General features: G+C 42.6%; 3 protein-coding genes and 1 long non-coding RNA gene across 9 annotated transcripts; 1 reads left to right on the top strand and 3 right to left on the bottom strand.

The window, feature by feature from the left end:
- Positions 1-6,587: 6,587 nt before the first annotated feature.
- Positions 6,588-13,198, bottom strand: LOC134023949 (uncharacterized). Its single transcript, XR_009930822.1, has 5 exons — positions 12,990-13,198; positions 8,369-8,513; positions 8,007-8,152; positions 7,740-7,857; positions 6,588-7,494 (listed from the first exon to the last, which is right to left on the bottom strand). It is a non-coding gene; the product is annotated as an uncharacterized LOC134023949 (long non-coding RNA).
- Positions 13,199-18,257: 5,059 nt separating this feature from the next.
- LOC134022936 (E3 ubiquitin-protein ligase rnf146-like) lies at positions 18,258-21,249 on the top strand. 2 transcript variants are annotated; one of them, XM_062464679.1, is made up of 3 exons: positions 18,258-18,456; positions 19,188-19,240; positions 19,341-21,249. In XM_062464679.1, exon 3 carries the CDS (start codon positions 19,352-19,354, stop codon positions 20,405-20,407), a length of 1,056 nt encoding a protein of 351 aa, XP_062320663.1. In that variant the 5' UTR covers positions 18,258-18,456; positions 19,188-19,240; positions 19,341-19,351; the 3' UTR covers positions 20,408-21,249. The 2 variants fall into 2 exon arrangements, with proteins under 2 accessions (XP_062320663.1, XP_062320662.1); XM_062464678.1 differs by having other exon boundaries at positions 18,261-18,451.
- Positions 21,250-30,861: 9,612 nt separating this feature from the next.
- LOC134022949 (ethylmalonyl-CoA decarboxylase-like) lies at positions 30,862-58,403 on the bottom strand. Of its 5 annotated transcripts, XM_062464702.1 has the most exons (10): positions 56,952-57,652; positions 56,687-56,854; positions 54,168-54,452; positions 52,399-52,905; positions 40,683-40,762; positions 32,690-32,928; positions 32,309-32,451; positions 32,101-32,153; positions 31,826-31,906; positions 30,862-31,607 (listed from the first exon to the last, which is right to left on the bottom strand). In XM_062464702.1, the coding sequence occupies exons 1-10, from the start codon at positions 57,324-57,326 to the stop codon at positions 31,181-31,183; spliced, it is 2,358 nt and encodes a 785-aa protein (XP_062320686.1). In that variant the 5' UTR covers positions 57,327-57,652; the 3' UTR covers positions 30,862-31,180. The 5 variants fall into 5 exon arrangements, with proteins under 5 accessions (XP_062320686.1, XP_062320689.1, XP_062320685.1 ...); XM_062464705.1 differs by lacking the exons at positions 40,683-40,762; positions 52,399-52,905; positions 54,168-54,452; positions 56,687-56,854; positions 56,952-57,652 and adding an exon at positions 33,912-33,990; XM_062464701.1 differs by lacking the exons at positions 30,862-31,607; positions 31,826-31,906; positions 32,101-32,153; ... (2 more) ...; positions 56,687-56,854; positions 56,952-57,652 and adding exons at positions 36,921-37,820; positions 38,690-40,376; positions 58,169-58,403.
- On the bottom strand, positions 56,721-69,488 carry LOC134022950 (protein SOGA3). Its single transcript, XM_062464707.1, has 10 exons — positions 69,472-69,488; positions 67,732-68,513; positions 67,419-67,643; positions 67,112-67,270; positions 66,933-67,004; positions 66,555-66,824; positions 66,282-66,445; positions 65,298-66,051; positions 64,280-64,570; positions 56,721-56,854 (listed from the first exon to the last, which is right to left on the bottom strand). Exons 2-9 carry the CDS (start codon positions 68,452-68,454, stop codon positions 64,460-64,462), a joined length of 2,478 nt encoding a protein of 825 aa, XP_062320691.1. The 5' UTR covers positions 68,455-68,513; positions 69,472-69,488; the 3' UTR covers positions 56,721-56,854; positions 64,280-64,459.
- Positions 69,489-71,738: the final 2,250 nt, after the last annotated feature.

The raw sequence follows: 71,738 nt of genomic DNA, 5'->3' as shown, positions 1-71,738 counted from the left end.
ACTGCATCATCTGCATCATCTTAACAAAGCTAAGAGCTAAAATAGCCTACAATGCGGGAGAAGCTGAAAGCTGAACTGTTAAACAGAAGAAGTAGGCTAGCTAGTCGGAACAAGAATATTATCGTTTTAACAGCTGAAATTATAGTTGGGATAGTAATAGCAGTAGCAGATGTAGCCTACCATTGAGTGCGTTTACTCGGCTTTCTTAGTAGGATTCAATGTGTTGATGGAATGAAACATACAGCAGTAGAGCCGATACAGGAAGACACGGCGACACTTTGTTGCAGAAGGATGATGGTGCAAGTTTTGTCCGTGGAGCATACAACGATTAATAAAAAAGAATCATGTAGACGCGTTTATTGAGTAATCGCATAACTAATTACACATGTAAACGGAGTAATCGTATTATTGGCATAAACCGACAATTGCTAGTAATCGTGTTTCTCATGGTCAAGTAAACGTACCAATCACCTGTGTGAGAGACTGAGTGGTGCGTGTCTGTCGTTACGGTGATGGTGCAGCTATGATTGCTAACGCGGTGAGGGCACAGAATAAGAGAAATGTAGCTAGAATCCACACCTCAAACAAGATAACCTAGACGCAAAACTGTACGTCCAATCCAAAATCTAATGATATTTTCCGAGACCCAAGACTCTGCCGAAACCAGAGATATTCTTTATATGTATGTGCAGTCAGAAATACGACTCTACCTGCAGTTTCAAAAACGTGTTCCTTTTGCTTTCCTGGTGCTTGTTTGTTTGGTTGCCACGGTGATGGCGCAGCTGTGATAGCTAACGAGCTAGGCAGAGAGAAAAACGAACATTTACCTAGCATCCACACCTCAAACAAGTTGACCTAGACGCAAAACTATACGTCCAATCCAAAATATAAGGAAATTTTCCGAGACCCAAGACTCTGCCGAAACCAGAGATGTCCTTTATATGTCTGTGCGGTCAGAAATACGACTCTATCGGCAGTTTCAAAATCTTGTTCCTTCTTGCTTTCTCTGACTGATTTTACTCACCTCTCCATTGAAGTTAGTGAGAGAATTTGAAAGGCTGCTCTCGCTTCAAGGCTCATAGCTGAAAATCTGTAAATGTGAGCTCTTTAGTAGTTACATTGGCTGAAAGAGGACAATTTTTCCTACATTTTAAGGTATAACTTGTTTCTGTAAGTTAAACTATATGAACGTTAGAGGAATTTGTTTGACAAATTAGTTGAATATCAGAAAAAGAGCAGCCAGCAGAGTGTGCCACTCTGCTTGCTGCTCATTCATAAAAATCAAGAAGGAGCAAACATTTTAATGTATTTCAAACTGTCATAATTCAAAATTGGCTGAACATTTGAAAAAGCTCAATCATTTGGGAATAGCTGAATGTCTTGTGAACATTTTAAAGGTTGAATGGTGTCTCTAGCTGAAAGTAAGCTGAAGTAGTTACGTTTGAAAGAGGAGGAAGCTTTTTAATGATTTGAAAGTATTTACCATTACTTTTAATGGGAGAATAATTTGCACAAAAACCTTAATGTCTTAAAAAGTATAAAAGTGAGAAATACCAAAAGTCATAGCCATCATCTCCTGAAGGAGCTGAACGTTTTGATACAAAAGTTGTAGGAATCGGTTAAAGTATGCAGAACGAGTTAAAGGCCAAAAAACGGCGGAAGAACTGAGAAGTTGAAAAGCATTCTCACAACTAGAAACGGCTGTTCCTGCGAAACAGCAGTGAGAATGCTGAAAACCTGAATGGGGATAGCTGACCATGCTAAAAAAGCTGAAAATAGTGAAAATTTAGTAGAAAGTTATAAGCTGAAGCTTCAAAGCAACCGAAAGGTATTTTTGAAAGGGGCTGGAGCAGCATTCCAACAATGATTTGAAAGGATTTACCATTACTTTTAAAGGGAGAATAATTTGCACAAAAACCTTAATATTTTAAAAAGTATAAAAGTGAGAAATGAGAAAATACCCGCAAGCTGAAATGAATTTCAAAAATGTGTGAGTCACACAAAAGAGGCAGTGTGGAAGCTGAACTGCATCATCTTAACAAAGCTAAGAGCTAAAATAGCCTACAATGTGGGAGAAGCTGAAAGCTGAACTGTTAAACAGAAGAAGAAGTAGGCTAGCTAGTCGTAACAAGAATATTATCGTTTTAACAGATGAAATTATAGTTGGGATAGTAATAGCAGTAGCAGATGTAGCCTACCATTGAGTGTGTTTACTCGGCTTTCTTAGTAGGATTCAATGTGTTGATGGAATGGAACATACAGCAGTAGAGCCGATACAGGAAGAGACGGCGACACTTTGTTGCAGAAGGATGATGGTGCAAGTTTTGTCCGTGGAGCATACAACGATTAATAAAAAAGATCATGTAGACGCATTTATTGAGTAATCGCATAACTAATTACACATGTAAAGGGAGTAATGTATTATTGGCATAAACCGACAATTGCTAGTAATCGTGTTTCTCATGGTCAAGTAAACGTACCAATCACCTGTGTGAGAGACTGAGTGGTGCGTGTCTGTCGTTATGGTGATGGTGCAGCTATGATTGCTAACGCGCTGAGGGCAGAGAATAAGAGAAATGTAGCTAGAATCCACACCTCAAACAAGATAACCTAGACGCAAAACTGTACGTCCAATCCAAAATATAAGGATATTTTCCGAGACCCAAGACTCTGCCGAAACCAGAGATATTCCTTATATGTCTGTGCAGTCAGAAATACGACTCTACCTGCAGTTTCAAAAACGTGTTCCTTCTGTTTTCCTGGTGCGTGTTTGTTTGGTTGCCACAGCGATGGAGCAGCTGTGATCGCTAACGAGCTGGGCAGAGAGAATAACTAATGTAGCTAGAATCCACACCTCAAACAAGTTAACCTAGACGCAAAACTATACGTCCAATCCCAAAAATAAGGATATTTTCCGAGACCCAAGACTCTACCTAAACCAGAGATATTCTTTATATGTCTGTGCAGAAATACGACTCTACCTGCAGTTTCGAAAGCGTGTTCCTTTTGCTTTCCTGGTGCGTGTTTGTTTGGTTGCCACGGTGATGGCGCAGCTGTGATGGCTAACGAGCTAGGCAGAGAAAAACGAACATTTACCTAGCATCCACACCTCAAACAAGTTGACCTAGACGCAAAACTATACGTCCAATCCAAAACATAAGGATATTTTCCGAGACCCAAGACTCTGCCGAAACCAGAGATGTCCTTTATATTTCTGTGCGGTCAGAAATACGACTCTATCGGCAGTTTCAAAATCTTGTTCTTTTTGCTTTCTCTGACGATTTTGTCACCAGATTTGCATTGGTCTCTATGGGGCGAGAGTTGGACTTTGTCTCGCTTTCGTGGGGCTCTGAACAAATGCGTACGTCTGTTGGATTCAAAAGACAACTGTCTACGACCAGCACAAAATTAGCTATCTATTGATCCAAAAACGAAGCATGAAGAGCGAAAATTGTGGCAATGCTGGCAAACTAGAAATATTTTTTCAACGACATTCGAAGCTGCCCTCCACTCTAAGCGTTTCAGTCTGCACTCTAGCGGTTTCACGTACACACCCATGTAAATCTCAGAAACGGCTTGAAAAAGTCATGAAACATAATCAGTGATATTGAAAAAAGTTGAATAGATATCAAAAAGCTGAATTATTTAAAAATAGTTTAGGGTTTTGTAAACATTTTAAAGTTTAAATGGTCTAGCTGAAATATTGAGGAAGAAGAAGGATTTGGAAGTTGAAGAAGTTTAAATAAGTTTGAGAGGATTTGAAAGAAAACTCCATTGGAAACCCATGTTAAAAATATTATGAATATTGATTTATATTAATTCAAGCATAAGAGGTACAAAGCTGAAAAGTCATAGCACCCATGGCCTGAAACTGCTGAATTTTTTGATAGCTGAACGGTTTTAATAGCTGAAGATTTGAAGGCGCTGAAAGGTGTTTTGGAAGAAATAGAAGAAGAAGAAGATGCTTGAATAAAGATTCAAAGAACAATACTTGGAATGCTGAAGCAGCATTCCAACAATAATAAGTTGAATAAAGATTCAAAGAACAATATCTTTATTGTTTATTGTTGGAATGCTGAAGCAGCATTCCAACAATAAAGATTCAAAGAACAATACTTGGAATGCTGAAGCAGCATTCCAACAAATATCAACTCAAATACTCAAAAGGACTCAATTGGCTCCTACATAGCAAACACCTCTTAGGCAGAACTGTATATGCAAGCGCTGTATGGTGAATTACGCCTACAATCATGACAACTGGCTAAACTATTGTGCATGTAATGACTTATTTTATTAACTAAATGTCTAGATGTTTGTGGTTGTAAGATGTTTGTGGTTGTAAGACAATTTAACAGAAAACCAATATAATACATTTTGATGAACATAACATTAGCAATTGATAACATAGGAAACAGCAGACAAATGAAGGTTACATTATAATTTGCATGAATCTACTAGAGCCTTGGCAATTTGTTTAAAATAATGAGAAATTGCTTTTATGATGTGCATAAGTGACTAGAATAGATGAGGTTGAACAAGTACTTCAGAGATGACAAAGAACTTCAATTGTGACCTGAAAAATATAGGTACCAAAGACACTGAGAAGAACTGTCATCACCAGCTGCATCACGGGCACTGCACTATTTATAATTCCCGACATCTATGTGTGTCACTGCATCATCGCGGGCTGTGCCCTATCTATAATTCCAGGAATCTGTGTGTGTTTGTGTGTGTGCCACCAATTTAATCATGTGTTTTTATGTATATCGTAATTGTAGGTTCACGGTCAAGACCCTGAGTAACTAGTCTGTATAAAATATTCCAGCTATTGTTTCTTAGATCTCAAGAATACAGTATATGTTTGCTGTGAATACTCAATGCCGTGTTGCGTAAATATTTCCTTTGTGACTGCAGTCAGGGTTGTGTTATGAATCTATTCACCATGTGCTACTACAAGTTTATCTGGGTTGTATAGGCACTCTGTTTCACCAGTGGTCCATGGTCTTAAATACCTGTTTTACCTTATTTTTAAGAGGAACAAAGAATATATTTATTTAAGAAACTCATTGCCTTTTTATAAACTTGTGTGGTTTACACTTTGGTCATTGAAGCCTCATTTCAGATCTTGGTCTTATTTAATTAGCCTACCTTACAAACAGACCTTCATTACAACTGTACTCGAGGCTCTTTCTTGTTTGCCTTTCGCGCCATTGGAAACTGTGGACTTGAGGATTCTTTCACTGAAGACAGCCCTTCTACTAGCTCTGTCCTCAGCTAAGCGAGTATGTTATTTGCACGCTCTGTCAGTCCATTCCTTTTGCATGCAATTTGCCCTGTGGTGAGCTTAAGACCTAATCCCGCCTTTGTGTCTAAAGTCATTGACTCCCCGACTACAGTGCAGTTACTGGCTTTTTACCCTCGGCCCTTCTCCTCTCCCGAGGAACAACGGATCCACACTATGTCCGGTACGGGCTTTACGCATTTACCTGGACAGGGCTAAGGTGTGACCAGCTCTTAGTCTCGTGGGCACCTCCCTACAGGGGGAAACCTCTCTCCGTCAGTGGCTATCCCATCGGATAGTACAGGCTATTATATTAGCTTATAATAGCAGGGGTGTGCATGCACACTACTGTCTTGACTTGTCATAGGAGCAGGCAATACGGGAGTTGTCTATATCCTTCCCATAGTGAGATACCGAGTGAATATTTGAAAAATAACTTTAGGTTACAATACATAACCCTGGTTCTTTGATAATATGAATGAGGTATCTCACCGCACATCCGTCCTTGCTGTGCACGTGGAAGATATTTGTTTCAGAAGGACTTATGAGGGTCTGACAGTGACTTATAAAGGGGGTGGTACCCTGGGGGGTCACTGTCATGACCTGTCTGTCAATGACAGATGACAACTCCCATAGTGAGATACCTCACTCATAATATTAAAGAATCATGGTTACGTAATGTAACTTAAAGTTTTGAGGAACGCCCCCTTGATTTGGTGCTGGTTTGGGATAAATTAATCCAGCCCACACAGCCAGTTGACTTTTTGACCAATGACAGCGGACCTATAGACAGTAGAGTCAGGTGCTAGTTGCTACTGTGTGTGATACAGTGGGGTACGTGATTGTTGACATGGCTGGTGTCAGAAACATTTTGAATGAGGTGGATTATTTACTTCATCATCTGTTTTCTTTGGAAGAAAAATTTGAAGTAAAGCAAATAGGGACACACCATCCAAACGTTCAAATTACACAAAAGGACAAACAACAAAATCATACGTTTTGTGTAAGTTGGTTTGAAAGAAAGGACTGGCTTTGTAAGTATAGAAAAAGCTAATAATACATTTTTCTGTTAAACTATTGTTGTTGTAAGTCTGTATCTCAGATGCAACTATGCATTTGCTGTAGTGTGAACTATTGATGAATGTATAATAGCCTAAACCTTTTTTGCCCACCCACCCAATATCACCCAGCCATCACTGCTACATAATCATTTGCACGAATGTACCAGAGCATTGGCAATTTGTTTAAAATTATGAGAAATTGCTTTTATGATGTGCATAAGTGACTGGCATATATGATGGGGAGGTTGAACAAGTACTTCAGAGATGACAGAGAATTTCAATTGTTATCTGAGAAATATAGGTACCAAAGCCACTGAGAAGAACTGTCATCACCAGGCACTGCACTACCCATCTATAATTCCAGAAATCTGTTTGTGTCACCAACATCATTCCGGGCATTGTGCCCTATCTATAATTGCAGAAGTCTATGTGTGTGTGTGCGCCACAAATTTTATCACAAGTACTGTGCACTATAGTTCAAGTAATCTGTAGTTGTGTGTTTCACTGATCTTAATCACTGACTGCATCTTACATTTACATTTAGCAGACGCTCTTATCCAGAGCGACTTACAGTAAGTACAGGGACATTCCCCCCGAGGCAAGTAGGGTGAAGTGCCTTGCCCAAGGACACAACGCCATTTGGCACAGCCGGGAATCGAACTGGCAACCTTATGATTACAGGCCCAATTCCCTCACTGCTCAGCCACCTGACTCCATTTATTTACATTTATGCATTTAGCAGACGCTTTTATCCAAAGCGACTTCCACGAGAGAGCTTTACAAAAGTGCATAGGTCACTGATCATAACAACGAGATAGCCTCAACATTGCGAGCAACCAAAACATGAAGCCAGGTACAAAACTAGGTACGAGGCTTTGTATTTAAATCTTAGAGTAGAATAAACTGGTTTAAATAAGCCTAAATACAAAACTTCCTACCAAGTAACCAGTATAGCAACCATGACAGTTTCCTGCTAGCACACGTAGATATCTCAGGAATTTAAGGTTGGCATAGCGACGGAACTTCATTGTGACGTCAGGTAGGACACTATTTGGCCCTAGGACACTATTTGGCCTGACGGTTCCACTAGTTGCAGAAGTCTGCCATGTCTCTGTTGATTCAAGGCAGATACACATAATGACTATCCTCCACCTGAAATCACAAAAAACATAACATTGGACATTGTCACTATAAGCATGTATATTTCAAGGTGCTACTACTGTATCAATAACCGAAGTAGCAGCAACATCATACAACTATTCTTATCCACATATCCATGTCAGTTCTTGCTCTAGTTGATAAACAAGTGAGCTACCTGATAGCGTTTGAGATGTTGCAACCTACAGTTTCAATAACCAAGATATACCAAGAAAATGAGTGAGTGAGCGAGCATCTACCTTCAGTCTGTAGTTTCCATCGATGTGTCAAAGAATTCAGAGCAGCAACACTGTACCTTCTGTGCAGCCTCTGCGACATTGATGGGAAGGCAGCTGCCCTCAGGTTAATGCAAAGTGCCTGACAAGACAGAAAGATTGACAATGCCCACGTGAGACAATGTATCACTAGAGTACTTGATTATTGACAATCCATTCATGCCAAAATTGTGGAAACCATGCATTTAAAAGCTTTGCATTTCATAGCATTCAACCCCAAGCACAACTGACCTTAGATGTGGTTTGAGTGTAGAATGGAACACGTGGAGAATATCTGCCATCTATCATCAGACCCCTCAATTGCTCTCCGGTGATGGGATAATGAGGAACACCTCTAGCTCCACTCCAAGTCAATGGAGCCTGGTAACCGGAACTGGCTGCAACAATAATACAATGCTGTGCTTACAACATTTAAGAGACTGTAACTTGCACAAGCTCCAGGCATGCACTGTTAAAAATGATATCTGAGCTGTGAGCTCAGATAGAATACATTCTGAATCAGAATCAGAATACATTCTGAATCAGAATCAGAATACATTCTGAATCAGAATACATTCTGATTCTTCTTCTGATTCTGAACTGTGAGCACCCACCCCCACTGAAATGGCTGTGCATGCCGACCATAGGTGCGACTCTCCTGCTTGAGCTCGGACAGTTCAGCTATCAGGCCGTCTGCTGAAGCAACATTTAAGAGCGTACCCCTTTGCCCACTCTAGGCTTCGCTGCATTGTTTCCAGCCTGAAAGAAGACAATGGTGTTAAAGATCCTGTAATGTGGACCTGGTAACGAGTTTTAAGTTCGCCACACCACAGAATAATGTGTTATTAACTACCCATCCAAATTCGAATGAAAAAATAACACCGACAAGTATGTTAAATTAGGCTTTGAAATCGTGAAAAAATCAGCAGTCTTCTCTGCTTGAGACTGGGGGGGCGTGTCGCCTGAAGGAGCTGGTGCCTACCTTCGATCCAGATAATGGACGCAATGTCAAGCCGAACAAAACCGCATAGAATTAGAATTTATTTGTTCAATGAGTGAAACATACAGATGCATATAAATGAAATGTTCCCCTGAGCTGTAACAGTAAAAATGGACACCAGAGACAGCAGACAGTGAGCTCTCCAACTAGGCTACTTCTAACACATTAGCTACCATTTCACGAAAATACTATCATTCTACACCTAATATCAATTTAGCGGTTTGCACTAACTCATAGCAGAGATACCTCTGGAAAAGTTATCTAGTATAATTATAACAAGCACACAGAACTGAGTGATGAACTGCTGGCGGCGGTGTATGGTCCAGGTGCGACCGGAGGATGAACGGCCGGAGGGGCGATGCTCGGTACGGCTCCGCACTGCAAGAGAAGCCGTGTGTTGGTGAACCCCGTCTGTCTCTGGTCCATGTTAAAACTGTCCACCGTGAAATGGTCAGTGCAGAGGCGGCTGTTGGAGTTTATCCGAAGCTTTCCATGAGCGTGGCTCTTCACAAAATCTATCCACCTATTTTTCCTTTCATTATCAATAGGGAACTTAAATGGCGTTGCAGCGCAGCTGGAGTTATTGCATCCAGGGAAGATGCAGTTGCGGGTGGTGGGAGACATCCTGAAGCTAGCTAGCTAGCTAGCTTATGTAGGCTACAATAACAGTACAGCAGGAGGAGCCATTCAGTGATCTGATGTAGATAGGGCGAAATGACGTAGATAGGGCATTTTTTGGCTCCGCCCATTAAAACCTGATCTGAAAACGGAAGAGAAACTGTTCTTTGGTTTAACTCCACATTTCAGTGTGACAAAGTTTTAGCGCTTTGAACATGCTTTCAGGAACTCATTTCACACGTATATAATGTACTTAGAAGCAAAACATGGAATTTACTTTACAGGATCTTTAAAGAAGACAAGGCTAGAGTTTTTGTTGTTGTATCTAAACCAGTAATAATTTATCGACCATATGTATCTCATAAGAACATGAACAAATAGTCGAATACATCGCCTAGGTTGAAGGTTGAGCTTGCTTGCCTTCAACAGTGGTTTTGCCTCAAAATACCAGCTAGCTAGACTAATCGACTTTAGGTAACAACAAAAAATGAATCTCAAGAATTTGCAGCACTGGAGCCTACTGTACTGACTACTGAGGATAGTAGATGGTTGGGGGTTGAGGCTAACTCGTTTAGCTAGCTACATAACTAGGGGACAGATAGTTGGATATGGACTGTCCAGCCTTAACATGGCAGCTTTCACGGATAAAAACGAAACGCAAATAGCTAGTCTTTATCCAACAGTCTAGACTAGTCAGTTACTGGCTAGCTAGCAATGCAGAAGTATCACAGTTAGGTAGTGATGGTCCGTTCGGTACTGCGATGTCGATACTGTCCCGACACATTCAACACTCACTGCATCGGAACAACGTTTCGAAACGGGTTTTAAACACACTTCCGGTCAGGTGTCAACGTGTTTCGAAACGTTTTGTGACGTGATCTTGAACGAAACCTGTCTCGTACTTGCCAAAATACTCTGACGTGTCGGGGTATAAAATGAGGCGACAAAGCCAAGGTTTTGAATGCGTGAGACCTTGGTTGAGAGATTTTAGAGAGTTTGAGACAGTTAGAGACAGTTAGAGAACGTTAGAGAAAGTTAGTTACTTGTGTGCCATTAGCGAAATCCTGTTTTTTTATTTGTCTGTTTGTGTGCTGTTGTGTGGAGATAAAAAAAAAATATATATATATATATATGAATATGTAACAACTTTATACTGAGTTTATTGGCTCATACAGTTCGAAAATCATACTTGGGATTAATGGTATTGTTAGATGAAACCCATCGCTCCCGAATTCGATACCACGCCATCTGCATTGCAGGCCGGCAATAGTTCCGTTCAACCAGGATCCTTAAGATTTCAATGTGGAATTAGCTATAAGACTGTTAGTTTTGGTATACTCGTAGCTGCCAGCAGATGTCGCTGTTGAGTAAAGGTTTCGAGCGTTTCAAAGGCCCCGACTCTAACGTTTCAATTGACGTATCGCTAAGCCCCGCCCCTCGAACGCAAACGGGCCAATGGCAGTTTAGTAACAGCTGCACTCGGACATCTTCAGTTTAAAACTCCATAGAGTAGCATTAGGAAAAGGGATTCTTTTGTTTTATCGGGTTTGTTGTAATTTAAGTGTAAAACAATGGTCAAACGATGTGCATGGGGTAGATGCAACACTGATACGAGGTATCATGAGAGGATGGGCAATAGGGTATATTTTATCCCATTTCTCAAACCAAAACAAGACAGGGCCACACAGTCAACAACGTAACGAAGATAAACAAGGATGTCATCACATTATTGTCATTGACAGTACCGGCTTACTTTCACCACTGATGTTATGCTAGGCTTAGGCAAGTTATCTCTGGTTAAAACTAGCTAACGTTAACATTATTAGCTACGTATAACGTTTGGCTAGCTATTCACTAGCTAGAAAGTTAGGACACTGCCTGTCAGGGACAGGGTAATGCTAGTAAATAAACTAATAAACGTAGGTTTACATCTCAGTGCCTATCCAGATTAGTTAAATTAACTGAATGTAAATTAATGTAGCTAATCTAACCCATCAATAATGCATCAATAATACTGGTATTGCCAAGCATTGGATATCCACGATTCAGGATATGAATGACCGTGAGATGAAGCTTCTCCCTCTTGCATTGAGATCTGTAAATTCTCGCCTCCAATTTGGGTTTGTCATCCACCATACCATAGGGTCAGATGGCTGAGCGGTTAGGGAGTCGGACTGGTTATCTGAAGGTTGCCAGTTCGATTCCCGGCCGTGCCAAATTACGTTGTGTCCTTGGGCAAGGCACTTCACCCTACTTGCCTCGGGGGAATGTCCCTGTACTTACTGTAAGTCGCTCTGGATAAGAGCGTCTGCTAAATGTAATGTAGATATCTACTTTTAAATGATGTACGTATCCCTCCATTCTTTGCATAATGAAGTCCCTTTTGACAGCTAAAACTCTAGTCAGCTGCGATAGCTAGTCCGAGTTAGCATACTAAGGGGGGCGGGGCTTAGCGATAGGTCAATTGTATCGGCGTTTCGAAAAGCCTCGATTTGCCCATCACTACAGTTAGGGATGGGACGTATGGCACTGACGCATCGATGCTTGTGTCGCAAAACCAATACGCACAGTTTCGAAAAAGTGTTTTTGGAGCTTGTATCAAATTACGAAACCACGTGATAGATGACGTTCAATGCTTCAAACGTCACAAACTGGTTAGAAGTTTTGCCGCACTTCTGAACCAGAGCCATAGAAGGAACAAAGCCGCCGCTTCTTGTTAAATACAAATCTCACATTGCCAGAGAAGTAGCACCAGGCATCGCTCGAGTTTCTTCCATCAGTCATTATTATTTAGCCAAATCCGTATTGTAATAATTATAAATCCGTGCACTTAAGTGTTGGGTTATTTTATTGAAATGAAACGTAACATGATAGGACTAGGTAGGTCTATACAGTGCCCAGAAAACAAATGTTGATGATTCATCAACATTGTCAACAGTAATAAGAATTAGTAAAAAATAAAGTCCCCCCAGTTCACAATATGCCTACATATCACAAATGTTAAGAATAAGAAAAAATCAGTGCAATCTAGTTTAATTGATATAAAAACCGTATCTTATAAAGTTTGTCCACCCGCAATGACTGGTAACGGCTTTTTCGGTGGTGTAGCTGGTTAAAGCGTTGAACGATAACATATTGATGATGCGAGTCTGGATACCCGAGTTTGCGCCCCAGTGCAGGGAACCTTGGATGATATTCTTTAACTTTTACTGTGAGAAAATGACATAATTCTAATGGCCTACAGATGTATCAAAACATTTTAATGTGTGAGCACTAATATCAGATCAAAATGAACACATGTAGGCTTAATTAAAATCTTAAATAATCTACCGTCGGAGACAACCACTACGCCTCATTCAGCCAGTTTAAACGGCTGCTATATGGCGCTGTTCATTTTCAATGCGCCGATAGTTCGGCTCTTTGGGCCGGCACAATCTGGAAGAAACCACCAAAGCTTCACAAGGCATCGTTCGCCCATCCCTAATCACAGTAGCAATCCATTGCTAAAAAAACAAACGCTATCCGCACAGCCAGTGACCAAGTTAATCCCCTGTTAGCCTAGCTAGCCGGTGAAGATTACGATCAAGTCACAAATAATGATTTCGAAAAAACTGTACCTTGTCAACGTGGACTGAAGGTCGTCGCGTCCAGGGTTATCCGACAGCAAAAGCTGAGTGCAGTCATTTAGTGTCTGCTTACACTGTCTTAGGAAGTTCCTTCTTGCCATCTTCTCATCCTTTAAACAGCAAATGTTTACTCCTCGACAGGTCTGCAAACGCCTTTGTAAACCGAGATTTGTTAAAACGTTTTAACAAATCGAGGCGACAAAGCGTTTGCTGACTTGTCGAGGAGTAAACATTTGGTTTCTTATATACTACTAGTGATGTGTCGTTCGTGAACGATTCGTTCATTTTGAACGAATCCTTACAAGGACTCGGGAGTAACGAGTCCTCTCAAAGAGTGATTCGTTCATTTTCTCGTGGCCGCGCATCGGGACTGTTGCATAGGCTCGTCCAAGTAAACAGAAATGATTCGTTCATTTCCCGACTCGGTCTTCGGGTACGAGTATTTGGATCATTTTTCACGTGACCTGCATAGGCTCTGTAGTGGTAGCTAGAGGAAACGCTAGAGGGAACGATTCGTTCATTTCCCGTCTCGGTCTTTCTACGAGTCTTTGGATCATTTTTCACGTGACCTGCATAGGCTCTGTAGTGGTAGCTAGAGGAAACGAACGATTCGTTCATTTCCCGACTCGGTCTTTCTACGAGTCTTTGGATCATTTTTCACGTGACCTGCATAGGCTCTGTACTGGAGGAAACAAACGATTCGTTCATTTCCAGACTCGGTCTTTCTACGAGTCTTTGGATCCTTTTTTCACGTGACCCGCATTGTATTTTTTAGTAGAGGAAACTGTTTCCTCATTCCCTTTCGCGTGGCCGCTGTTTTAGTAAGACGTGAATGATATTCGCTCCAGTCATCATATTGACTGGTTTTGTTATTTTCACTTTACATTTACACTTACAGTTTAGTGCAGTGTAATTGTTTGCCGTGATAATTAAATGCTAGTGTGATAATAAATGACCAAATCATACAACTGTCATGATACATTATTTTAATGTATCATATTTGAACTCTTTTAAAATAGTATCTGCTGGTGCACATGTCATGCACTAACCTACATGAGAATATGATACGTGTTTGCAGTGGACGGATAGCCCCCCCCCCCCCCGTTGAAATGAACGAATGACTCGAAAAAAGATTTGTTCATTTTACTGAACGAGATTCAAAGAACCGAATCAGTAAAATGATCCGAACTTCCCATCACTATATACTACAACAATACGTGGGAAGATCACAAATCAAACAAGTCGAATCTGGAGCAGACGCCATGTTGTCAGAGCAATCAGCTGCACTTGCACTGGTGACGTCACTACATCTCCAAGGCAACATATCAACAACATCAATTCGTCTTCTGTCTGCTTCAGGTACTTCTTTAAAACGGGAAGCGATTGCGGGGCGTTTTCGGACCTGTGCAAAAAACATATTTGGTTGTTTTAGGTTTTTTTTAGGCAATTTAGGCTACTTTGTTGCCGAGCAGATGCCACGTCGTTAAGGTCAATGGCTACATCTCCAAGGCAACCGCTTGTTGCTAGGTCCGTAAAAACGTTTATTTACCTCTGCAAACTTTCAGGAGGTATATAAACGCATTTATTAACTTTTGAGAACGTCTTCTGGACCAATAGGAACAGCGTATTGGTCCAATTATTACACGATTTAACACGTTTATTTAACGCCTGCAAGCGTTAACTAACGCGTACGTAACTTTCGCCTGCACATTTACGGCTGCAGCCGCTTATGAAACAGCTGCAGGCGCTTCCTGAACGGGTGTCCAATCAAAAATACGCGTTTAAATTACGAGTACCTTTGACCCTGTCGGCGTTCCATAGCAAACCTACGCCCTTGGACACAACGCAAAGCGGGACAGGTGGTCACCATAGTGTCAAGGGGCAGGAGTGTGAGAATTTGGAGCAAGCGCTGTGGAGCAATTCCATTGAATTCAATCATATTTTGACATACCAAGGTGAAATTGTTTATGGTACTTCAGAGTGATGTCACCTTGAACCATATTAGGTTTGAAAAACCATCAGTCAAAATTATATTAGATTTATTGACACAAAGATATTGAGGCAATGTGGACATTTACATAAATACACCCCTTTCAGCCATTTTGTATTGCATATCTTATTCCATGTCACCCTATATAGGGACATGTATTCTACACATCTGTAACAAATTTCAAGTCGATTGGATCTATGGTTCATGAGGAAAAGGGTTAGGTACGGTGTTCATTTTAGGACATTCTCAGACTCAAGTGTCAGACTCAAAAGAAAAGGCGTCAAGTCTCAGACCAAAAGTCGTCAGACTCAGGCGAAACGGCTTCAGTCTCAGAAAAACCTCTGTCATTCTCAGACAAAACGCTCTCAAACCAAACGCCATCATTCTCAGACAAAACGCTCTCAAACTAAACAGCGTCATTCTCAGTTAAAACGCTCTCAAACTAAACAGCGTCATTCTCAGACAAAATGCTCTCAAACTAAACGGCGTCATTCTCAGTTAAAACGCTCTCAAACTAAACGGCGTAATTCTCAGACAAAACGCTCTCAAACTAAACAGCGTCATTCTCAGTTAAAACGCTCTCAAACTAAACGGCGTCATTCTCAGACAAAATGCTCTCAAACTAAACGGCGTCATTCTCAGTTAAAACGCTCTCAAACTAAACGGCGTAATTCTCAGACAAAACGCTCTCAAACTAAACGGCGTCATTCTCAGTTAAAACGCTCTCAAACTAAACGGCGTCATTCTCAGACAAAACGCTCTCAAACTAAACGACATCATTCTCAGACAAAACACCCTCAAACCAAACGACATCATTCTCAGACAAAACGCCCTCAAACTAAACGGCGTCATTCTCAGTTAAAACGCTCTCAAACTAAACGGCGTCATTCTCAGTTAAAACGCTCTCAAACTAAACGGCGTCATTCTCAGACAAAACGCTCTCAAACTAAACGACATAATTCTCAGACAAAACACCCTCAAACCAAACAACATCATTCTCAGACAAAACGCCCTCAAACTAAACTTTGTCAGAATGTTTTTGGTCAAAGCTAGCTAGATGAGGGAGCTGTTGACTAGCTTTCTGAGTTAGCTAAAGTAGCAGCTTTTAAAGTGAATACCATGGTGTTGTTTCTGTTAACTGGTACAGCAAGAAAACATACTTTTGATATAATACGAAATAGTTGTTTTCTGCAAGCTAGTTCACTCATGTAAAGTAAACCCATGTGTAGTCCTCTGGTTGCCATGGATACTACAAACAAACTTTGCTAAAGAATCATAAACGTCATCAACATGCGGCGCGACGATCTGAACAGAGCCTGTTTAAGGATTAAGGACTGTTCTATATTAGACATTCTCTGATCTGAACAACTGTTCCGCCAGTACAATCAAAGAACTTATACCAGAGCCTGTTTAATTGATATTGATTGTACCATAGATATATATAAAGGATTGTACTGGCGGAACAGTTGTTCAGATCGTCGCAGCAGACCAGAGGACTACACATGGGTTTACTTTACACGAGTGAACTAGCTTGCAGAAAACAACTATTTCGTATTATATCAAAAGTACGTTTTCTTGCTGTACCAGTTAACAGAAACAACACCATGGTATTCACTTTAAAAGCTGCTACTTTAGCTAATTCAGAAAGCTAGTCAACAGCTCCCTCATCTAGCTAGCTTTGACAAAAAAAATTCTGACAAAGTTTAATTTGAGGGCGTTTTGTCTGAGAATGATGTCGTTTGGTTTGAGGGCGTTTTGTCTGAGAATGATGTTGTTTAGTTTGAGAGCGTTTTGTCTGAGAATGACGCCGTTTAGTTTGAGAGTGTTTTGTCTGAGAATGACGCCGTTTAGTTTGAGAGCGTTTTAACTGAGAATGACGCCGTTTAGTTTGAGAGCGTTTTAACTGAGAATGACGCTGTTTAGTTTGAGAGCGTTTTGTCTGAGAATGACGCAGTTTAGTTTGAGAGCGTTTTAACTGAGAATGACGCCGTTTAGTTTGAGAGCGTTTTGTCTGAGAATGATGGCGTTTGGTTTGAGAGCGTTTTGTCTGAGAATGACAGAGGTTTTTCTGAGACTGAAGCCGTTTCGCCTGAGTCTGACGACTTTTGGTCTGAGACTTGACGCCTTTTCGTTTGAGTCTGACACTTGAGTCTGAGATCTGAGGATGTCCTAAAATGAACACCGTTGTTAGGGCTTTTTTGTTCCCCATGAGAAATAATACATGTATACCAATTTTCAAGCATTTTGGAATAATGGGGAGCTTGGGAAATCACGTAGACTTTGGGCGTGACTTATAGCGCCACCTATGGGCGTACGTGGGCCTCTAGTCGTCTGGGAATAGCGAGTGACCTGTTGTATCATTGGGCCACATTTGAAAAAATCGGGTTGAGGACTTTTTGAGCTATTGAGCTATTTAGCGGAGAAGAGGAAAAATAATAATAATAGGAATACTAACAAAAAGAATAGGTTCCCTCCTACCGGAGGAACCATAAGAATAAGAATACTAACAAAAACAATAGGTTTCCTCCTACCGGAGTAACCCTAATAATAATTCTAACAAAAACAATAGGTTCCCTCCTACCGGAGGAACCCTAATAATAAGAATACTAACAAAAACAATAGGTTTCCTTCTACCGGGGGAACCCTAATTAGGCCCAATATAAGGGATGTCCCGGCTATTACGGGACAGTTGGCAACCCTATCAGAGCCTCATCACCCACTTGACTCCGCCCTTGTAGGTTCACCTCACACTTTCAAAAGAAATCGAAGTACAATCGAAACTTATATATTTTTAGGACGATAGAGTGTGGGACGTCGACTTGATGGGAGACAAAATATACTCCACATCTAATCTATTTAATGAGTATTCAGCAAAACATGTAAGTAAGTAAGTAAGACTTTATTTATATAGCACATTTCATACAGGAATTGTAGCTCAAGGTGCTTTACATAAAATCAATAAAAACAATAATACAAGTGATAAAAGTAATAATTAAAATAGCAAATCTATAAAAACAATAATATAACTAATAAAAGCAGTAAAACCCTTCTGAGATAAAATTACTTAAATGCTTCAGTAAAAAGGTAGGTTTTAAGCTGTCTTTTAAAAATGTCTAGCGTGTTTGCTTCCCTAATATTTATGGGTAATTTGTTCCATAGTTTTGGGGCGTAGTTGACAAAGGCCGAATCACCAATCTTCTTATGACTGCTTCTGGTGACCTCTAATAGGCCTGCATTTGATGATCGCAGTTTTCTAGCTGGTGTGTAGTTTAGGCGTGAGTGCGTAATGCCTGCAAAAAGAGTCTAACACGTCATCACGTAACTGAACAGTTTTTTTTGGTGAGGGGAAGGAAAATAGACGAGACAAATCGCAACATCGTCAGTCGCTACGTCTAGCCGAGTAATTTGGACACCATTACATGAATTCGTGTCGTATAACAAATTGACATAACAACCGGAGACGGTAAGGTAGCTTAGCAAGTAATGATTGCAGTGTTTGACCAAAAAGAAATGTTATTTCGCATGACTATAGAAAACAGTGCGAAAACAACGCACTGACTGACGTCGTTAGGCTACTGGTAGCTGCCTAGTATGCTACTAGGCTTTTTTAGCTTGACAGGCTGACCTCCGTAGTTAGCTAGTTGCTATTGGCTACAACAACAGGTCTCATTGTTAGCTATGGTTTCTTTCTTACTTTGCTGGAGGTGGATACATTTCGTCGTCACCAATTATTCATGTGGCAAACATTAGCATATATGTGATTGGTTTGCTAGCTAGAGATCAAACTGGCTAACTTCTCGTTTTATGTGCGCATTGTGTAATATGACACATAGCTAGCTAGCAAAATACGATTGCTAGCTCATGATGTCTTATTGTTTTCACGAAGCTAAGACCCACTGTTTAGCTGCTAGTCGTAGAGCTACTTATCACCAGCTAACCAAAACGTCGTATTTATTTACGATCTGGGTGTAACAGCTTGGCTACGAGCTAGCTAACTGAAGTACAGGAACGCTTGCTAGTGCTAGCAAATTTAATTAGAACCGGCGGTTCCGTATATTTCGAATACTACGAACACCACGAATGGATATATATATCTAGACTTATGAATATTACATTTGAGATATTATTGTAGGTCGTTCTAGCCAGCTTGGTAGTTGAAATCAACTACATCCTTAACTTCTGTTTTCTTATCCTTACAGTGAGAATAACCAACAGTACTCCCGATGAGAAAGCAGTATTAGCAGAATCGACAGTAAGTACCTCCTTGGAGTCACTAGCTGTATCCACCTTCAAGTTCAATGTTGCTTTTTTGCGAATTACCACTTTCTGGTCACTTCCTTTGTGATCCACAGTAGTTCCAAGGATGGCTAGCTGTGGCGAGGTTGACCACACCGTGAGCTCGCTCCCATCCAGTAAGAAAGGTGGAGGCAGCGGAGAGTCCTGCTCCGGCTCCAGCGGCTCCTCTCCGGCCCTACCTGTGCCGGAGTGTGCCATCTGTCTCCAGAGCTGTGTCCACCCCGTCCAGCTGCCCTGCCGACACGTGTTCTGCTTCCTGTGTGTGAAGGGCGCATCCTGGCAGAGCAAGAGATGCGCCCTCTGCAGGCAGGAGGTCCCGGAGGACTTTCTGGAGCGTCCCACACTGCTGTCACCTGAGGAGCTAAAGGCATCGGCGGGGGGGAGAGGAGCAGCTGGGGACCACGCCTGGTACTACGAAGGCAGGAACGGCTGGTGGCAGTATGATGAGCGCACCAGTCGTGAGCTGGAGGATGCCTTCTCCAAAGGCAAAAAGACAGCGGAAATGCTGATCGCTGGCTTCCTGTACGTGGCCGACCTGGAAAACATGGTGCAGTACCGCCGCAATGAGCACGGCCGCCGTCGCAAGATCAAGAGGGACGTTATGGACATACCAAAGAAGGGAGTTGCGGGACTGCGTCTGGACACAGAAGCCGGGGCGGCCGGGGGGCGAGATAACTCTGTGGATGGGACTGATGTTGCTGGGGGGCAGCAGGGCCCGTCCACCGCCCCTGCTCCTGCCCGGCCCCCTACCTCCCTGGGGGGTCAGCCCGGAAGCCCCAGCTCCTCCCTGGAGGATGCCTTCGCCCAGTTACACCTCAGCCCCACCGAGGCACCCGAGAGGGCCGAGGCGGGGGAGGGAGAGGAGGAGGAAGAGGGGGAAGCCTCTCCCTCTAGGTCTTCAGGCCCTCTCACCTCTGTAGATGAGTCTGGTTCCGGGGTCTGGAGTGATGATGAGGAGGAAGAGGAAGGGGATGGGGAATGTGTGGAGCCCAGAGAAGAGAGGCAGACCAGGCAAAGACGGAACCCAGAAGACAGGGCTCCTCCTGGGGCAGAGGCCCCCTCTTCATCCTCCAGTGTGAGGTCCAGGAGGCCTGATGGACAGTGTACAGTGACTGAAGTGTGAACTGACTTAAAACTCTGCACTGGGTTGACTTTAACGCTCCCTCAGCAAACCTAGGAACTCCAAAACAGGTTCCCTTAGTGCAAGCCGTAAAATCAACAAACTCTTAAGATGCTCCCTATTGTCTTTGATTGTGATAATAAACACCAACTCCAAGTTGATCTCTATAACCAAGTATACTGATGGGCTTTGGATTGAAGTAAAGTCTCCCATAATTGAACTTGTTGCATAACTTTTGAATTATTGTTATTAGGTGTAAGTTGTTGGTTTGTAAACATCCATCATGGCCCTGTGTGTGATTCCCTCATAGAAAAGGAGATTTGTTGTACATCAGAGACAAAAATATGTTGAAAGGAATCAGGTAATTGATTCTGGTGATGAGTCACTTTCCCATGTGTGGTTCAGTATTTCCCTTAACAGCTATTGAGCTTTAGGCATATCCCACATGACTAGCACTATAGTACAGCCCCAGATCAGAGCCCAGACTAGGCTATTCATAATTTAGTATTTTTCTTAATCGAGGGGTATGTGGATTCATGACTCATCTTCAAAACACTGGATTAGTTGATAATTTGTGCATGTTTGGCTAGAAACAGGACTGGTGGAAAGGGCTGATGGTTTAGACTTTCATTTGAGTCTGTTTGTTTTGTTTGTTTTTTCTCTGGTTGTGAGTTCTGTCATGTGATAATATAAGACAATACAAGGAGAGCATCTATTGCTAGTTGCTGTCTCCCACGGATATTTGAAGTTTTAAATATAATTTTTATACTTCTTAACCGTTCCTTGTCTTTTGTCCAAGCTCAATTTTAGACTTCTGACAAAAATAAAGGTAATATAACTCTTGACTGTAATGTTTTTTTCTTTGTAACCTTTTGCTACGCGTAACTTAAATAAAACATAATGTCGTCAACTTCAAAATGGGATTTCTCTTGTTCTGGGTTGATGGGGTTCACAGAAAACAACTAAGCTCTCATGGTGTGATATTTGTATGGTGAGTCAGCCAGAACTTAGATGTGGGTCTAATCACTTTTCAAGGTTTTACAGGTTATCAAACCAATGTACACATAAAAGATGAGACAACCAGATAGAAATCGAAGAACATGCCTTTCCTCATTTCAGCCTGTTATTGCTATTCCTGCCAGCTGCCAACTACAGTTTTTTTTTTACAATCACTGAAAAGAAAATTCAATACAATTTTAACTCTCAACACACCTACAACACACGATTGGCAAAACGGTTAATTTCATGCTTAAAATCACACACTGTAAATTAAACGCTAAACACAAAAATACACTAAACAACTCACCATGTCTACCAAAACACTAACGCATGTTCTCTTTCAACAGAAACAGTCAATCATAGCACAATGTCATAAAAACACTAACATCAGATGGAATTACAGAAACTGCATTCTTTTATGTGTCAGGTTTCACAGTATATGGATCATAGATTGTGTTTTGCAATGCAGTTTCTTCTGAAACCTCTACATTTTTGTTTTGTTGGGTTTAGTAAATGCATGCATTTAGTTTCTTTTGCTGTAGAAATTCAGTACAAAAAATGAATGACCCATCTCAGAGTAGCTTTATAGAATGTACGGTTTATGAAAAAAGAAGACAATTGCTGCAGTAAAGGCTTCATTTGCAACAGGAAATTACTGCAAGATAACAGAAATATGCAATGTAGCTGTCATTTACAGTATTTCATCAGACCCTAGCTCTTGACCTTCTTTGAGTGCCACCACGCATTCTAACTCCTCTCTCTCTCCCTTGCCCTTGTCCCACTCCTCTCCTTTGTCCTGGTACTTGTCTTCCTCTCCCTAGTGCAGGCATTTTTCTTACTTTCTTCGTGTTGCTCTATATTGTTATTTTTCCTCACAAGGTCAGCCCAAAGAGGTCCTCTTTATATACCATATGGTGATGCGATTGAAAGAACCTCAACACCTGAGTGTTTCCTAGTTGGGAATCAGCTGTGATTTGTTTGCATAATTTCAACCAGCTGTTAGCAATGGAATAAAATACAGGGGATATATTTGTGTTTCAATTCACATTATGAACAGCTGTTCACTTTGACTTTAGCCAATAAGTTAGGTTTTGAACATGATGATATCTGTTCTGACATACAGTGTGAAAGCAATGGTAAATTGGGCAGTAAAAATCGATTGTTTTGGTCTTGGTTTAGCTTGTGTGTAAAAGAAGTTCAAGCATTTAAAATTTGTGTTTACTCCATGCATTTTGTGTCAAAGCAACAAGAAATGTGTTAATTGTATAGCCAACACAGATGTATGTTGAGCTAACTGTGTCAAGAGTTTAGGAAACTTGTTAAAGGAGACATGACATGGTGTTTTTGGATGCTTTTATATTGGCCTTAGTGGTCCCCTAATACTGTATCAGAAGTCTCTTTCCCGAAATTCAGCCTTGGTGCAGAATTACAGCCACTACTAGCAGTCCCACAAGGAGCTTTCCTCAGAACGCGCTGTTTTGGTGTCTGTAGCTTTAAATGCTAATGAGGAGCGGAGGGGCTGCACCATGCGCTAATGTTTACAATGGATGTATCGCAATGGCTGTAGCCCCGTTGCTGTAAAATGCCTCGAATTTGCCCATTCTCATCTGATAACCCTGGTTTGCAGAGGTACACACTCAGTCATTTCAATGAGGGGAAAGGCGGATATCGCGCGCGACATAACACCAACAGCAGAACGGTTATCCAAATAACAAAGAAGTGTACAACACTCACGTTACAGCATGTGTATTCACACACAGACTTGATGCTATCTACCTTTCCATTTGCGACAGTAACTCAGCTGTTAGCTGCAGAGCTAATGTTACAGCCACATTCTAAGGGTAGCAAGCTAGGTAACCATATACAGTAAAGCTACAAAATGATATAGCGTTAACTTACTTGTCCGAGGTTAGTAGCTGGACAAAGGAGAGTTAGTACTGATCCTGAATTTAATTTCAGCAAGGCCAGTTTTGTATTAGCTCAAATTGAAGAAACAGTCGTGGCTGAAGTGTTTGGCGCAGACATACCAAACAAATGCGCCTACAACAGAAGTTGTGTAGGCGCATTTCCAGAGAAAATAAAATTAAGACACTGGGTCTTCAGAGGCTCGGATGAAGGAACTGTAAAAAGATTTTTGTTTTCCTTTGTACATCCATTTACATTTAGTCATTTAGCAGACGCTCTTATCCAGAGCGACTTACAGTAAGTACAGGGACATTCCCCCGAGGCAAGTAGGGTGAAGTGCCTTGCCCAAGGACACAACGTCAGTTGGCATGACCGGGAATCGAACTGGCAACCTTCGGATTACTAGCCCGATTCCCTCACCGCTCAGCCACCTGACTCCCCGACTCCCCGACTCCCTGACATCCAAACTGAGCAAATGTAATGCTTTGTTCGTTTGCAAGCCATGATGTCTCTCGAGGATAAAAACACTTGCACGGTCGTAGCTCAGTTTCTTATGGGTGGACCCAGTGGTGTAGTGGTCCCTGGAGAAGTGGGTATACTCTCAGTATTCACCTTTTTTTTTTTTTAAGTAGTACACACACACACACACTACTGTGATCACAATAGTCATCAGCAAGACATGGGTCCCCCTCTTTACATTAACAATCTGCATAACCAAGTGGAAATATTTTCAGCAAGTGAAGCTGAAGCATACAGGAGATTAGTGAGTGAAATACTTGGGAGAGTTTATTTAACAAAAAAACAACAAATTTAACACAAAATGTACAAAATGTTATATAACAGTAGCATTGTAAAAAACAAACATGGATACAGACAAAATAAATAGAAGGGCAATAAAATAAATAACATCACACAGAAATTCAAAATGAGGCTTAATCTGTCAAAATCACCTTTTGTTACAGTGTGAGGCTTCACTTTTCAATAAACTGGAGATGCAATTTACTGCCTGTGTGTTCTGACCTGGTGGTGGTAGACTGGATCCTTGTCTATGCTCACACTGACTTGCCTGGCTAGCTCCCGGTTGAGAGCTGCCAGGGCTGCTGGTTTTAGGGGTGGGGTCTGCCTGGGCCTGATCTGGGCCTGATTTGTGCCTCTTTACAAAAAAGTCAGCAATATCTCCCTTCCTTTTCATGGTTACCTGTCCCTATACAAAATAAGACAGCCTGATTAGACCTCAATATTGTTTTAGGCTGAATCTTAAACTATTTGTCCCCATTCTTGTGTTTTAACTTACTTAAAAATCAACTACCAGCTTAGCTACTATGCAATTAAACTAGATCATATAGGTTAGTTAGGGCTAAGTAACTTGGCTAATGTTATAATTTAGGGCTTAGTAACTTGGCTAACGTTATAATTTAGACCTTTACAATAATAAACAAGCTTCATAAACATTGAGATAATCAGTTTCATCAGTCTGGTATGAAATTCTTATGAACTGGGTTGATTAAACACTTACTGAAAACCAACAATGCCCCGGTTTCCCCACATTATCCCAATCTACGTAGCTAGCTTCATAACGTTAGCCGACTCGCACTAACTATTGGCGGCAACATCTCTTCTCCTCTAAATGTGCAGTCACTGGCAATTTGCCAGTAGTTTAAAATAATGATTCATTTGGAAACCACCTTAAAACTTACCTCAGAATGATGTCTTCCATCAACTGGGGTGGCACACCGCCGCTTGTGTCATTTCTTCATCTGTTGTTTGGTCTGCTGCCGTTATCGTAGTCAAGTGGCACCGGCACCTGAGTTTTTTTTTCACTGGCACCTGAGGTATTAGCGATATTTTCCTCGGCATGACCCGCCCTACTCTGCCTCTGATTGGCTCATCAGTCCTCATGCCTAAAGTTAACCAATCTAATCAGTGAAAGCAGCGAGTACCAGCCAATTAGAGGCAGAGGAGGGTGGGTCATGGCTTCACTATCCCCGAGGAAGAAAATAGGCAATCTGACTCACAGATATTACTGAATGATGCGCATCAGGGGGGATTTAGAAGTGGGTATACGCAATGCTGACTGAAAAATAAGTAGGTATACGCCGTATACCAGCGTATACCCTGGACTACACCTCTGGGTGGACCAGATTCTCTGGGCGGGCAAAGCAGAGAGGGGAGGTAACCTTCCTCCTTGTGACGTCACAAGGAGGAGATTTTCAAACAGAGCAATTGAGCCTACATTTTCTCAAAGGCGGAGAAGAAGAACACCAGGGCTTGGTTTACACCTATCGAAAATTCTAGCCACTGGGGGACCAAAGGCAGGCTAGGGGAACTCATATTAATGTTAAATAACCTCCTAAAGTGAAGTTTTCATGTCATGTCACCTTTAACACAATAGTAAATATTTGACCATTAATTTTTTTTAATTTTAGGGGACGCTGAGCTTCCCTTGCAGTCTTAAAGAAATCGCCACTGCTGACAAGCCATGCTGATCAATTTGATCTACTAAGGCCAGCATGCGATCTCTGACACGACAAATGTCTTCCATCGTCTCTCGAATCTAGGTGCCCCTATCTGCCTTCGATCTTGTGCAGCTGCGTTGGTCTGAAGATAACCACGCCCTTCTTGTTTGCATGTGAGATTGGAAATAAATTAGTTGTGGGCATAGATTATTTTTTTTAATCTAGATTAATCTCACTGTAATCTTGGCGTTAATCTAGATTAATCTAGATTAAAATGGCTCTTTTGAATTCCGCCGAAGGCATTCAGAATATGTGTGCTACCCAAATAACAGGGGCGGTTCTACACGGGGGCCTACAGGGGCCAGTGCCCCTGTAAAAATGTCCCTGCCCCCCCCCTGTGGCCCCCCTGAGCTGACTGAATACAACATTTTTTTTTTACACGTTTTTCTTCTTCTAGTAGTCATCATGAAATGAGAAAGGGACATTGCAGCCTTTTTTGCCCCAGTACATTTATTCATTTAGCAGACGCTTTTATCCAAAGCGACTTCCAAGAGAGAGCTTTACAAAGTGCATAGGTCACTGATCATAACAACGAGATAGCCACAAAACATTGCGAGTAGCCAAAACATGAAGCACACATTGTGAACAACCAAAATAAGTGCCAAAGGGAAGAACCATAAGAGCATGTAGTTAAACAAGTTACAATTAAACAACATGAACTGCTATAAGTGCAAGTGTACCTGTGGAAAAAAAGCAAGCAACAATAATAAAACAATATATCACAGCGAGTACAAAAATTTAAGTCAGTTACCACTAACCACAAGAGCAACAAGTCTCTAAGCAAGAGTCATTGTGATCCTTGAGGAAACTAACATCGGGTCAAGCGAACCATTCCTAAGTACCGTTGTACTCCCGGAACAAGTAAATAACAGTAAATAAAAAAGTTAGAGAAACATATCAAAGTATTGAGAGAGCTGAGGAGCTGGAAGAGGGAGAACCAGAGCCGTTTGTATGATTTTAATGTAAAGCAAAATTAAAGTATTTTATGTTTAAATATCATTTGTTTCCGTTTTTTAATGTGCCCCTCTGATTAAACACTGCCCCCCCCCCCCCTTGGCCCCCCCAGTAAAATTTGTCTAGAACCGCCACTGCCAAATAATGACTAAAAGTAAGTCTTTGAGAACGGGTTTTTCAAGCCAGGTGGCGCATTAGACCAGGAGCTCATCTCCTGTTTCCAAAATGCATCACAAACTGAGAAAGCTGTTCTACTATGATAATTGGTGATGAAAATAAATTATGTTCAATAAGATGTACTTGATTAGTTAGCTTGGCTGATAGAGCTGTGCTGACGGGCTTGCCTCGGTTGCACTCAAACATCGTAGTTTGACGACGATGCCCCTGCGCTACCTCAGTGATTGGCCCGGCATCTTCCGCATTAGCTAAGGGATGCTTTGCGTTTAGGTGGTATTTGAGACTGGAAGAACTCGTACAGTAAACGAATTCCGCATAGCACAAGGTGCAAACAACCTTAGTCTTGTCGAGGTTTCCATTGGGAAGCTTCTTAAAAATACATTTGCCCTGAAGCAAACCAGGCGGCTTCATAGCTGCATCCATGTCAGCACGTCACGTTTGATGTGATAATTTCATACACAAGGCATACACACAGGTTCGAAGACTCGTTCTCGCCCCCTACAGTGCAATTCGGCAAGGTATACATCCGCGCTAAAATAGCAAGGTGAAAGTCATCATAGCTTGCGTAGTAGAGATCCAGCTCCCAACCCAACTTTGAGAATAGATTAACGGCGATATTTTTTTTTATCGCCGATAAGAGTCGCAGCGCGTTAACGCGCGTTAACGCCGATAACGGTCCACCACTAGCAAATAAGAGAACTTTCAAATAAAACAATACAGTTGGGTCACATTTAAGTCAAGAGACTGAATATTTTGAACAAAAACATGATTTTAGGCAATGTTATATTTAAAAAAATCTCAATGGAATATAGCGAAGATATTACTTCTTTAACCAACCTCTCCCTGAACCTTTCTACAGTCCCCACCTGCTTCAAGCAGACAACCATTGTCTCCATACCAAAGAAACCTTCCATCACCTGTCTTAATGACTACCGCCCTATAGCACTGACCTGCATCATTATCAAGTGCTTTGAGCAGTTGGTGAGAGCTCATATCTGCTCCTCCCTTTCCAATACCTTGGACCCACTTCAATTTGCATACCGCCCCTGCAGACAAAGCCATTGACACTTCACACCACCCTCTCCCACCTGGATAAGGGTGACACATAATTAGGATGTTGTTTATAGATTACAGCTCAGCATTCAGTAGTTGTACTCCCCAAGCTTCAATTTGCATACCACCCCTGCAGACAAAGCGATTGACACTTCACACCACCCCCTCCCACCTGGATAAGGGTGACACATACGTTAGGATATTGTTTATAGATTAAAGCTCAGCACTCAGTAGTTGTACTCCCCAAGCTCAGTATCCTGGGTCTCAACACACCTCCATTTGAAACTAGATCCTGGACTTCCTGACAGGTAGACCCCAAGTGGTGAGAATGGGTGACCTCTCCTCTTTTGGCCACGTGCAGCTCCAACATCATCCTGATGTTCGCAGATGACACCACCATCCTTGGCCACACCTTCAACAATGATGATACAGCCTAGAGTGGAGGTCAACAACCTCTATCTCAACGTAAGAAGATAATTGTGGACTTCAAGAAATGTGTGTGTGTATGGAGGTGGGGGGGTCAGGCCCCATTCACATTGATGGAGCTAAAGTGGAGTCTCCTGCTTCACGTTCCTCATTGTGTTCAATAATGAGGACCTCTCCTGGTCCAGGCAAACGAACACGGCAGTAACATCTGTCCAAAAGTGCCTTTACTTCCTGAGAAGACTAAAGAAGTTTGGCATGTCCGCCAAAACTCTCACCAACTTTTACAGGTGCACCATTGAGAACATTCTCACTGGCTGCATCACTTCCTGGTATGCCAGCTGCTTATCTGCTGATCTAAGGCCCTTTAGAGGCTGCCATCTTCCCTCCGTGAAAGGCATCTACCATACAATGCCTTACAAAGGCGTATGGTAGACGTTACCAGAGCATCCAGGCACAGACTACAAACTACATCACAAAGTTTCTTCGCCGAGGCAATCAGGCTTCTCAACCGACATTACAGTTTTTCACAATTGTTAATACACAAGAAGCAAAAATAATTTTCACAACCTTCACTTCATGTACCAATTGCTTGACCCAATTTGGCACTACTTCACACTCCCTTATCTGCATTAGACTCTGACTTTCCTTGTTTATACTCTGATGTCAATTACACATCACCTTGTTGTCAAAACACTACACACAATGTTCAGTTGTTGCACACACTTCTCAAGTAAAATCTCAAAGCATCAACCTACATCACACAAACTATTTAAATCTCTTAACACTCAGGTCTGGTGAGCAATTTGCAATCTGGACTGCAGCATAAAAAGGGCCTTGGGCCTCTGTTTGGTTTGGTGAACAATGGAGAATTTAGAACATATTGACAACCAGAGAAGGAGAGGGGTAAGAGTGAGAGGAGGAAGAGGAGGACAAGAAGGAGGGGGACAAGGGGGAGGAAGAGTTGGAGGACAGAGAGAAGGAAGAGGAGAAGGAAGAGGAGGACAAAGATGAAGAGGAGGACGAGGAGGACAAGGAGGAGGAAGAGCAGAAAGACAAGGAGAAGAAGGAGAAAAAAGGAGAACGGTCGTCTCTAATGAGATTTGGGCCACTGTGGTAGACCATGTGCTCAACCATGGTTTTAACATGAGGGAGGCTGGCCAGAGGGTCCAACCAAATCTCAGCCACTTCACAGTTGCTGCCATCATTAGAACCTTCAGGATGGAGAACAGGTACGAAATCTATTTGCCTTGTGTACTGTAATACTGCATATCAATAGAATACAGTGTGCTCATAGTATTTGTATTTTGCAGGACTGAAAGAGAACCACACCGTGGAGGAAGAACACACACGTTCACAGCCGAACAGGAGACTGAAATTGTAAATATGGCTTGTGAGAACAACGCTATCACACTCCGACAAATACAAACTAGGATCCTGGCTGACCATGCTACATTCAGGAACGTCCAGACCGTCAGCCCGTTCTCTGTGTGTACCGAAATAGAACTTTTTTGCTGCATATTTGTGTGCTGTTTTATGTTTGACTATGAGAAATGGCTCATTCTCCAGAGTCATTGTCATTCATGTAAATGCTTGGTTGTGTGCAGCAAATGCTTAGTTGTGTGTACTGTAATGAATGGTATGTGTGTGTCATTTGAAAATGTCTGTGTGTACCAAATGAAAACACAAGTTCCATTTTGTAAACAGTTAAGAGATTTGATGGCAGAGTCATCTTGCAAAGGGAGTGTCAGGTTTAGCATTTTGTGTGTGAGGTTTTCAGTTTTGTGTATGCAGTTTTGAGAAAGCCGTTATTGTTTTGAGAAACGTGTGTTAACAATTGTGAAAAACTGTAACCTCACTGCACATTTATCATATGATCACCCATATGTTCACTATAGCTACTTTAACTTAAAAGTACATATCCACGACACTCTACTTTTCAATATTAGTAATACTTGAGCAATTCTTTATTGCTATACATGCCATTTTTCATTGTGTTTCTGTTGCTTGCTGTGTTATACTTTCCACATGATAATAATTATATCTGACTTTGATACAAATGCTGTGTTAAAGGTTGAGCCTTTACATGCAGGCAATGACAGGCACTAAAAACAACCTTTACAGTCTTGTTAAAAATAGAACCCTCTTTTTTGAACTTCTACAGAGGAGCACAAAGAAAATCACAGTATAATTGGCTGAACAGTCAGTAATATTCATGACTAATCCAAGCCTCTTTCTATAGCAATATACTTTTCTTTTGATCACCCACCCTGCTACGATCTACATGTGATCATAATAAAAGAGCTTGATGTTAATTGCAAATTGAGTCACATGATCAACGTCTATAAAGAACATAATTTATTTGACACAGTCAAACTAACGTCATAATCGCTTGCATACCACATCAATGGATGTAAGGAAATCGTAAGAAAATCAGCAGTCTTCTCTGTTCGAGACTGGGGGGGCATGTCGTCTGAAGGAGCTGAAGCTCGGCCCCCTCGCTGGAAGGCGCCGCCTTCCACATTTCAGTGCGACAAAGTTTTAGCGCTTTGCACATGCTTTCAGGAACTCATTTCACACGTATATAATGTACTTGGAAAAACATGGAATTTACTTTACAGGATCTTTAAGAAATTCCGTTGATTGTAAATATCCTTCCTCTTCCTGTTAGTCCAGTCGAAAGTCTGGTCCATCAAAGGCAAAACCAATCCAAAACAACAGATGGTCATCTTCTTTTCCTCCCTCCGCATCACTTGTGTTTGGCCTTGCTAGCCAATGCCTCCCGATTGGCAGGCCCTCCCCATACAGTCCCGAACACATCTTTTTCAGTTCTTAGTGCTTCCTGTAGGGAGAGCTCTCTCCCTGACATCACCACCTGCTTCACAGCCCGTATTATTGGGACAGGGCCCTTGACATAGAAGTCCAGCCATTTCTCAGCCTCCAGAAGCGCACTGGTACTGTTTCTGGTAGTGTCGTTCCCAGGTTGGGCCCCAAGAACCCCATCTGCCAGGCCCATCTGCAGTGCCAGCTCTGGGTCCACCTTCATTGCACCACCCAGCAGTCTTAGGGAGTTCTGGCTTCCCACAATGCGGACCAAGCGGGCAGCTCCGCCCCACCCCGGGACCAGACCCATGTGTTTATGGACAAATTGTATTCTACTGCCAGGAGCCATCAACCTTCAGAACCAGTGACATAAAGAGTGAGTCAGAAAGCGAGAGAGCTGTTACTTATAATGGACAAGAGGGTACAGAAGTAGACTTATGCGAGTCAATCTCATTCACTGTCATTAGATACCAGGGCTCAGCTACAGGCTCTATGGATCAGACTGTGGTGTGTTTATGATGTTGCTGTACCTAAAGTCACAGGCTGTGGTGAGTTTATGATGTTGATGTACCTGAAGTCACAGGCTGTGGTGAGCTCAGATCCTCCACCAAGGGCTCTCCCTTCCACTAGAGCCACAGACATCATGGGCAGCCTGCAATAGGATAAAACAAGTTGTTCATGGGATGTACAAAGTCCACTTGTTTGTTCATTCATTTGTTAATTCATCCATCCATTATTGATCCATCCATCTGCTCTCTCACTAGTTTGTCATCTGTTAATCTTTCATTCATTTATTTATTCATCCACTCAGTCCATTCATCTAATGAATGGGCTGTTATTTCCAACCTCAGCAGCCTGGTCAATGTGTTCTGCATGAACATGCACATCTTCATCCCATCCTGAAAAAGAAGTGTTTTTGTAAAATCATTCCTGACATGACTTGCATGAGAGCAAAAGGAAGGGGGATGTGATAGAGAGAATAAAATCCAACAAGAAGCAGGGAGAGATGGTCAGATAACCCTGAGCGGTTGGTGGGAACAGTTTCTGCGCTAACCTGGGGATTGGATAAAGCTTTGAAAGCATTCAGGTCAGACCCAGAGCAGAACGTTCCGGCTGCCCCCTGAACAATCACACCCTTCCCCTCCATCCAGCCTTCCAGCTGGGTAACTCTCTCCTCCAGCTCCAGCATCATGGTGCCTAGCAAAAAGGACAGTAGTAAAGTTAGAGGCTCATATTCAGCTAAACTGAAACCCTACACTAGAATTTGAAATGTGTAGCATTAGCAACATGGTGATAGCTTCCATCTGGCTATTTTATTAGTCAGGAGGAATGTGAAATCAGTAATTCTCCTGAAGTGTCAAAGAACAGCAGTAATTTGTATGTGTGATTCATACTAACATGGACTGAGTTTCAGTAGGCACTTCTGATTACATACCAGAGAAAGCATTCATGCGAGTTGGGTTATTGACTACCAGCACTGCGATGCCAGACTCTTTTAGGACAAGGTCAACAGATCCCCCGGGGAAAGCCCTGAGCTTCTCCACTATCTCCTCCTGCTTGAAGCCCTGGGCAGAGCCATACACACAGACACTGTGTGTGTGGAGGAGCCTGAAACAGTAGGCTGGCCTCCTGGCTTTCAGTAGGAGTCTAATCACCATACACAAAACCATGGTTCTGAAAGAGGAATGGTGAGGGAAATGAGAAAATGAAGAACCAAGTTGCAGAAGATAATGGAAGTGGAGGAACAAATAGGAAGTAGTGAGTTCTCTGAAAATCTTATAATAGCAGTTGAGCCCTTCCAAGGCCATATATTTTAGTAATAAAGGTTGTCTCTGAGTGTGTGCTCAATCGCCAGTAAAATAGGGCCCTTTATCTTATAGAGGAGAGAGATGTCTGAGTCACAAGATCAACTATAAACATAATCAGCAATGTTTCTTGTTGACTTGTGGAACAGAGTCTCACTTCATTGGAATCTAATTGCATATTGCCAAAGAGATGTCCAAAAAAATGGGACAAGAAGCACTGGACTGTGCACACTACAACGTCTTCTTTGTTGTTGTTTTTTACACTCAAAATGGAACTCCTCCTTACAGCTTACATAGGTAACACCATAGATATATAGATAAAGGGTAGATGTCTCGTCCGCGTTGCCGGACAAAGGAGTCGAACGTCTATGGGTCTATCTATGGGTAACTGTGTTGAAAATTGAGCAAGTTATGGTCATTTAAGAAGTACATGTAGCATCAACACAATGTTATGGGTGAGCGAGTAGCAAGATGGCCGCCATGTGCGGACGTTCTAGACTCCGCCGTAAGACGTAGTCTTTTTATATATCTATGGGTAACACAGTTATTAGAATTCAGTCAGATGCATTCGTTGTATTTCAAGTTGACACACGAGCTGTAAGCTAATAAACTAATGTCTAGTGTCGTTCATTTAAGTAAACAGTGTGGTTTGGAGTGCCCTTCGATTAGTCAGAACTGTTTGAAATAATTAACTCCCTAGCAAACACGTTTACAGCGGATTTAACGCAAAACGCACAGCTAGGCCTACATATTATATAATGTATAACAAACTTTTTTATATGAAATGGTCAATATTAAAAACAGACAAATTGTGACTGAAATTGATACATGTTTAGTTAGCCAGCTACCAACCTTAACTGTTTGACCATGGAATGGTTCATGTGGTTGTTAGTGTGTTACTCTGAAGCTAGTCCCCAGGAAACATGATGTATATCCCAGGAAGCATACAGAGCCACTCTGGAGCATACTAGCAAAGGATGTCTAATACTAGCCTTTGCATTTCATTATTATTGCCGGATGTCGCCAGTCTTCCAGTCTTGCATACTTATTAGTGTGTTTGCTGCAAGCACAAACACTATTGTTATTCTGCATACTTATTGGGTGTGCTCAAGCCTTTGGCGAGAGCACAACCTTTGTTCTCTCACATATATATTATTATTTTTATTTCTTTTTGCCCCCCTAAAACTCAGTCAATATTTGGCCTACATAGACAACGTAGGTGTCAAAAGTTTCGTCTTGAGTTGCTTCTATTGGAATTTACGTTCCGTTGCATGGTTTAGGCTGAAGTTAAGTTTTTGTGGCGAAAAGTGAAGCTAACGGTGGCTAATTTGCTAGCCACAGTCACTGACGTTACTAACGTCACTCCGTCACTAACGTCACGAAAACACGCGTGACTACCTTTGGCAGAACATTCGTTTCGCATCTGTTAACTTGGGGGATAGCTAGGCTAACTATAGCTTTACTGCAAGGCAGCTGCAGAAACGCCACAAGCAAAGAGGCCAGGGTGATAACTATTTACTCATTTTACTTTGTGATATGACACACAATTGTGATGTGTAATGTACAGTATAAGATGATATTATTAAGGAAGTACATCTACTTTCGGAAACAGTAGTCTACTATTTCACTGAAGTATTAGCATCATGACATTAGCCTGTGTTGCCCGGGCAACACATACTACAGTGGTCTATGATGTAGTGTTATCTGTTTTCAATCGTTAAAATAAACATTCCTCAAATATGATCTTTTGTTTTAAAGTTATGGCCATTCTAGTGACGAGTGCTTACAACGCTAGCTACGACTGTCATCATACAGTACTGTAGCTGCCATAGAACGGCGAAACTAGCTACGTCTATCGTTCGTTACCTACAAACAAATGCTTCGTAACAGTATTTACTTTTTATCGGCGATATTGACAACAGAGGTTAAGGAACTTGTCTTTAATCAAAAGATCGTCTCCGTTTTCAATTTGAAGCAGTATCTAGCTTACTGTAGGAACTCTCCCATTGCATCCTCTCTCTAGCTTCTTCGGCTAAAGATGGACGACAATGACGATGCATGCATTATTCATGCCTACGGTGTTAATACAGTCTGTAAAAATACCACTTTGACACACTTGCAAGAAATGATCCGCTGGCTAGATGTACCATGATATTATTTACCACCCACAATAGTTCTGCTTTTTTTGCAGCAGCATTCTGAGTTAGAGTAGCTAGCTTTTCCAGTTGCACAACAAAGTCACATAATGTGACGAGATTGAATTTAAAAAACTCACCAGGGACAACGACAACATCGGCAACCCTGCACTATGGATTATTATTTTGATGTCATCTTTAAATTAAGTGTCTGAACAGGACTGGTTGTGCAGGCACACATGATTAGTTTCTCCTTCATCTTGAACCTAAAACCTAGATTCTAGGTTAGAAATGTTGACAATGACCAACAGTTGCTACGTTACAAGAAACAAGGAACCAATCCGATTGGCCAACGCTCTTCACTGTTCAAACTTTTTTCTGTTTCTACATCTTTCAATTATTAATACTTTTCAGAATGGGTTTTATTTGCCAAGAAACATCACACAGACAAGGAATTTACTGTGGCAGGAAGGTGCACACATTAAACATATAAGAATCTTAAATAAGAAGTGTACAAGTCTAACTAATACTAAGGGTTTAAAAATGTAGAAGGCTTAGAATGAAATAAAATATAAAATGGCTCTAACATAACGCTTTAACATTTATGAAATTAAATAAGATACCCTTTTCATTACTCTTTTTTCTCCTTTTTCAAACGACCTCTCAGTAAAGTACTTGCCACACAACTGTTTTGTGTTTACAATCATTTATAGATTCTGCTTCTCACAGCCGAGTTAGTATATTGTAATTAATTCCTAATTAATTAACACTCGCGCACTACCAGCAGAGGGCGCAAACCGCGCAACTTCATATGTCCGATGCGCGCCGGCCACCCCCACCGGGGGGTGCTGGTGATAAATCAGCCGCAGGGTGCCAAATGTGCTAGGACCGCTACTGAGTCGGGTTCTGGTGGCTGCTGCATGTTACATGTTTGGGGCTCAGTATCCAGACTTGGGTATTAGCCAGCATTAAGGCATTTCTCTCCTAGCCAACAGAGATATAAACAGGAAAGGAGGGCGCAAAGCAGGCCGTGGACTTTAATACCGGATAACGTTATTTATATCAGCACGGGGTAGGATTTCTGGCACCAAAACATTGTCGTTGCACCTGCTATTTCAGTCATTGGAGGGGTGCAAGATTTCTGACAGGGGTAGGTGTTGTACGGTCAAAGGATTAGGCAAGGATTCTGCACAGTATAGACTAGACACTTATAAAGTGGACAGCGAATTTACTTCCAGAAGTACAAAAAATATATGGGTTATCTTTTCTCTACAGAAGGACCGACGACAGGCAGGCAGGAGAGGTTTGATGGAGGGTCTTGTGTCTTCAATAACTTTCTGTACCTGACGTGTGTGTGTATGAGAGAGCATGATTGGGGGTTGTCAATGAAATCAGACCCTCCCAGTCTGACGTCAAAGTGATAAACCATCCCGTTAGCTGTGACAAGGCCCATCTCTGTGGTGATCACTCAAAAGATACAGGAAGAGATCACAGACATGTTGCAGTAAGTGTCAACCTACAGGTAATTGACTGACTTGTGTAGCATTGGGGTCAGAGTAACGTAAATGCTTAAGTTCCTTGGAAGCCCTTGGAGCAAGATAAGAGATAACCCTTAGTGTTGGGACTTTTAGGCACTCAACAGACTTCCAGCATGACTTCCTCAAATGACTACAGGATCTCTAGCAACATGAGGACACTTCAGAATTTGTAAGAAAGGAATATCAAACATGTTCTTACATTTATTACACAAACAGAAAAGCAAAGGCATCCCTTTCATGATGTTTCACAACTTTCTTTACCACATTCATTCCACAGACTGTATTATCCATTAGATAACCATATACTTGAAGTGAATAAAAGTATCAAATTGCCTTGTTCATTTCATACATTGTTCAGATATGTAGGTATGCTTGAATGCTGTACGGCCCCTAAGAGCAGTAAATTACAAATTAAGCCATCGACATAAAACTATGCGGCGATAGAGCGCAAAATATACTCTAAAAATAATGTCATACACGTAGAGAAGTAGACACCGACTTTTTGGTTGATATTTATAAAAAGGGACATACATGTTTTCTACTGTTGGTAAGAATTACTGCTTGTTCATCATTTTGCAACACTGTTTACGCATGTAAAACTAATTTAACGATGAAGTCACACAGGTACAGTTCTTGCAGCTAGACCCAGATAACCTACAGCTGGAATCAGCAATTTTAACTCAACCTAATGCAGCAATACATTTTAAAGAGGAGTCCTGAACTCATTCACAGCTAAAGCACTTCCAAGTTGGGTAGGATTAACAGTCTTGGAGCAAGTATTTACACAGAGGAGAAAAGGGAATCAGAAGTTGTCTCTGAGTTATTAGAAGGCATCCTACTGGTTTAGACACAGGCTAGTCATCCTGCAGTTAAATGATGGCTGTTTCTGTGTGATATGCCGAGTAGGAGAAGGTGTGTTTCTGGGCAGAGAATGTGGACTGTGTGACGGGAGTGGTGGAGGGAGAGGGAGAGGAGGAGGGTGATGGGGAGTGGCTAGCCCAGCGAGAGGGGAGGCGGCGGTTGGCGGGCCGAGCTGGCCTGGAGAAGGTCTTCTGGACAGACTCTGATGAGGACGTTTCTTGGCTCTCCTGTAAAGTAAGAATCCAGTTACACAGAGCATTCATACAGAACTTATAAACCAACAATAGTAATGTGCACTCATCTGTTGGTCTGTGCAAACTTTCATGGCGAATAAATCCCATTCTGATTCGGGGTTCATACCAGAAAGATTCAGGTTATCGACCAAAAGATAAACAACCAAGCGCATTCAGTGAGAATAGCGCTGTATTTAATTACACCAGAGCACTTGACTTTTGTGTTTCTAGCGCTCCTCCGGCTCATTCTTTATTTACTGTAAACCACAGCCTTCCTGGCAAAGTAGACGAATATTTGCAGTCAAAGTAGAGAGATACTGTAGCTCCTGGTTCCATGCCCAATCAAATTGGCCTGGTAACTATTCCCAGGATGTCAGGAACATTTGCATGACATTAAAGCAGCTTAATCTTTAGACCTGTGGTCTGCTTGGAGCTCTGAGTCAGCTGCAAAATATTTTATGCAATGAAATTGCAACACAAAGGCCAGAAAGCTTTGCCAACGCAGCCCCAAGATTAAAGGTTTTGGATTTGGGGGTTTGGACAAACTTCCAAGTTAACTTTATGCCACTAATTCTTTGTTACTGGCTTTAAAAATCAAATGGCTCACATTGCACAAGGCTTTGGCCTCTTTCTGCACATACCAGAAATAAACAAAATTCCCTGTGGTGCTGTCCTCTGCCAAGGGCAGTTTTAAAGTATTTCAGAATAGAATGAATGCGAGGTGCACTTTTTTTCTTGAATTTAAAGACATTTTGTAGGAAACACTCTGAACCACTCAAAATAATGGCATATATGAGCTAAGATGGTGAGAGTGTGTGCATGCACACATGGTTGCATCTATTTGACTGGTAGATTGTACTGACCTGCACAGAAAGGGTCTCTCTGTGGGTGGTCGTCTGGGTGAGGGGTGTGTGGATGTGAGAGCGTGTCTGTGTTTTTCTGGGGGCAGGGTTAAGAGACAGGTGGTCCATCTCTAGGATGTCCATCAGCTCTATGCGGTCACCTTCTCCCTGGCTAAATCCAGGTTGGGGCCCCTGAATGAGGCTGGGCTGCCTCTGCTGGTACTGCTGGGCCCAGGCAGCACTTTCATAGCTTTTCAGAATCTTCTCTACAGCTCCATAGTTTGACCTCGAATCTGGGGGCCGTGGGTAGGCAGCCAGAGTCAGGGGCTTCCACGGGTGGTCATTAAGGATCCGACGACCGGGTCTGGAGGTATCTGCCTGGGCTCTATGTCCAGCCTGCGTAGGCAGGGTGTCTGGAGGGGGTTGGGCTGTACTGCCTGCATTAGCCTGGTGAGGCCTCTCTCCGTGTTGAGCCTTGTTCTGTTTTGGACTGGCACTCACACAATATGCCTTGAGGTTGACAGGTTCTGTTTCTCTATGTCGTGTTATCCGGGACGGAATGTTTGACTTTACAACGTTTGAGTCATGTGAGACTACGTTAGATGTTGAACTGTCAAAGGTGACTTCCGTCACTTCGCCCTCTTGACGTCTTGAGTCGAGGGAGGGTCTCCTAAGTTTGACCTCAGGATAGTGAGATGGTGTGCTGGACAGGGCGTGCCCTGGACTCTGGACACTGAGGATGTCAGGCTTGCCTCTCTGGTGTTTGACCTCTGTTCCCTGGGGTTGAAGGTCAACTATGGCACCCCAGGGAGTGACCTCATCACCTACAGTTGGACAAACTGGTTCACAACCCACAGAGACACCTGCTGGGGTCAAATCTTCCACATCGATACCCAGGCCCATCTCAGCCTGAAACAGAGTTCGGTTGAACTCAGCCGTCTTCTGCTCAAGGGTAATGTTCCTCCGGGATCCCTGGGTGTTAGAGCAGACAATGGGGAGATTTGGGGAAGGTAGATCCAAAAAGTATGGGGAATTTTCACCCATGACCAGCCTCTGTGCTTCTGAACTCATAGGGCTATCAGAAAGTCTACGGTCTAATCGGTTGTCCCTCCCCACGGTCAGGATGTTCATCTCAGATAGGCTCTTCTGAACAGGCACGTAAGTGGACGACTTGCTGCTGCCAAACCGGCTGCCATCGCAGGACCAGCGGTTATGGCAGCAGCCCGTGTTGCAGTTAGAGTTGGTGGGCACAGAGCAGGAGGCTACACCCACCTCTGTCAGGACTTTGCCCTCATTCTCCTGCAGCATTGCCTCAAACTTCCTCACAATGGATGGACTGTTTGACTTCCTGTCCACCACCACACAGGGGCTATGGCACTTTCTGAGAGCAAGGGATTCTTGGGTCTGTACTTCTGGCTCTGGGGGAGTGGGGTTGCTGAGGTACCAGGAAGTGAGGCGAGGGGGGATCGGTGGAGCCACCTTCTCTTGCTCGGGATGTGTGGTGTTTGTTTTTTGTTTCTTGCTACTGGAAGACCAGGAGTCCTTTGTATTGGCCGACCAGGTGATCCAGTTCTGCTCCTCCAGGACCCGAAGATCTGCGTAGAGCTGGTTGAGGTCAAAGGTCATCTCATCCCTCTCTAGTCTGGTACTATCTTTGTCCCCACCCTTTTGACCATCTTCCAAGAGGTACGGGAACTCAGTATTGACCCTAGTGTGAGGGAGATAAGTAGCTAAAAAAAGTAGCTGGACTGAAGCAATTATCCACCAGAGGGTGTGGTATATCACAAATATACCAACGTGGTTTGTGCCGTCAAATGCCACACAACCCATGGTATATTTGTGATATATCATACCTCCCAAAATGTTTTCTTTCTTTTATACAACGATTACATGATCTGGACTTCTTTAACATTGAACTCTGCAGAGAAAATAAGTTCCTAAAGTTAGCTTGATGGTCAACTAGTCCCTTATATTGTCTGGTTAGGGAGGATATACTGAGGACCGAGGACTTCACCTCTTATCTTTAGCCTTCCTCGTGATCTCATCCTGGTAGCTACACAGCTCCTCACTGACCCGAGCTATCTCCTTCAAAGCCTAGACAGAGAGAGAGAGAGGCAGATGGGTATTAATGAAAGATAAGATTGATAGATTGATAGATCTTGGGTAAAGCCAAGGATGATGAAATTGATTCAGACAAAAGAAAGACATGATGAGGGCAGAGGAGGAAAGAAGAGTTGAAAGAATATTGAGTGACAGTGCAAGACAAGTAGGGGAACGGAGGAGAGGATGAAGGGTAGTAGTGAAGATACAGTCAACACTGGAAAATATGCCACAAACAAAATTAAAGATTTCTTAAAATAATATTAAAAATGTAAGCCTTTAAATATATATTTTTCAATAAAGACGATTTATTTTCTTACATCAAGTAAGTGTTTTTCTTGAAACAAGATGAGCCTCTTACATAACAAATAACAGCACCTTACAAACCTTATGACAACTAGAGAGGATACAATTTCGGGGAAATTGTAGGGTGTGCTTGCTTGCGTCGGTTGCAGATGGGTCCGTTTATTATAAAACAAGCCAAACCCCCTTTGAAACAAGCTATTCTAACGACGTTGTCACCAGCAGTATTTTTCAGATGGAATCGCGATTCAAACAGTACCATCTGCTAACTGAAAATATGCCCCCAAACACGTAAATAAGCTTGATATTTATTTAGGGGGAAATGGCTAATTAATAAGTTTGCTGGAATCATTCACTGAATGTGCCTTTTGACATAAAGTTTAGCCTGTGGCATTGAAGACAGCGACGCACCACACAAGCTTGAGTTTAAATACATTATTTAATGTGACATTACTTACTGTACGTGCAAGTCTTGAATTGCTTAAATGTATGATGCTGCTAGTACACCACGGCACGATACGATACTTGCTGTGCAACAGTCTCTATCATGCACGTTAGTGCACGTTAGTGACGTAAGTAGCGTCATTGACTGTGGCAAGTTAGCCACCGTTAGCTTCACTTTTCGCCACAAAAACTTAATTTATACTTAAACTGTGCAACGGAACGTAAATAAAAATACAACCAACGCAATTGCTACCAAGACGAACCTTTTGACACCGACGTTGTCTATGTAGTCCAAATATTGAGGGATCCTTAGGGGTGCGAAAATAAACAATAATAATAAATAAAGAAATATATATGTGAGAGAACAAAGGTTGTTCCCTTGCCGAAGGCAAGCACACCCAATAATAACTAGAGAGTGTACAATTTCTGGGGGAATTGTAGGGTGTGCTTGCTTGCGTCGGTTGCAGATGGGTCAGTTTATTAACTGTAATTTTTACAACTGATATTTCTGTATATTTTATATAAAAATGCGTACTTATTATTTATGAAATTTAAAAGCATACATTTGTTGCTGCTCATTTACAATTCAAAATACAAAAAGTGAAGTGTAGAATGAAATGGTTGTCTTCTCATTTCCCCTGCAAGAGGGAATAGTGATAAGCATCCTCAGTTGAAAAGTTGGATCAAACGAAGATATTGTAGCCTGGGTGCCAGCCAAACTTAGCCCGCCCACAAAAAAATGTGGTCGGGAAGTTGGGTCTGGGGTCGCTCGGTTGGGGAAAAACTATGTCCGAACAAGAGCTGTTCGGACCAATCAAATTGTCAGGGCGGGCTTTATACGATGATGGACAGATGATCAACAGTAACGTAATCAACCACATCACCAAATAGCGCTTGGGTTGAATTTGTTTTCAACAAACAACATACTACGTTGCTCTGATTGGTTGTAGGTCTATCCAATTGAGTGAAGAGGCATTTTTTTCCGGATTCGGTTGAAACACGCCCCATACTTATGGAGGATTATAGGGGCCAAAACTAAATAAATAAATACTTGGATAAATAAATAATTATACAACACAAATCTTAAATAAATGACTAATTATATAATGAAATGCCTAATTGACATACAAAATATATAAATTACAAATTAAATGAGACACTAAATATATAAATGTTACATGTATTTGTGTGTATATATGTAGCCCCTTGCTAGTATTTTATTTCATATTGCATTTGTTTATTGTTTTTCTGTTCAGATAAATATGCTGTTAAGTTTCATATATTTTATATAATAATGTTTAAACAGATTGTTCATATTTACATTAGAATGTCTGTGAGCTTATTGGCTCATAAGTTTTATTTGACCTTTGACCTGTCGAGGTATATGTATGGCAGGGCTCGACAATAACGATGGCCCGATGGCCCGGGGCCAGTAAAAAGTAACGTCGGGGCAGTTAAACTAGCAACTCACTGGCCCGATCGGGCCACTACAAATTATTGATTGAAAAAAAAATTCGCATTGTAAAAGTTAACATCCTTCATGTTTTGCTAAATGCATAAATAACTTCAGCTTGTGGGGCGCACAGTTGTCAAATCAAGAGTTGAGTAGTGAGTGACGAGTGGTTGTCAAATTGTAATTCTCTGATCTCCATACATTTTTAACAACTGGCGCGAGACAATAAAGTGACGATGGCAGCAAAGTAGAGCTACGAGCTTAAACGGAAGCATTTTTATTTATGGAACGAAGATGCACTGTGTCGTCTGTCGTGTGTTCCCGTCTAAAGCAGACAAAAGTGGATCTTTTTACACAGGCACCGACAATTTTCGAAAACAATCCCTGACCAGCCATGCTAGCAGACAGCACCTGGTTTGCGTGACAGCTAAGCGGATGGTTGACAATCCATCTTCCAGGCCGTTGACCATGCTGGTCAGGAATTAAAATGTAGATGCCCATCGTGTTATTGCACGACTTATAACAACGGCATATCACGTAATTAAGACGGGCCAGCCGTTCACCTCGTTCCCCCAGGCTATTGAACTGCAGCAGAAGAATGGTGTCGACTTGGGTATTTAGTATCATACTGATGAAATGCTATGGAAGCTTTTATAGATTAGCATTGAGAGACCAGAGGTTTCAGTTTCAGCCTGACAGAGTTGTGCAGAGATGGCTGTCAGCGGGGAAGAGAGCACCCCAGACAGCATTTACATCTGTGCCAGATCCGTTTTCGAATCAGCAGATTCGCGCAGCAGTCGCACTCACTATGCAGATCTGCACCAAATTTGCGCCAGACCTCTATAGCAATTCTGGCTGTAACATTCCGTCCGGCGGTTGCGGCGCCGATCCGGGGCAGCTGCGCAGACCAGACGCGCCACAACTGAATCGAGTCCGCCCGGCGGGTGTGGGCCGGATCAGAGCCATATACAAATATGATAAAAAATATTTTTCTATGGCTCTGGGCCGGATCCGCGGGAGCTGCGCAGACCAGACGCGCCACAACTGAATCGAGTCCGCCCGGCGGGTGTGGGCCTGATACGCGGGAGCTGCGCAGACCAGACGCGCCACAACTAACGGAAAGCTTTTCCCCCACATAAACCTGCCACTCTATCTGACTGTAGAGTGGAAGACCGCAGGCTGCACCGTCTTTGTGATTGTTGTGATTTGTGATTGTTGGTAAGTGCATTATAGGCCTAAGTAAAAATTTAAAAGTTAACTGGTGTTGATGTCATGTTAGTCTGTTAAATATTTATATTAAACATAAAAGTTTACAAACTTAGTTTACACCACATTATTCTGACAACCTCAGACGTACGTGCCTAGACAAGCTAGTAGCATATACGGTTAGCTGGTACAGTAGGTTCTTTTAAACAATACAACTAGCTAACACAACACAACTACACAACTAATGTGAACATAAGGCCAAAACGGTTATCTTTGCTTATTATTTACCAACATTGCTGAATATCGTGTCCATTGTGTGTTAGCTGCAACATCGTAGCCATGTTAGCGCTAGCATAGCTAGTTAGCAAAATACAAAATACTACTATAGTAGCCTGCGGGGATCGCTGCTAGCTACTGCTAGCGCCCACTTCTCACGTCCAAATACATTAACTAGTTCGGACGTCAGTACCATATCCAAAGTCTCACTGTATTATACACATATAGTCTTCAACATCAACACACTATGAAATTAAATTTAAATGAACCGGTGCATATTCCCGTAACAATTCCCGTGTTTTTTTTAATGCTGTAATGTTCTCTTTTGCCTGTTTTAAAATAAAATAAAACGTTTGAAAATTACAAATTGCGTGGATATTTGTTTGGCCCATAATAGCCTAAGTATGAATCACAGACCAGGGCCAGATGAGCTCTTGATGTGAGTCGCAGATCTGGGCCAGATCCGCACCACACGTCATGGCATTAATAACTGTACTGGGCCACTTCTGGCCCAGATCTGTCTCTGATCCGTAATTCGAACCTGTTCCGGTATTGGGCCGTTGGAAAGGATGAGCCCGGTCCAGGTCCGTTTAGCGGATCTGAGCCAAATGCTAATGAAGACCTGGTCCAAATCTGGCCCAAACACATTTTGCTGTCTGGGACGTCATGTTTGAGGTTAAAAGTCAATTGTTTTGCTGACTATTACCTTTTTATTTTTTATCACTAGAAATGTGATTTCATTTTTGTTCTTTTTATATCCAGGATGTGTTTAATAAATGGTTAAACATGTTAACAGAATAACACAACTTAGAAGTCTTTTGTTTTGTTGTAACAATGATAAATTACAACTTTTGGAGGGGGGGCCAGTAAAAATTGTCTTGGGGCCAGTAAGTTTCAAACCCACTGGCCCGGTGGGGCCAGTGCCAAAAAATGTTAATGTTGAGCCCTGTATGGGAAGGAACGGAAGAAGAGGGGAGAAGATGGTGGAGAGCGGGTCCAGAGTTTCAGTATTGAGTTGCCAATTAGGGGACCTTTGAATGACTGTAACCTGTAATGTGCGGGCTGTCGGACAGATAACTCAGCAGAAGGTTGCACGTGCATACTGGACTTGGGACGGGAAAGGGACCGAATTCGACGGACAGTCCAATTCAAGGAGCCTTTCTTGTTCTTCTTGACACTGAGCTACTCACCGAACTTTTACTCTTCAAGCCATGAGGTGGCTGGTGCGCCACGAGTTGCCCATCGACCGAAGGAGATCGCACGGCGTGGCCCAACGCACATTAGCAACATTCGGCAACAATCGACAGACTTTTATTTCTCTTTATTTTCAAGTGACTGTGGTAGGCAGATAATAACCATGGTGTACTGATGTTTACTACCGAGTGATATGCTTATATTAAACAACGTGTATTTTTGTTAAAGTAAAGGACCTATTTTATTATAAATAGTAAGTATAGTAAAAAGAACTCAGGGCGCCCCAACCAGTATTTTGTTAACTTAAGTTAAGCCCGAAAACGAGGCTCAAGGGGCGCTACATATATATATACACGTTTTAATGTGTTCACATTTATTTATTTATACTTACATTTATTTATTTATCCTTACATGTATTTATCCTTACATTTATCCACGGTGTAACTTGCTGCAGCAAAATAAATCCGTCATCCGCCGTCACCAAGTCAGGGGGCGGGTTAAAGCCTCTGATTGGTGGTTCAACTTGAATCGACTGCTTTTGACTCATTCAAGATGGCAGCACCTAGTGCGGATTCAATGAATGAAATATTGCATGCTACAGTGGTCGAAGTTTTGTCGGTAGCTGAAGAGATGCAGGCAACTGCCAATTCACTTCTTTTTTCTACATCATATTGAGAGCTTCGCTGAAATTATAGCAATGATATCGGCCCTGACTGACACAGACATCAATGAAAATGTGTTCACGATCCTCGGCGAGATGGTACAGCATAGGGGTGCGAATCGATCTCAAGACCGATAGTATCGATACCAACGTTGGTATCAGTAGCCGATTGATTGATACTAGCGTGATAAGATCGATACTTAAGTTTCAATTTCCGTTCTCTACATTCAGTACACAATTCCCTTTACATCATAGTGGTTGTAACTTGTGCAAACACCATCTAACTTCGCTCAGGCTCACTTTGCCCCTCCCCTGCTAGGCTGTGAGTTGTTTCCGGCGTGTATGTGCAGTAACACGACTCAGCGGCACACACTAACAGTATTTTTGACAAAACTCTTTGTCCTGTGTTTTATTATGATCATATTAATGAAAAAGTAATTAAAGGAAAAATCATTAAATGATCATGAAAATTCTAATTTTAAATTTTAATTCAAATTTTCATATTGATGTTGCATTCACTTCATAACTTATGAGGCATTGCGCCCTCGACACGAAAGTAGATAAACTGCTTTTCTAAGTAAAAAGTAATATTGCAAATCAGCAATATTGGTATTGGCAGGGGCGCCGTATGGCCCAGTATTTACTCCTTGGTATCACACATACCACATTTTGCAGTATCGCACACCCCTAGCAGCTGCAGAGTGAGGCAATAGAGGATCCCTCTAGATCGAAGAGAGCTTGATCGACTGGTTGAGCTTGCCTGGTGTGTAATACTGTTCATTCACCAATCAGAGGCTTAAACCCACCCCCTGACTTGGTGACGCAGACGACGGATTTATTTTGCTGCAGCAAATTACACCGTGGATAAATGTAAGGATAAATAAATAAATGTAAGGATAAATAAATAAATGTAAGTATAAATAAATAAATGTGAACACAACATTAAAACGTAAATATATATATATATATACACACAAATACATGTAACATTTATATATTTAGTGTCTCATTTAATTTGTAATTTATATATTTTGTATGTCAATTAGGCATTTCATTATATAATTAGTCATTTATTTAAGCTTTGTGTTATATAATTATTTATTTATCCAAGTATTTATTTATTTAGTTTTGGCCCCTATAATCCTCCATACATACTCACAGTCCAACGGAGCGGTATCAGACTCATATTCTGACTAGAATTATGAGTATGACAACGTCAGGCTAAAGATATTGGGCAATCCGGCGTAAAAATGGTCCTAACCTCTATGACTTAAACTTCACCTTAATTTTTTCCCTCCTAGTGATATTTTCAAGCATTTGGCCTACACATTGCATTCATTCATTATGAAACCCCTTTGCAACAAGCTGAACCCCCTTTGAAACAAGCTATTGTAACAACGTTGTCACCAGCACTATTTCAGATGGAATCGCGATTCAAACAGTACCATCTGCTAACTGAAAATACGCCAGCAAAAACGTAAATAAGCTTGACATTTATTCAGGGGGAAATGGCTAATTCAAAATAAGTTTGCTGGAAGCGATCATTGTCAGTAACAATGCCAAATGCGACCATTTGGTCTCAGTCTAGAGCCCTGCGTGGAGAAGCTGACCCCAGTAAATTGTGCTACGAGCAAGCTAGCCTAGCAGCTGTTGCTAGCCAAACTTCACTGAGGGGATTGTTTAAATGCGCCGGAAATGAAAAACGCTTCTTTTGACATAAAGTTTAGGCTGTGGCATTGAAGACAGCAACGCACCACACAAGCTTGAGTTTAAATACATTATTTAATGTGACATTACTTACTGTACATGCAAGTCTTAATTTGCTTAAATGTATGATGCTGCTAGTACGGCATGATACGATACTTGCTGCACAGTCTTACTAGCACATCTATGCACGTCGTATCTATGCGTCGTTGCTAACGTGTGCTGACGTTGTGACGTTAGGCTAGCACTGAGTTCCCTTTGTGCACACAAGGCACTTTTTGCCACAAAAACTTAATTCAAGCCTAAACCGTCAAACGGAACGTAAATACCAATACTAGCAACGGAATCGTTAACAAGACGAACCTTTTGACACCAACGTTGTCTATGGAGTCCAAATATTGAGGAATCCTTAGGGGTGGAAAAAGAATAATAATAATATTACGTGAGAGAACAATGGTTGTGCTCGCCGAGGCTTGAGCACACCCAATAACTAGAGAGGGTACAATTTCTGGGGAAATTGTAGGGTGTGCTTACACTGGTCCTAACCAGACTCTCGTACATTTCATTTGTACAGAGTCTGGCCTCGCTCCATTGACAAGCGTTGACTTCCTTGTAGGCGGGTACTCTGTTGAAGTTTAAAACTATTGGATCTGCCCAGAGCCACTCTCATCTGCCATAACCAATCGCTAGCGTTCGCCTTAGCCAACTCCTTCACCACTACTGTAACAGAGCTAGCTGCCGTAGCTGGAAAATCAAACTTTTCCCAAACCCCGTGGGGAGGAGGGCCACAACATCATGGCCACCAACAAAACTCAGCAAAACTTGTTCTTGCTCCGGCTTTAGTTTATAGATATTCGGCAGCGTTGCCACAACGGACCGAATGGCTTCGCTCGCATCTTTCTCCGCCGCCATTACGGAACTACCACACGCACAACATCAACGTCATCGTTCTCAGCCACTCCCTCTGTTCGCTGATTCACCGGTAGAACATCAACCGGAGACATCTGACTTACATACTTCATGGCCAGACCTAGCCTGGCTCTGCCCTCCTACGTACTTCCGCTCAATTTGGATTTTGCTTCTGTACTAGGTCTGGGATTTCAGTGCATCAGTTGGTTTTCAGAAACAATTTTTTTGTAGGTCCAATCAGCAAACAGAGGGAGTGGCTGAGAACGATGACGTTGATGTCGTGCACTAGTTTGAGTTGTAGTTCAGTAATGGCGGCCGGGAAAAATGCGAGCGAAGCTATTCTGCGGTTGTGGCAACGCTGCCGAATATCCATAAGTTAAAGCCGGAGCAAGAACAATCCTTGCTGAGTTTTGTTGGTGGTCATGATGTTGTGGCCCTCCTCCCCACGGGGTTCGGGAAAAGTTTGATTTTCCAGCTACGGCAGCTATCTCCGTGGTGAAGGAGTTGGCTAAGGCGAACGCTAGCGATTGGTTATGGCAGATCAGAGTGGCTCTGGGCAGATCCAATAGTTTTAAACTTCAACAGAGTACCCGCCTTCAAGGAAGTTAACGCTTGTCAATGGAGCGATCCCAGACCCTCTGTACAAATGAAATGTACGAGGGTCTGGTTAGGACCAGGCTAGGCCAGACCTAGTACAGAAGCGAAATCAAAATTGAGCGGAAGTACGTAGGAGGGCAGAGCCAGGCTAGGGTGTGCTTGCTTTTAGATAAAAATGCCTACTAATTCTTTATGAAGATCGCATTGATTTTAAAGCAGAGCCCACATTTGTTGCTGCTCATGTACAATTCAAAATACAAAAAGTAAAGTGTCCCTGTACTTAAGTCGCTCTGGATACGGGCGTCTGCTAAGCTGACTAAATGTACTGTAAATGTAGAATGAACTTAACCTATATGACTAAAACGTCACCTTAAGTTTTTCCCTTCTACAGTAGTGATATTTTCAAGCATTTATCCCACCGGCGGGCCGCCACGGCTAAATTTCTGTCGCCACGGTATCAGAAATACCGCCCATACACAAGGCCGTCTATCAGCAGAGTGCATGCCGGAGAATAGCACGGACACGCGCTTCACACCGCGAGCGGGCACGTGCGCCACTCCGCGTTAAAGGGAGAGAAAGAAAAAAGAGACTGCCGCTGTCCGGAGGATAAATAGCCAGTTGAGATCGCGTGTGGGCGTCCTTGATAACTTTAAGTCGTATATAACTGATGTTGTCAGTTCATTTAAGCCTGTCGTTGTATTAGTCTATAGTTCGTGCAAATGTAAATTAAGTTAACTGGTGATTTTCGTTGTTTGTATTCTTCACCTGCTAGCTAAATTGCACTTGGCTGTTGATTCGATAGCGATTGCTGAACGCCCTTGCCCTTGCTCACGTTTGTATTTTATGCAGGGTTTTTCCTGCATAGAGAAAATTTTGGCGCGCGCCAAAGCCGTTTTCCCGAGCGCCAATGACAAATCCCGAGCGCCAAAGGCAAAAAAAAGTCTGGATGAAAAACAAAAAACAAAGCTGTGTTCATCACGCGTGCAATGCATGTCAGCGAATATGTTCTCAATAGTATGTTTCAAGTAGGCTACAGCCGAACCCTCGTTCTGTTTTGATAAATAGTAATTGAGTTGATAAGCGTGTCTTCTTGTCTGATCAATACGCAACTGTGAGGTGCGCGAATGGACAGAGCGGCCAGTAAACTGTCGTTCCGCTGCGAGGGCCAGCCCGGCGTGCACGAATACACCTGTACAAATGCAAATGAAATTTCCACTCAAAATGCTGACAAAAGTTTGATTTACGATTTCCAACGCAGCCTCCATTGGTATTCTTAACCTGGAATGATAATATATAGTGCAGTGTTTCCTCTATGGCTACATTTCTGCCGCCACGGTATCAGAAATCAGGCTGTACAAAATTTTAGGCCGTCTATCAGCAGTGATTTTTAGAGTGCATGTCGGAGAATTGCACGGACACGCGCTTCACACCGCAGTTGAGATTGCGTGTGTGCGTCCTTGAGAACTGTAAGTCGTATAACTTATGTTGTCAGTTAATTTAAGCCTGTAAGTCTATAGTTCTTGCAAATGTAAATCAAGTTAACTGGTGATTTTCGTTGTTTGTATTCTTCCCCTGCTAGCTAAATTGTCTGTTGATTCGATTGCTGCCCTTGCTCAGGTTTATATTTTAGGTGCATTATTATGCTGAAGTAGTTTTAATTAATAAAAAGTGGGTTTATTGTTATTATTTGCTACAGAATACTTAGCCTATCAAGATCAAATGAAGCAGGCAGTGTACATGCTTCAGAGTGGCCTACCTTAATCGATAGGCTAGGCTACTGACCATTTACAATAATTTGTTACTTCAATTATTAATTGGCAGCATTTATGCCATTTAGAACATACTTCATGAGTGTAAGGTGTCTTTAAGTAGCCAAACTTTATTGCTTTAGGGGAAATAGGACGAAAATATGTGCAATATTACATTAGACTATTACATTAACCTGTTCCGAAATATAGGTGTTGTTTCGGCGGGGGGGGGGGGGGGGGGGGGGGGTGCAAAACACCTGGGAATAAATACATTGATTAGAAAGAAGAAGAAAAAAAAGAATATATATATACCCTTTTTTTGGGGGGGGGGGCACCGAAGACCCATTTTGACCCAGGAAAAACCCTGTTAGGTGCCTTATTATGCTGAAGTAGTTACACAGCATTAAGATAAGGTAATTAATAGCGGGTTTATTGTATTATTTGCTACAGTATGTTTAGCCAATATGTCAAGATCAAATTAAGCAGACAGTTCCGTTTCATCCGTAAAACAGTTTTTTTTTTTTGGGGGGGGGGGAAACACTGAGAGGGTACAATTTCTGGGGAAATTGTAGGGTGTGCTACATGTGCTGCTAGTACACCACGGCACGATACTCGCTGTGCAACAGCACATCTATGCACGTTGTATCCATGTGTCGTTGCTAACGTGTGCTGACGTTATGACGTAGGCTAGCACTGAGTACCCTTTGTTGACAAAAGGCACTTTTTGCCACAAAAAATTAATTTCAGCCTAAACCGTGCAACGGAACGTAAATAAAAATACAAGAAACTCAATCGCTACCAAGAAACTTTTGACAGCGACTTTGTCTATGTAGCCCAAATATTGACTGATGCTTAGGGGGGCAAAAAGAAATAATAATAATATATATGTGAGAGAACAATGGTTGTGCTCGCCAAAGGCGTGAGCACACCCAATAATATATATCTGAGAGAACAATGGTTGTGCCCTTCAAGATGCAATGTCAAAAAACAAATCCCTAAATCTCACTGAAATGTTACTCGTTAGGTGATTGTGTCTTATTTTCAGTGTAATTAGATATTTGGACAAGAAATTAGAAGACAAGAAAGGACAAGAAAGTATACTTGGTAAGATTGAGTTTTTTAGCAGTTGACTTACAGCGTTGAGAGCTGTTGTGTTCCTTTTTTTTCCGCTGCTGTAGCTAGAGTCCTTGCTATGGCTTCTGCTGAAAGGTGCCTGGACTCTGACATTATCTTTATCCATGATGTCCCTCTCAGGCCCCTGTCCCATCACTCCTTTCAAGATGGCCTCCAGCTCTGCAGTGTCAACTTCCTGTATCCCAACAGACTCCTCCTCCTCTGCCTGCAGGACTCCGCCTAGTTCATCCAACCGTTCCACCTGGCTGCTCCTGACGACACAGTTGGCAATGGAATTTGTCATGCTGTTTCCATAGAGACCAGCCGATCCATGACTGTTGCTAGAGTTGCTGCTGCTATGGTTGGTGCGTTGGGGGGTTTCAGACTGACAGCTGCTGCTGGGGGGGTTTGAGACCGAGGGTTCACTGAGCAAGCTGGACCCCGTACATCTGGAATGCAAACTGAAACTCTGACCAACGTCTTGAACGTTCCCTCCTCTTTCTCTCCTTGATCTCACCTCCTTGTACAGCTACGAAAGAGAGGGGGAAAGGAGACATCCTTTACTTAAACGTAAAGGACCCAACCTTTACTGGGTTTTCCCCTTGGCTCGTCATATGCATCTTGACAAATGTTTTAGTTCACATAAATGCATTGGTAAACAAATAGTTAATGAGATTTCAGTGACCTTTCCCATTCTCCAATTAAAGGCCAGACTTTCTACCCCTCCTCTACCTCTTCTCCCCGTCTACCCAACTCTCCCAGCCTCCATTCTTACACTTTCCCTTTTGGGCATCTCATCTGCTCCACCTTTCCTTGTGACCCTCCACCTCCTTGCCTATTTTTAAATATCTTAACAGGTGAGGACTGGGAACTGAGCCGTGACACAAAGCCAATGACATACAATGGGTCCTACAGACATGGGTTGAATTGTTGGTTATTCTCCTTTCAGATTTTGCATCCAGGCAGCTCATTATTTTGCGGGAAAAGCAGCATTATGTCCACCAGCTACCTACCAAAAACCTCTCACTCATCTTTCATAACACACAGTTGAATTACAAACAATGAATTAGCAACACTCTGATGAGAGCACGTGACATGCAACAGGTCTGAAATACAGCCTTGCCCTGAAGGTACAGGACACATGTTCTGACAGAAATAGCTTGAAGCTATGGATGGGGTAGCATCTCTTTGATGTGTGCAGGTCTTGTGCAAAAATAGGCACCGGATGGCACGATCTGCAGGCATGTTTAGCATCTTCCACATACCACTGTTTACTGTCTTGCATTTTGAGTTTACAATGCGGAAGTATTTAGAATTATAAACAGTATACTATTTAAAGAATTAACATTTTTGTACATCTATTGCTATTCTGTAAGCTCGCTGTCCACAGTTCCGGAGGACATGTGGCCAAACAATGTTTCACATTTATGGACGTGTTTTCATTTATTTGCTAAGCTGATGAGATGAAAAACATTATGTGTGATGTGTGAATGACCACATCTACTAAACATTCAATTGACATGTAGACAAACACATAACTATACTGGTGGCATTATTAGTGATGCACCAAAATGAAAATTCTAGGCCGAAACCCAAAATTCAGGATGCAGTTGGCCAAAATCGTAATTGTAATAATATTAGACTTTGTCAGTGTGAGATCAGTTTGGGAAAACAATATAGGAGTGGAGAGGTCATCTATACTAGTTTAGCTCTCTGGGTGTAACTGATCAGAAAATGTACAAGCTACTGTTGCATAGTACAGTATTTGACTCAGGTCTGCTCTCATCTCACCTCCTCTATCTTGGTCTGCATGTCTCTGAGCTGGCTCTCCCACTCCCTCCTCTCAGAGTCGAAGCGCTCCAACAGCTCGGAGCGCTCCTTGAGCCAGCCACGCTCATTGAGATCCAGGCGACAACGTAGGTCCATGGTGGCCGTGTGGGTGTCGGCAAGCAGCTGTCGCTGCTCCTCCCTGTCCCTCTGCAGCGTCTCACTGGGCCCCACCCCACCTCCTTGCACCACCTCCGCACCCACACCCCCAACCACGACAAGCCCACTTGCACTTCCTCTAGCTTCCAGCTGGGGGGGAGGGAGGGAGGGAGGGAGGGAGGAGAGGGGGTCAGAATGACATCAGGGAAGCAAGAGAATGATAATTAAGGTGTGGCAAGAAGAGAGAGATGGTGGAAGTGAGGGACCAGAGGGACAAGGGGAAAGAAAGAAAGACATGAGAGGAGGCGAGAGAAACAAGAGACTTAAAACATCCTGTGGAGTTCACTGAAGATTATGGACAATTTCTCGCTTCCCCAGGATATCACACCAGAACCTGTCATCACCTACTTCCTGTGTCCATGACAGGGGAGGATACAAGAGAGGTAGTTAAATTAGATAAGAATGACCTTAACATGTCTCAATGTAATATGTAAATATGTAATATTTCAATATGGTTAAGACATTTGTTGTAATTTTCTTGTACTTAGATCAACCAGGCCTTAAATCTGCTATGAGGGGTTGAGGTTAAAGTTGGAGGACATTTGCTTTTTCTGTGGTCAATATGTACCTTTTGCTGCAGTCAAATAATGAAATATGCAGCTTTGAATTTGAATTAGCCCAGGACAATGCATCTTTGTGTGCTTCAGTTGGGACATGTTAGCAACATAGCCTAACCTCCACCATAAAGCTCTCTCTCTGTCAAGAAGCTATTTCTGCAAGCGGCCAAGGGCCATGAAGTATGGAGACAGAACAGAGCAGTTCTGTCTGTGTCCCAGTGCTTTGAACTCTTTCCACAATTGCAGAGGAAGGATGACTGGAACTGTCCACAGTCTATTTCAAACCATAACATAAACATACAAAGAAGGAGTGCAAAAACAGAGAAGTGCACAGAAATAGCCTGAGGAAGGCAGACTGACTCTTCTCTTAACATACTTATACATTAACCCCCCCCCCCCACACACACACACACACACACACACACATACACACTAACTACATACTGAAGACACACACACAGTGTGTAGAAAGGGGACTGTGTCACCATGGTGTGTCCCACTATAAATAGGTGACACACAGCCAAAGACTTACAATGTCACATTCCTCAGGGTGGGGAAAGAGAGTAACTGGAAGGGGGGAGATGCTTCTGTCTCAGTAAATCAGAAGTATGCGCAAAATATGTCTGCAAATATCCGTCACTGGATGCCTGATGGAAGGGCCCGGGGGCTTGGAGGAGCAGCTTATGTTTGAACTAGACTGTGGCAGGATGTGGTGAAGGGAGAAAACAGTTTTTACAATGGAGCTCACTCCTCCCAGCATAGCTCTACAGAAGGCCAAACCAACATTCCCTCTCTGTTTATGTAATCATACTCTAGTGTATACCCACTAGCTCGAAACTAGGGGGGACAACATTTGAATTCAAGAGAAAAGTTGCTCACTTGACTTGGACTCATAGAAAAGTCAAAAAACTGTTTTTTATCTTAAACAGTAAACCAAATACTGCTTACTTGGGCAAGACAAGTATGAAATATCACATGCTAGAGGATGTAGTTTACACAGTGTGAATGGACAAGGATTTATATGCAGGTGCATATTGTACTGTCCAAACATACACACACACAGTCACAGTACACATACACACACAAACACAACTCCCTGGCAGTCACATTGGCATGGTGGCATAAACGTCAGAGGGGCATTAAGACGGCAGCTTTCCCTTCTGACTGGCCAGATAAACACACTCACCAGAACACTGCCTGCTCAATCTGATTCTGTCTTGGTTGTTCCACTGTTTTCCACAGTGGAAAAAAAACCCTAAGCAATTCTTTCTTCCTTTGAAGAAACATTTAGCCTATTGTTGACTTGCAGCTGTTCACAATAGCTCATCCAGAGAGCAGAAACTGGTGAATGGTGAACTGTGGATCTGGCTAGGGGGACACACTAAGCTTTTCTCGTTTTGGGTGTAGAGCTTTTGTCTTAGTGGGAGCTTGAAGGGGTGCCAGGAAGACTTATCGCCTCAATAACTGAGTGATAAGTGTGACCCCCAAACCTACTCACCACATTTACGCATCTTGGGCCTCAGACATATAATCTGAGAGTCTGAGTGCTGGCAGGGGAGAGTTGTTGGAGAAAGAAAAAATGACTGCCTATTCAACATGCATGGTATCCTAACCCAGGTAGGCCTACTTGGTAAACTGCATTAGCTCAGTAAGCTGATGTCTAGCTCACTGAATCTCACTAAAGTATGAACACACAAGCACAGTCACTCAAATACCTATGTTACATAGGAATGCCTATCATGACGTTAATGGTTGTTGTTATTGTACCTGTGCAATTCGGCATTTCAGCTCTGCTCTCTCTAAGTCCCATGCGCATCTGTCCCTTGTGTACTGCAGTTGTAGCTCGCTCCTCTTCTCCTCCTCTCTCTTTACTTCCCCCTGTACCTCTTCCAAAACCGATTTCAGGTCTAACAAAAGCCTTCTGTTGTCCCCACCCTGCAAAACGAAAATGAAGACACCTTTACATGATAGTCAAATCCTACTGTCAGCTGGAGAGCAATTTCCTTTTTAGTCCTCAGCTAACTTTATTTACTTGTATATCAGCAACTTGTCTTAAAAGTATTTCCTTCTCTCGCATCCATTCCTCCTTGTCCTGTCCGTGGCGTTTTTTTAAGTCTTCAAAAAAAAATTTTATGGGAGTGTGATGAGTCTGGGGTTCAGGCCTCCGAACTTGCACTCGAGCATCCTCAAGTGATGTTCCAACCCCAGGTTGAAGCTGGTCGAAGAACTGGCCGACGGTGGGAGGAGATGAGAACCTCCTAAGCGGACTGCAACTTTTCCCCCTGCCACTCTCTCTGCCCAGCCTCGAGCACGGAACGAATTCCCAACCCTGAGCTGGCACGTACCCGCCACCACCACCACCACCACCCCCGTGCAACCCTGACCCATTTCCGAAAGCATTCCACATTTCTCAACCAGTAACAAGCAAACGCAAAATGACAGCCTACTGGTGACCGGTATGTAGCCGCAGCTTAATTAACCAACCCCGGCCATTTCCCTTGTCGCCTGTTCTCTACAGCAGCCACCACCACTTCATTCGCGCAGCAGCCACTAGGCGCATTTTGTCCGCTCCATGTCACCACACGTTGCTTGACAAGGTCAAGCTGTCATTCTGGTGTGAGACAGTCTGCGGAGGTCTCACTGTACATTCCCTCACCTACAGATGTCTCTAAGCGTCTTTGCATGTCAAATCGTAGACGCGTTTTCATTACGTAACCATAAACTGCTGGATTCTTAGGAACTATTTCGCTGCTTGTGTAGTCAGGGGCACCCAGTAACGACTCCGTCGTAGACAGAGTCATTGCCAAAAATATACATGACCCACTAATGTAAGGGCTGCAGAGTATTTTTACCCCTGTAACCATGTATATATTTTCCTTCAATAACCAGCTGGTAGAAACGGAGAAACGTTGGCGCAGAACTTGAACAGGCTAATTAATCACGTATCAGTACTGTCAGAAGCTGCAATATATCGCTTGTCTTTGATTTGTGGCTAACCACATAGGAGTCCAGTGTGACGGTGGCACTCATTACGTTTACGTGCAATACCCATCACGCTTTTGTCAGAACTTTGACGTCAGGGCTAGCTTTTGCCCATTAATGTCACAACATGTTGACTAAAGACTATCCTCCATCAAGAACAACATGGATTGGATGTTCTTAGTAAACAACCTTGTTGACATTACTTTACTGACAAACAGGCTACACTAAAACTATGGCACTTGGCTCTTCTAGGCAGTAATGTCTTACCTGTTCGTGCCAAAAGATGAGGTTGACTGACAACCAAACGAGTTGTTTTCCAAAGGCTGTTTTCTTAGGCGATGTTATGTTGTAGTCTTGCGCGCAAATGAAATCGCACAAAAATTAAACTTTTCGAGGTACATGTCATTTTAATAATGCCCAAACAGTAGCCTACTTGCGCGACAGCTGCAAATCTCCGCACGCACACATCTCCCCCTCAGAGCTGGTCATAATATGACGTATTATCCAGCGGTGGAATGAGAGTAAATGACCGGTCCCGCCCCCATTTCTGGAGCAATCCGAATAGTTATATAAACAATCCCACACACCTAGTCTATTTCTGGCTTCCAATAGGGGTTATGCGCAACAATCTTCAGGGTTCTACAAAACAGATGTAACTACTTCCGGCCGTCCGCTACTGATGTAAACACAGCGTAGTAATGGCCACCTTCGGTGTTTACAGGAGCTAACGTTACCCTTAATTACAATTTCCGATGTACACCGTATTGCCAAACGGACGTCCAGAGCCCCGAGTACTCTGTTAGACAAGGTATTTAAGTTTTACGCCTCCTCATTTATTCATAATTATGAAGGTATGTAATATGTGTAGCTTTTGCTAATGGCATCGGATATAGCGATAGTGTTAGCTAACTATCAGTAGTTAGTTTAGACTTGTATGCTATCAGTAGTTTAGTCTTTTATTTTTGCTCGCAGACGATTAAAACAGTCAAACGAAGACTGCATTTTAGCGATGGGGTTATAGTACCAACAGTATAATTACTACGATGTCCTGTGTGTTTATGCTGGTCAACCGTTATGTAATCCATCTGACTAGGTCTAATGTGTCGACTGTAGGTCTAATGTAGACTGCTGTTCTGGCAGGTGTTTCAGATTTCTAAAATATTGTTAGAATAATGATAAAAGTACTGAGTGGATGAATGCTGTATCTTCTTGTCCACCAGATTCAAACAAAGACAGGTTGACCGGTACTATCAGTGTCAGAGCAGCTTGTCACAGGTCCATGCAGAAGAATGAAAAACCACACAGCTTGAGAGTAGGCTAATGTTTAGGGATGGGTTTGGGTATTCTGTTCAATTTTGCAGTCTGTTCCAGTTCAATGACTGCAGCATAGCATGCGTTCATCAAGCCTCTCAGAACGAAAATATTAACATTACAACTGCTTTCATTTGACCATGAGCATGTTCTCGACTATGTAAACATTCTTCTGAGACACTTGATAAATGGCTATAGTCTACCTGTTAGTGGAGAAGTAAGGTAATTGGGGCGAAGTTGATTGACAGTAAATCTTTCTATTGCAACATATTTGGTATGGTATACCTCACCTCGTATTGTAATAGACTTGTAGGAAACCCCTTGTCAACAAACGTACCCCAGCAACTTTACTAGGCCAATTCTTAATTCAGCGGTATCTGAATAGTAGCAAAATTCACTTCAAAAACACTTCAAAGGATACATCAGTATCAATGTTTGTCTAATTGACTCTTGTGTATTTTACACAGATAGTGCTACGTGATTCAGAACCTGTCGTCATGACCTCCAGTCAGTGTTCGTGCAAAGCTGGCACAGAGGTGTGTAATGACACTGCTGCACTGCTCTTTCAGACAGCTCATTACTCAGAGCTCAATATCCAGGTTGTCCCCCCTGTTCATGCCTGCACAGAAACTGAACAACAATAGCACAAGCCCAGAACTACAGTAAGGGTTGAGGCAAATGTACTGTATATGTATGTAAGAGTTAGGCTATGTATGCAGCAATAAAAATGGTAAATTGCTAAAAGAAAGTATTGTGATCTAAAGTTAGAAGCATTTTGAGGTGCAGCGTAATATAGTGGAGACTCCGTTTATTTTCTGAGCGGTAAATGGTGTAGCGGGGTTTGCTCGTTTAAGATTAGCAATACTTAATTTATAATAAAGTATGTAGTTCTTGGGGCACCACCTCTTATTTGTTAAAGGGACAGAGGAAACCTTATTGAATAATATTGAATAATAGCCTTCGTAATAATCAGTCTAATCTTAAGTAGTGGATTCTATGAAAGTAGAGCAGATCAGATAACGTGAGGGATAACGCGAGTATTATAAACAATGATTTATTTAAGGAAATGTAATTATAATGAACAAATACCAGAGAAGTTATAGGTTAGTTGAAAATGAGTTGAGTTGAACTGCATACGGTAGGTCCTAAACTATGATGAGGGTTGGTACAAGATGGTAGGTTGAGAGCGCGTGGGGAGGGGGAAGGGAGAGAGAGAGGGAGAGAGATAGGCTTCTGGAGAACAATGGGAGAGTATGTTAACTAATCCTAACGAAAGTTAGGTTAAATCATTTGCAAACTAAAATCAAACATAACAAATTAAATCACAATATGCCAATGTTCACAAGTAAGAAATGTAGCAATATCGCAGTTACTGTTGTCAGTTTGAAGAAGAAGAGTCAAGGTTCCGTTCGTCGTTGTCAAACGGTTAGAGCAAAGGAATCTTTCGTTGAAGTTCCTAGTGGTCCAGTGAGTTGCTGATTGAGAAGGATAGGTCAGATGTGTCGCGAACACTTCCGGTGAATCCTTGCGAAAAAGCCCGGATTGCTTGCGCATCAAGGTTTTATAATCCTTGAGAAAGGGGGGTATCCTTTTGGAGGTGAACTCTTTGATTGGTCAGTTACTCCCACCTGGGCGTCCATCCTGAGATTGACGTATGGGTGTGAAGTGGTTGATAACTTTTCAGAGTTTAGCTATTTCAAATGTCCATGTATTGCTTATACTTCGAACTATAACAATACAACATTAATAAATGGTTTAGTTTGTAGATTAGAATCATTTAGATATCAAGATTGACTGATTTATCATAACAGGAAAGGAAGTTACATTAAAACATCAAATTATATCAACACAGCATTAAAGGGAAAGCATACATTATAACACATCAACTACTGTCATTGAAATAGTGTCCATGAGCCATGTAGTCCTTGAGAATATGTTTGTAAATCCAGAAAAGTTAGTTCTTCCTTAAAATCCTTTGTCTCCATACTGTAAGGCCATTTTGGTCTACCTTCTGACCCCATGCTGGGCCAGAAGCTTTGAAGCTCCTGCTCTGGAGATAAGGACAAAGGGGGAAAACCCCCTTTCTCCTTGTCGGGGGTAGGGGAAAGGTGTGATGGTACGTGGTTTGTCTGTTGGCTCTGCTACAATGGGACTGCACCCGACTACATCAAGTCTCTCCTCCAGCCTTACACCCCCACCCGCCAACTACGGTCTTCTTCTGACAACCGTCTGGTGGTCCCACCGCTCAAGAGTGCCCGGTCCCAACACAAGCTCTTCTCCTGTCTGGCCCCCCAATGGTGGAATCAATTCCCCACCTCCATCAGAGACACTGACTGTCTCCCCACGTTCAAGAAAAGGCTCAAGACGCACTTGTTCCGGTACTTAGGAATGATTGGCTGGACCTGATGTTAGTTTCCTCCAGGATCACAATGACTCTTATTGAGAGACTTGTTGCTCTTGTTGGTTAGTTGTAACTGACTTAAAGTTATTGTACTCGCTGTGAATTATATTATTGTTGCTTGCTTTTTCTACAGGTACACACTTGCACTTCTGAAGTTCATGTTTTTTAATTGTAACTTGTCTAAACATGCTCTTATGGTTCTTCCCTTTGGGACTTTCACAATGTATGCTTCATGTTTTGGCTACCCGCAATGTTTGGGGCTATCTCGTTGTTATGATCAGTGACCTATGCACTTTTGTAAAGCTCTCTCTTGGAAGTCGCTTTGGATAAAAGCGTCTGCTAAATGCATAAATGTAACTATCCCTCCAACGTCAACAGCTGCAAAGTTCCATAGTCTTTGGGTCTTTTACCAAATGATGGAGTGGAAAGGGGGAAGTGAACGTATGGACCAAAAGACTGGGGGTGGCATGTTTTGGATGGGATATTTATGCCAATAATGACCATCAGGTCATTGGCAGAAGGATGATTGGATGAAGATTGGGCCGATGTATTTGTCATATGAATGGTGTTTCTGCCTATTCAAATTAGAGCATATTCAATAAGTGTGGAGCTCATGTGCATATTCAAATTACTTTCAAAATAAACTTGTAATAAAAAGTTACTTGTCATTTATACTTTTACTATGTTAAGTTTTATTGTGGTAGGAGTAAAGGAAAAAATTAAGCCTATTTGGGTGTATTTTGGGCATATTCGATTAGTGTATAGCTCATTTGCATATTAACATTCATTTTTAAAGAAACTTGTAATGCAAAATGTTGTACTTGTCATGGGTAGTTTCATTGTGTAAAGTTTTATTTTGATAGGAGTAAAGGAAAAAAATAGCCCCATTGGGGTGTAATGTTGCCTGGCCTTATTGGCACACATCTCGTATTGATGAGAATTTAACATATTTCCTCAACTAGGATTTCTTAGGACTTTTAGTATGTTGTTCTGGACACCTCATAGAAATGATCTAAGCTGCAAAAAAAAATGTTTTACAATTAGTCTGTTGTAAAACGCTACTTTGCCTGGACTAATAGTAACAAAGTTACATATTAGCTAGTTATAACAGTTACACAGAAAGAGACACAATATGACAACGAAGTCCAAGTGGACTCAAAGAACGCAGTGTTCGGCAATCAACTGCAACAACTACCAATGTGACAGTATTTATGCCTTTCATCGCTTTCCCAAAGACCCTGACAGGTAAATTTTGTCGGTAGCGTAATCTTATGCACCTGCTAACTTTAACGTTTTTTTTGTCTCGTAGTAGGCTAGTGAACTTAATTCCTTCTAGGAACTGCAGGTCCTAGCCATAGAAACCAGACTAATGATTTATATGGATATGACAGTAAATTAAAATGAGCTTCTTAAATTAATTTGCTGAATTCATATATTTCATTGATAACTTATTTGTGTATACTGTAGGCTAACGTTGTAATGTGTACTGTAGAGCTAGCGTACCTCCGGCGAAACGGTCTAACGTTAGGCTATTATAACGTTATATAAACTCATCACTTTATTCTTACCTGTCACACTTAGCCTAATGTAGAGAGTAATATAATTTATATGCTTGAACTTCTCTGTCAATATAAGTTCTTTGCATCACCAAGCGCTGCAGATGTGTACGGAAATTAGAAGCGGAAACGATTACATCTGTTTTCCGGTTCGAACGCTGGGCGCTCCGCATAACCCCTATTGTTGTAAGACCGGATACTTATTGCCCTCTGACGTCATCTGCGGTCTGACACGGATACTTATTGCTCTCTGATGTCATCTTCAAAATGAGCGATATTGAGGAGTTTTACTATCCAGATGACAATGAAGACATCAACAGCGACGAGGAAATTATTAACTTTCTAAAAGAGCAGAAAAGTCTGAACATATAGAGAAAAACGACACGCGCTAGGCAGATTGCTAGGTTTGGTTGCTCAGATTTCATTTTTTAAATGAAAAGAGCTAAAAATGCCATATAATAAACAACTTACTAACCTCGACCGTTCAGTCATGCCGATATCAAATTGAGGCTTCAACGTATCGACCGAGCGATACTCTCGGTAAGTAGTTAAGACTGCTGTCACATAAAGCCATTCCTGTGTGGCTTCAGTCATTGTTGGTAGTCTATGAGAAGGACTCAGAATAGGATACCTCGAGTTTGTCAGAAGGTGACATGATGTCTCCCCTTATTTCCAACTTAATTTAAATTCAAGAGGTGAAAACAAAGAGGACAAATGGAGCAGACAGCATCTCACTTTGAGAAGATATGTTACATTTAGTCATTTTTACATTTACATTGTTCAGCTCATTAGCTTGCAACATTTGCTTTTTAAATGTTTTACTTCTTTTTTCAAGACAGGTGACTAGACTGCAGCATACTGGTGTTACTATAGTCACAAAGTATATTTATACTTGCGACGGGGCCTGCCTGACCTTTAGTACCCATAAAACGTACAGCATCAACTGATAATATAACTTTTAACAGAACTTTTAACTTAAATCAGATTTGTTTGTATGAAGATACACATCCAGGAACATCCAACCTGGAGTTTTAGTATAATAACAGATGTTTAGTACTGTAGCATGGATTCCAAATACAGTACAGCGACATTCAGTAGTCCTCTACTCACCTCATATACACTGATGTGTCTCTTTGATGTGACATGTCCCCAGTATTGGTTGAGAGCGTCTGAGTTGGATCATGATAAATGAAGAAAGAGCCTCCTGTACCTAGTGTGACCTTGTGTATGTAAAAAAAAAAAGTAAAGACAAATAAAGGTGTAACAGATGTAATATGGGCACGTCTACTTTTACAGAACAAAGAAAAGGGTGAAAAGAAAAACCAACTTAAAAATGGTGGCATAAGAAAGTGATGAAAATAGGACAAGTATAAGGATCAGTAAAATGATAGGTTGAAACATCTGGTTGGGTTGGATTAAAGAAGGATGTGTTAGGATCGCAAATGTAAAAAAATGGAATTGTACAGGGAGTGAGCAGAAGAAGGCTGTTAGTGAACAGAGATAATAACAGAAACATGAACCATATTTTCATTCCTGATCTTAAAGGCATGATGTTTATGTGATGTTAGTGTGTTTGAGATTCACTTTTTGTCATATTTGCCTAAATAAACTCCACATCTTGATAGCAACCAATACATATAAAGGTTTAACGGTAAAATGAAATCAATCCGACATCTATGGGTGTCGCAAGACTGTAATAAACACTACAAATCATTAGGCCGTACCCTTACTAATGATTGGACGGGCTACCTGTCTGTCTACCTACCTGCACGCACTCTACCCCTGCACTTAATGTGCGTTACTGTAGTTTTGTGGGAGTGGCTTTGAAGGGAGGGGGTGGGATATTTAGGTTTGAATCTTGTGAAACAGAAGCAAAAATAGCAAGCTTCGCAAAACTTGCCTAACCCAGCTTTAAATGTGTAGATCATTTGAATAAAACCACTAAAAGTGGGGACGTGGGTTCGTTTTCAAAAGTGGGTGGGACAGCTTTAGAAGTGCTTGAATGAGTAAGTAAGTGAGTGAAAGAGTGTGTGAGCATGTGCATACATGTTTTTGTCTGACTGGCTGGCTTCCATATTTGTTTCTGTCCTCATACTAACAGTATGAGGAGGGTCTCCCTCCTACTCACAGATAGAGGTTCCTCATTTGTCTTGCCCTCAGGCTTGGGGACCTCCAGCCGGTCAATTAATCCCTGTAGCTCCTTCCGGAAGGCCTTCATTTGGGCGTTGATGCGGTACAACAATTCGTGCTCCCGGATACGACTCCCCTCATCCTCCTCAAACAGCTCCCCATTGGACACATAGACCCTGGCCTCAGCGATGATGGTGCTGGTGTCAGCTATGAGCCTGTCTATGGTTCGGCTCAGTCTCTCCGCCTCAAAGCGGATGTCAATCATCTGCTGCCTGTCTTTCAGGCTCCGGGATAAAAAACGGGTGTCTGGGGAGTAGAGGGAACGAGTCGGTGTCAGGCAACGCATGTTCCTCACCTCGTCCGAGTCGCTTTCCCCTCCAATAGGACCCTCGCGCTTTCGGTGTGGCGGAAGAAGGCGAGGCGACGAGGAGCCGTCGTCGCGACCCCCGTCACTTTCAGCGTCGCTGTCCCGAGGGCTGGAGTGCAGGGCGAGGTGCGAGGCCAGGTCGTAACGCTGCAAGTTGGACAGCAGCACGCGGTTCTCATACTGCAGCTGCATCACCTTGCCGCTCAGCTCATTAATCTGCAGCCTGGCTGCCTTCAGCTCCTCCTGGAGGACCTCCATCTTGGCAGCATCTGCTCCTCCTCCCCCCCCAGCCCCTCCTGCTCCATGGCGAGAGCCCTCCTTGTACTTGAGTTTGTTGAGCTCACTCGTTACCTTCTTGTTTTCCTCTTCCACATCAGCTAAGTTCCTGTAGGACATGAGGGAAAATGTACTATGGATACCGATAAAACACCTTGTAAAATTAGATCTGGTTTACCTAATCAATGTGTTTAGGTGTGTGTGTTTACATATCTAATTAATGGGTTCCAGTGGGTCATATTTTAACCAAACCAATGAGCTTCATAATTGGGGCAATTGCACCCAGTTTGAGGAAAAACAGGCTCTGTCCTGTGTGATGTTATGGTTTTCCAGTCCTACCTGCGTAGCAGCTCTGCTTCGTCCTCCACTAGCTGCAGCTGCTGCCGGAGCTCTGACAGAGCTTCGCCCTGCAGCTTGGAGCTGTGGTACCTCGACCCGCCGCATGCTGCCAGGCTATCCTCGCGCATGTCCTCTAGTTCTGCCTTCAGACCACGGTTCTCCACCTATGGCGAGAGGCAGAGGCCAAAATTAGTCTGTCACTTGATGAGTCATTTCCATGTGTGCCGTCACTGAATGTTGTGTGTTTTCTTAAATCAATCAGTAATCAATCACCTCTAGCTCAACAATCTTCCTCCCCAGAATGTTGGCCTCCTCCTCCACCAGACGCAGGCGGAGCTTGAGCTCTGATTCACGTGTGGTTGGTGGTCCCCCCGCCTCACCCTTGGGCAGGGGGCTGTCCAAATCTCCGTAGAAGGAGCGATACTTTTGAAGCTCGGCCTCCAGGCGGTCCTTCTCCTTGTCGATCTTGGCCATCTTCTTTCTCATCAAGACTGCCTCTTCCTTGATGAAGGCCAGTTGGCATTTCAGGTCCTCATTTTCCTCCTGTCAAGGGTTAGACATTTTTTCAAGAACTATGAAAATGAACCCGGATTCATTGACATTCGTGGTAATTCAAATGTGTTTTTTAATGTACGCAATGCATAACCTCACTTCTATGGGTGTCTGCGGAACCCTTTTCTCTGATCTCTGCACGTCCTTGTTCCCTCTTCTTTTCAGTGACAGCTACACAGAAAAGAAGGTTCAATTCTCTTTTTCAAGTTCAAGGAAGGGGAAGTGATGTCACCAAGACGTGCATGCACGCACACAGACACATGCACATTCAGTCGTACCTCCTTTGCATTCTCCAGTTCGTTCTGCAGAGCTTGCTTGGTCACCTCCACTTCTATAAACTGCTGTCTCAGGTTCTCATTCTCCTCCTCTGTCTTTGTCCGTCTTTCCTCCACACTTTCCAGTTCATGGTGCAGCCTCACTGAGACATCTTTTGCCACCTAGATAAAAAATAGAATAGAAAACAATGTGAGGCAATGCAAGACAATGCAGTACACTGGGAGTCGCAACAACAAAACATCAGCTATTGATCTAGCACCACACCCTATACTTCCATGTTAATCTTGAACAAACATTTGAGCACCATACCTTCAGGTCTTGTTCCAAGCTCCTTAGCAGTTCCCCGTCCACCTCACCAGTTTCGGCAAAGCGGAGCCTCTTCCTCTCCGCTTTCCTCACACGGTACTGAAGAATCCTGCAATTCTTATTGGCCCTTTCCAACTCGCGACGCATGTCCTGCAGTTGGCAAGCGTCTTCTTCATAGAATGAGTCTCGCATTTCATCCATCTCTGCGCGCATTTCCTGTATTTCATTCTATAAATGATAGCGATTATTGGTTAATATTATCGATTTAAGACACGATATACCGTGGCTAAACACAAACACAGGCATTTGAGTTTACCTTCAACTCTTCGTTTTCATCCTCTAGTTTCTCTATTTCATCTTGCAATCTCTGGTCGGGCAGGGGAGGCACTGGTTCATGAATAGCTGCCTCGGGGGACAATTCCGGTTCGGAGGCCGGAGACGTCTTTGTCTGCATCTTCCCAACCTGTTCCCCCAAACTCTTGTTCAGATGGAACTGTATCAATTCAGACTGTAAGCACCCCTCTTTCCAAAACCCAGGCCCGCAGCCCACGGTGCTCTTGGAGCTTTTCTTTTGGCCGTTGGAAGCACAGTCTCCTCTCGGGTTTTTGCTTTTTAATTTGGGCGATTTCGTTGAACAAGGCTGGTCAGAGACAACACGGGTCGGCTCTCCCCTAGTTGGAGACAATAAGTCAGTGCAACGTGTATCTTCGGGAATATTAGTGCGCTCTTCGGCTGACTCACTTGTCACGGCCCTGATCTGTGTAGGGCTTTCAGTACCAGTAGCCTGGACAGCAGCCGCGCCTTTGAATGACTGCCTTTCTTTGCTGGTAGCGGTTGAAATGGGCGACTGACCACGGCTGCTTCTTCTACCGCTTTGTTTTGACGTGATCGATTTAGCCTGAGTGTTGCTTTTCTGTGTCCATTTAGATCCTGTCTCTTTCCCTCCAGCCGGAGAAGAGGCTCTCTGTTGCTTTCTGTTGCTATTGTCCGCCTGCCGCTGCTGTGCCGCGTCGGCAGCGCCGCTTGCGGCCGGGTTCATGGTATCATCCACGGACGTTCAGTGTACCCACATAGGCCTACTTTTTTTCCATGAGGCAACTGAAAAACAATATAAAAATATTAAATGACACTTCGAAGTCAGATAATGTTTACTCTCTTGTTGCTGGGCAAGTTGGGTACTCAAGGGCAGGCTGCTGAAAAGCTATTTAGAGCGGCATCTATGGAGGAAACAGCTGTAGGCTATGGGCAAAATGCACGCCAAGATTACAATCAATAATCCGTCGTGAATGGTTTGTGCAGTGCTGGGCTGGATGCTGCTCAGTAGCTAATTTCTCATTTGAATGTCACTCTGACAGCACGCGGTATAACAGCATCCTCGTAAATCTTACCATCCAATTCAATGAGCTGCGCGTGCACGTGCCATCCGTCTTGTGTGCCAATACCCAATCATCCCGTAATAAACCATTTCGGAAAGAAACATTTCTCACAGTCTAGAGAATTCGAATTGTCCAACGATTCCCGGAGAAAGTGTTTCAGTATTGAGTCACCTTCGAGCAAGTAATGTCAACCGTGCTGTCCGACACATTCGATGACATTACTCCGAAGGACTATGGAATAGCACAAAAAATGGGGAAGAGACCAGCCACACGAAGCTCGCTCTCTACCAAATTATAGGGGCAAGATTCTAGACAATGCTCGTTTGTCCTTTAAACTATGAAGTGGCTTTATAGGAAGCATCTTTGGATGGATTCAACTCTGCAGCGACCAGCGATAGATGTAGGGGAATATTCAAGAACAATAGGGGAAAGACAAATGTGAACAATTAATCCATAATGGCGAAAAGATACCTATCATAAGACATATTCTGCAACTACTGACAATAAGAGTTGTCCCAACAACGAAAAAGAGCATCAGTGCAGGCCTTTATGATGATGAAAGAAAGAATACACATTCAAACAATGTCTTTGTTACCACACAGCTGTGGACGCATATGCCCTTTAGGGCACTTACATTTGTAAATGGATGACTACAATTACATTTTCAAACACATTCTTACCTCTTGTCTGGTCCAGGCGGCCGTGATGACAAGGAGCATCCGATCACCAACAGCGGATACTGTTTCAAAATGCATGCATGACGTGAGGAGGGGCGGGTCCATACCCACCCACGGAACACACCCCGAACAGTATAAGACAGATAGAGATCGATTTTTCAATTGCTACATGGGTCAGGGTACAAAAACATACCTGACTCTACATGGTCACAGTGTCAGTCAAAATCATAGAACGATGTGCAAAGCCAAACGCAAGACAACCGCAAAAAGAGCATTGGGACCAGTTTCGTGCTTTTTCTACAAGAACACAGATTTCAGCACTCTGCGGGCCTTTCTATGGTATACTGGAAAACAATAATATGCATTTCATACGTTTTAAAGGTTTTAATTGGCCTTATAGTAATCAACCGACTCTTATAATCCAATCAGAATTATAGGGATTTCACCTGACAAGAACCCATTAACACTTTCCCATGTGCTGATGACATTTTGTTAACTGATCTTTTTAAGGCTGGGCCCAAATACAGAATAATTTAGGTTTTTGTGATAATGATTTTTTTTTTTGTGCCATGAAGCTTTTATTTAAAATCATTCTGATCGCTGCACAATAATCGAGTAACAACATGAATCAACAACACAACAACTGAAGCAGCAAACTTTGCAAACACAAAATGTATGTCATTTACATGTATGCATTTAGCAGATGCTTTTATCCAAAGCGACTTCCAAAAGGGAGCTTTACAAAAGTGCATAGGTCACTGATCATAACAACGAGATAGCCCCAAACATTGCGGGTAACCAAAACATGAAGCATACATTGTGAAAACTAAATAAGTCCCAAAGGGAAGAACCATAGGAGCATGTAGTTAAACAAGATACAATTAAACAACATGAACCTCGAAAAAGTGCAAGGGTGTACCTGCGGAAAAAAGCAAGCAACAAAATATATTACACACCAAGTACAATAGTTTTAAGTCAGTTACAACTAACCAAAAAGAGCAACAAGTCTTTCAATAAGAGTCATTGTGATCCTGGAGGAAACATCAGGTCCAGACAAACATTCCTAAGTGCCGTTGTACTCCCGGAACAAGTGCGTCTTGAGCCTTTTCTTGAAGGTGGGGAGACAGTCAGTGTCTCTGATGGAGGTGGGGAGTTGATTCCACCATTGGGGGGCCAGACAGGAGAAGAGCTTGTGTTGGGACCGGGCGCTCTTGAGCGGTGGGACCACCAGACGGTTGTCAGAAGAAGACCGTAGGTGGCGGGTGGGGGTGTAAGGCTGGAGCATAGACTTGATGTAGTCGGGTGCAGTCCTGTTCACCGCTCGGAAGGTCAGTACTAGAGTCTTGAATCTGATACGGGCCGTGATGGGAAGCCAGTGGAGGGAGATGAAGAGCGGGATAACATGGGAGCGTCTGGATAGATTGAAGACCAGAGGGGCCGCTGCGTTCTGAATCCTCTGGAGAGGGCGGGTTGCGCATGTTGGGAGACCGGCGAGCAGCGAGTTGCAGTAGTCCAACTTTGAGAGGACAAGTGCTTGGACTAGCAGCTGGGTGGAATGCTCAGACAGGTATCTCATGATCTTCCGGATGTTTTAGAGGGTGAATTTACTTGACCGGGAGACCGCAGCAATGTGGGCTGTGAGGGAAAGCTTGTCATCCATGCGAGGTTCCTGGCAGAGGATGAAGGGGTCACCGTCGCAGATCCCAGGGTGATTGAGAGATCGTGGGAGATGGAGGGTTTAGCCGGGATGATGAGAAGTTCTGTTTTGGCGAGGTTCAGCTGGAGGTGGTGCTCGGTCATCCAAACAGAGATGTCTGTGAGGCAGGCCTCAATCCTAGCTGAGATCCCCGGATTGGTCGGGGGGAACGACAGGTACAGCTGCGTGTCGTCAGCGTAGCAGTGGTAGGAGAAGCCATGGGAGGTGATGATTGGTCCAAGTGAGGTGGTGTACAGAGAGAAGAGGAGGGGTCCAAGGACGGAGCCCTGTGGGACACCAGTGGAGAGCTGGCGAAAGCCTGACAGTTTGCCTCCCCAGGAGACCTGGTAGGATCTTCCCGACAGGTAGGATGAGATCCACTGGAGTGCAGTGCCAGTGATGCCCATCTCAGAGAGTCTGGCGAGCAGGATTTTATGGTTAATCGTATCAAATGCTGCAGAAAGTTCCACCAACTGACAGGGCGGCGGTTTCTGTGGAGTGGCCAGTCTTGAAGCCTAATTGGTTGGGGTCGAGCAGGTTGTTCTGAGAGAGAAAGTTTGACAGTTGGTTAAAT

The sequence above is a fragment of the Osmerus eperlanus genome, chromosome 7 (assembly GCF_963692335.1).
Source record: "Osmerus eperlanus chromosome 7, fOsmEpe2.1, whole genome shotgun sequence".
NCBI lineage: Eukaryota > Metazoa > Chordata > Actinopteri > Osmeriformes > Osmeridae > Osmerus > Osmerus eperlanus.
This window is presented reverse-complemented; position numbering and strand designations above follow the sequence as displayed.

Bases quoted from the DNA above. Each gene is read 5' to 3' on its own strand.
- LOC134022950 (XM_062464707.1), bottom strand. From the start codon at position 68,454: ATGAACCCGGCCGCAAGCGGCGCTGCCGACGCGGCACAGCAGCGGCAG. The intron at 67,644-67,731 runs GTAAACTCAAAT...TATCATTTATAG, and splicing joins ATGAAAACGAAGAGTTGAAG to AATGAAATACAGGAAATGCG. The intron at 66,825-66,932 runs GTGAGGTTATGC...AACCCTTGACAG, and splicing joins TTCCGCAGACACCCATAGAA to GAGGAAAATGAGGACCTGAA.
- LOC134022936 (XM_062464679.1), top strand. From the start codon at position 19,352: ATGGCTAGCTGTGGCGAGGTTGACCACACCGTGAGCTCGCTCCCATCC.
- LOC134022949 (XM_062464701.1), bottom strand. From the start codon at position 54,302: ATGGACCTACGTTGTCGCCTGGATCTCAATGAGCGTGGCTGGCTCAAG. The intron at 40,763-52,398 runs GTAAGTCAACTG...CTCTCTGTCTAG, and splicing joins ACACAACAGCTCTCAACGCT to GCTTTGAAGGAGATAGCTCG. The intron at 40,377-40,682 runs GTGAAGTCCTCG...CCCTCACACTAG, and splicing joins AGGAAGGCTAAAGATAAGAG to GGTCAATACTGAGTTCCCGT.